The following is a 66314-nucleotide window of genomic DNA, read 5'->3' on the forward strand; positions in this document are numbered from 1 at the left end:
ATTTTACCGTTGCAAAGTAGTGGCGAATTTACTGTCGAATTTACTAGCAGTAACGGAATCAAATTCGTAAGGTTAAATAATTACCGACGAATTTTGGTTTTCGACGGTAAGTCCGCCAATAATATTTGGAGGGAAAAAAATGGTGCATCTGGCGAATTTTGGTTTTCGACAATAAATCCGCCGATAATATTTGGAGGAAAAAAATGGTGCGTCCTTTACCATCAGAAAAATCCGATGGTAAACCCAATTAGTGAAACGCTGCATTTTGGTGACCGGCAACGATTTATCGTTGGAGAAATCCGACGGTAACGGAGAGTAAATTCAAATCATGAACCCTTTTCCTCCATCATTCAGGATTCACTCTTTCTCTCACTCAACCACCGTTTCCTCTCCTCTCCCCAACACCACCATCTGTCCCTGCCTACACCACCACCATCATCACAGCCCCTTCTCCGTCGCTGTCAACCCACCCACCGCCAACACCACTCCCTTCTTCTTCTTCTCCCTCTTCTCTCCTTGCCACTTCATCATTCACCTTCTGCCTTCTCGAAACTGCCACGCCGCACCACAGGCCCACCACCGCTGCTGCCCAACTTCACCTCTCTCCCTCCTCACGTCTCTACTTGACTTTGCTTCCTACTCGCGTGTCGCTGTGCCTCCCTCTGCTTCTTCTCCGTCTCTGCAACAATAGGTATCCATTTTAATTTTTTTCTCAAGTTATTCTAATATTTTATATGCTATATTAATTTTAAGTAGTTGATTTATTGATGTTATTGTTGTTAATTTTATTGTTGATTAGTTTATGATGCTGATTAGAATATGGCAGTGGTTGAAATATTGAATTGGTTTATGAATTTATTTATGAATATGAATATCCAGTGGTTTTGTTGGTTATGAAAATGCTGAGATTTTGTTGATTGTTGAGTTGATTTTATATGAATTCATAATGTAAAGAAAAAATTGAATGTATCCCAATTATCCAATGAAATATTTCTTATTTTGAAAATGTGACGTTTTAGGAAGAAATATTATTTTGAGTAAATGTGTTATGTACATTATTAAATTTCTTTATAAATTGTTTTCTTATTTTTAACTCGAAAATATTTTAAAATTATCTTAGGCGTACTAATTGAGTTGAATTTGAACTTTAAAAAGTGTTTTAATTATTGAACTGAATTACTGAATATTGTTGCTAGAATTGTTTGAAATTGTCTGAATTATGTTGATTCACTGTGTTCTGGTTGGTTTTGCTCTTTGCAGACGTGACGATGGGTAGAAGTGTTGTGGATCAGGCTGCTGGTCGTGGTAGAGAGAGGGCTTCTTTCGGTACCCTCGGAAATTCTGGATCCTCTCGCTCTACTCTGACTACCCCGGTAACGCCACAGGTTGCGGGTTTAATGGACCAGCCGTTCATCATGGCCCCCAACCCCGACTATGTTCCTCCGTCCACAGCAATGACGCTACCTCCAACCGCTCAGCAGCCCGCTGTCACGACGATGCTGCCTCCAGCAACGGAAGCCACGTCCCCGGAGTCCTCTCATGAAAGTGAGGCAGCTGATTTTCCTCCACACCCTCCCATCGTACAGTTGATGATTTGGTCTGATGGCAGCACAGAGTTAGTATCACTTTAAATTTTCTATATTTCCTAATTATTGAATTGTTAAAAGTGTCTGATTATTGATGATAGTTTAGTGAATTTAGGGTTGTAGGTTTGAATGACTGAAAGTGTTTTATGTTTTTTGATTGTTGAATTGTTGAAAATGTCTTATTATTGATGATTCTAGTTTAGTGGATTTAGGGTTGTAAGTTTAAATGGGTGAAAGTATTTCATGTTTCTTGATTATTGAATTGTTGAAAGTATCTGATTATTGATTCTGGTTTAGTGGATTTAGGGTTGTAGATTTGAATGGCTGAAAATGTTTCATGTTTCCTGATTATTGAATTGTTGAAAGTGTTTGTTGTTCATTGATTGTTGACACTTGGTACTATTTAAGTTAATTGTTGATGGAAAGAGTTTGTGGTGCATTCTAGTTATAGATAAAACTCTTCCAAAATTTCTATAAAAATCTTTATATATTATGGTTATTTGCTTCTGAAGTTTTAACTTATATTGACATATTAGTTTGTTTGTAGATTGTTGATAAGTTTGCGCCGAACAATAATGTATGTACTCAGGAGATGACCAACATCATCAAGTTAATGTACGACCATCCCTGACCCAGCTACAAGAAAATCCCTGCTAAGACCAAAGAGCGATGGTTTCAGAAATGGGCGGTAATTAAATTTATTTTTTATAGTTTCAAATCTTTTTAGTGAATTTATATCTTCTATTTTGATTAACTAATTTTAAAGTTTCTTTGTGCAGCTGCACTTTATATGGGACACCTCTCACAATGCTCTAATTAGGAAGATCTACGGCCGCCGAATGGGTTGGCGGCTGCAGCAGATGCTGGAGGATGTTCGTGAGGAACGGGACAAGAACCGCGTATACGGACCGGGGTCGTTCTTGGCCACACAGACATCATTGCCTTCTGCGCCGCCTCATCAAGGCCATGGGAACGTCGACGACGAGGACTACCTAGATCTTTAGTTATTAGTGCTTCATTTTATTGTTTTATTGTATTTATTTGATGTACCTGACTTTTAATTTATTTGAATATTTTATTATTTATAAATTTATCATTAATGGTGTGAAAAATAAATTTAAATAAAAATTAAAATTGACCATTTGTTTTACAATTTTTTTTTTAAAATTGACATTACTGTCGAATTTATCGAGGGAATAATCCGACGGCAATAGTACGGAAAACAACATATTGTGGCGGCAGCGTTATCATCAAAAAATTTGCCGGTAACCAAATAGTTTTAATTTTTGAATAGGTAATCTGTCGTAAAATCCGACAGTAATTACTGACAGACAAAAAAATTTCAACGATAAATATTTATCGATGAAGTTTATACCGTCTGATTTATTCCGACGCTAAATCCGATAGTAACTTAATTATCGTTGAATTTTATTCATTTTGCCAACAATATATTTGAGAGTAATTAATATTTTTCTTGTAGTATATTTGTGTTCTATCTCTAGTGATAAGAACTGGAGTGGTATATTTGGTGCTAGTGCAATAGCACGCATGAAGAAAGTTGCTCGTTGCTTACTATTATTATTCGAAGAAGATCTTAACGTCATTGGTGATAGTTGTTTTTTACTCATTTCATTTATCTGATGTGCAAATCTGTTTTATCTGTTGGCTTTTTTTTATTTGTCTTTTTTTTTTTTTTTATGTTTAATTTTTTTCAAGTATATATATACTAAATATTGTTATATGAATTTGTTATGGGATTATGTAAATGGAATTGTTAATTTGTTTTGATTCTTTAATTATTTTTAATTTTTCTAGAAAAATTTATTTAGTCTTAAAGTTGTTAGGAGAAAAAGGATTAAAGAGTTGAGAGTGACAAAGACGAAGATAACATTCTTTTTTTATGCTATTAAGAACAACTAGACTTTTAAAAATGTATATGTTCTATCTCTTATAGCTACCAAACACAATTATTGTTTCATCATGTTTTTGTGTATATGTCCTGTCTATCTAATATCTATCACCCGACTTTGTCTACGTGTCTTAGCCACTTAAAAACATCAAACAAACAAAGCCTTTGCTCACAAAATTAAAGCTATTGGTGACTAACCTATTTTATTAGTTTGTTATAGTGTGACCATACTTTGAAAGATATGTTATTGCTACCGAGATATCTATGCGTGCTAAACAAAGATATTTACGAATTGTAATTCTAGGTAGCTTTGGTTTGTTTGTTTGTTTTTTTTTTTGGACAGAAATATAGAAATATAGACATTAAAGATATGAATACAAATTATTATTAGTGTATATGTATTGTATTTGATAAAATATGAATAAGACACAATAAAATTAAAAAAAAAATCTATATTTTGTAAAAATTAATAAGAGATAAAAATATAAAAAATTAATATCGAAATAAAAGTATAACAAATTGATAAGAAATAAAATTATAAAAATTAAAGAAAATTTCATTTCCTTCGAAGATAATAAAATGACACTCTTCTTTTCTCTATTTGTAAAATGTATATTTTCCTCCTTTATAACTTCTAAAAAAATTCCTCTTTAATCTATTTTAAAATTTTTTTGTTAACTAATGTTAACTTTATCTATTTTAAAAAAAAAATAAATTATTTCTTTACAAAAATACCTTTAGCAAAAATTTTATTTTTTCATTAAATTTTGTTTACCAAAATATCCTTAATAAATTATTTTTTATTAATTAAATTATATTTTTATTAAAATATTTTTTTAAAAAATTAATAATAAAATTGCTTTTTCTAAGATACCGTTTAATAATTTTTTAATTATTAAATTATGATTTAACTAAAATTTTTGCTAATAATTGTAGTTATATTTTATTATTAATTTTCTGATATTAATATATATTATTTTAATATTAAATAAAAAAAATCTTTGTCAGATTATTTTTCAATATCAATATATATTAATTGTTATACATATTAAAAGTGGTAAGATTTTTTTTATTTAATGTTAAAATAATATATATTGATATCGAAAAATTAACAGTAAAATATAAAAATAATTGTTAACGAAAATTTTGGTAAAATTATAATTTAATAATTAAAAAATTATTGAAGGGTATCTTAGAAAAAAATAATTTAATTATTAATTTTTTTAAAAAATATTTTGATAAAAATATAATTTAATAAATAAAAAAATTATTAAAGGGTATTTTGGAAAGAAAAATTTAATGACAAAAAATAAAATTTTTGTTAAAGGGTGTTTTTGTAAAAAATAATTTATTTTTTTTTGAAAAATAGATAAAATTAACATTAGTTAACAAAATAAATTTAAAATGGATTAAGGACAAAGTTTTTTAAAAGTTATAAAGGAGAGAAATGTATATTTTACATATAAAAGGGAGGGGAGTGTCATTTTAACATATCTTAGAAGAGGAAAGTGAAATTTTCTCTAAAAATTAATTCTGTAAAAATTAATAAAAAATAAAAGTATATAAAATAATTGTGTCCAATTAATTGTGTCTCTGTGTCTCAATATTTTAGAAGAATGCTAAATACATGTATCCTATGTACATTTGTATACTAACGCACACTACAAGAAAAAGCAATATTTGTAACAAAAAAATTGTTACAAAAAATCGAAATTTTGAAACAAAAGAATTTTGTAATAAAAAAAGGGGCCGTTGCAGTATGTCCCGTTACAAAAAGTTTTTGTAACAAAAAACAAAACTGTTACAATTCAAAGTGATATTTTGTAACAAATTTTTCTGATACAAAAAACCAGAAGTCGTTACAAAAGTGATAACAAATTTTGATCTTCAAAGTATTTTTTGTGACAATCTATTTTCTCCTATCATAAAATTTTGTTACAAAATGTAACTTGATTTTGTAACATTTTTTTCTTTAGTTACAAAACACTATTTATTTTGTAATAATTTTTTTAATACAAATTACACACATAATTTATCAAATTATATTTTTTTAATTAATTAATATATTAACTAATTTACTCAACAAGTCAATATTTATATAATATATAATAACATAGATAGTTCAAATACCTTTCATTAACTAATATTGTTTTATAAATCTTCAACATATAAACTTTAAAGTACAAACTAACAAGACACATTGAAGAACCCTAATGAACTAGATAGATACATAGGACAAGAAAAATAAGGAATTATAAATCTTCAAAATGTAAACTACAAATTACAAACTCCATCATGTTCATACAGCTCCTTTCTCATTTCTCATGGAGAAGTTCTAATAAGTGTCACACACCTAAAAAGACCACCAAACAAAAAACACTAGCTTAAGAAACAAGATTTGTTTTTCCTTTAAAAATACACAGGAAAAAACAAAAACATATAAATTTTATTCATAATGATATCAAAATCTAATACTTAAATACTCAAACTAGGAAACTAATTATTGAATAATTAATAGATCCTATGTCATAGATAATTAGAGAATTAAATAAAAGCTCATGAATAAGAACCATCTAATAAAAGTGTACATCAGTTGAATAATAGCTCTTAATAATATGATAACTTTTCCTTTGTGATAAAATTTCATGAATAAAAGCTCACCTTCCAAACCCATATTTGACAATGTTCTGAAATGATAGCAAGTTAATCTCTTAGCAGTAAATTCAAGAGAAGGAAGCAACTAAGTGTGAAATCTCATATTCCTAGGGAGGTTTTCGGTAAAGATCCAAAATCTATGTTGAAAGCTTGGTTTAGTGGAAGGCCGTGTGAAATGAAAATTGAAGCTGTAAAGCAACTGTATCCAGAAATTCAAATGAAAATGCAACAACAAATTCAAAGTCCAGGTTCAAAATCAACAACAATATCAACCCAGCCAAAGCATTCCAAATTTTAAATAATCACAAACAAACCAACAAATCATGAAAACAAAAACTATAGATATTCAATTGGAGCATCCAAATCTGGAGGCAACAATCCTCAATAATTTGATCAAGACAATCACAATTTAATCACAATTAAGCCACAAAAGCACAAAGAATAACAGGACAGCAGCACATTTACCATGAATAATCACAGACAGCAGTAAGAGCTAATCAACAATCAATGAATGAAAAATTGAAAACACAAATCATTCAAGAATAATTCAAAGATCAATAACCCTTATGAATAGAGCAAAAAAATGAATAACAATGTTACATTATTACAATGAGCCACGAACAGAGCATTGACCTTTGAAGATGGTAAGCTGGCAGCAAACACAGCGACAGACGACGGGCAAAGAGCATCATGTGATTATTATCAAGCAATTTCATGTAGCTCCACCTCTTGAGCACAAAAAAGGATAACTTTCATCACTATTCTTAATTTCTTATATTCAAATAGTTTCCATATAGAGTTGTGTTAATCTCATGCAATGGCTCTACAAGATAAATATGAGTACATAAAATATTTTTTTTATACTAAAATCAAACTTGATCAGTAGCCATTGAGAGCATAATTGGGACAAGTAAAAAATAAATCATCCTTACATCATGGCAATTACAGAAAAGCGACAAATGAGTTTTCAAAGCAGAAGTAACTTACTGCACAAAAGAAATCAAGAGCGAAGCAGCTGCAACTCCGGTGACGACGGCTGTAATAACATGTAACGAAAATAAAGCTCCTGAAATCTCAAAAGGAAATAAACCAAACTCAACCCTTACCGGCAGCGTTTCCGATGACGGCAGTGGCAGAAGCGGCGGTGGCTGGGCGCGTGTCTCCCTTCACTCCTCTGCTCCTCGTGCTCTCTCTTTCTCTCTCTCTCTCTCTCTCTGTGCGACCCGACAGCTTCTCTCTCGACGACAACAACCAACGCAACAGCGTCTTCTCCTCAACAGCGGCAAAACCCTCGGCGGCAACAATGGCGAGGCGGCTGAGCTCGTCAACGACGGTGGCGCAGAGGCAATGGCTGGCGCGACACTCCCTCTCTCACCCGCGAGCTCTCTCTTCCCTCTTCGCAAATGGTGGCGGCCATGGCGTCTGGAGGTGGCGGCACGACGGCAGCGGGACGTGGTAGCGATGGCGCGGCTGGTTGGTGAGCCGAGGCGAAACGATAGCACGGCTTCCTCCTCCCTTCTTCTTCCTCGTGTGTGTGTGTATTTTGTGTTTGAGTACCGTTGAGTGAGAAATATGGGCGGTTTGGCAGTGAGGTGGGTGGAGATTAGATTAGTGGCCTTTGATTTTGCTGAGCTAAGATAATAATATCTTTATGGTTACAATGGTCATTTAATAACGCATATGTATGTATTGCTGTGATTTTTTTTTTTGGACCAGCGCCAGGGCCACAAGAGGCCCAAAGCATAGCAAGCCAAAGGATCACCCAAGCCCCACCCAATTCGATGATTGCTCCCCAGCAGCTCCCTTCTACGCCATTGTTCCACAAGCGGCAAATGGAGCTCGATCCTTCTGTGCTGTCACTTACTACCTGCAAATGAAGCTCCCTTCTGCACGATTACGAAGTTCTCTGTCGCCACTCCCACACTCTGACTGTATATTGCTGTGATTTGAATAAAGTTTATGAGCAAATAACATTATTAGTTAGAAACTTAGAATCTATAGATCATTTTTTTTGTTACGTGAATTCAGCTAAGAGGAAAAATAAAACGTACAATCTCTTTTTTTTTAATAAAATTAGGAATTTTGGGTAATTTAATAATTTTAGTAAAATTAGGATAATAGAGTAATTGAAACCAAATTTTAATCCAATAATAATAATATCTATAAAAATACTATTCGATTATCAACTTAAAACTTATTTTCAAATAAATACTCTAATTCAATAGTTAGAGATAAATAAAATTAATTTTCTTTTTAATCATAAAATAAAGTTAAAAATCTAATTATTTAACTTAAAGCATATAAAATTCTTATTATTATCCAATTATTAAAGTTCTAAATCATAAATAAAAAAGATGCTTAATTTATATATAAAATCTCTTAAAATATAATCTTAATTAAATATAATAAATCATAAACAAATTTATTATTTAATTTCATAAAAAGAAAATCCGGAGTCTTACAGAGCGCCGAGTCTTCCCGCCGTTGAGCTCGCAGCGACGGTCAGAGCAGGAAGACGAAGAGGAGCGATGGTTCTCGTGATCGATGGCGAAGTCATGCATGAGAGGTGAGTGGTGAGTGGGGAAGAGGAGCGACAGTGAGTGAGCAAAGTGACGGCGGGAGAGTGATGAGTGACGAAATGGGGAGAGTGGTTCTCTGATTTGGTGAAGCTCAATGGCACGAAGGAAAAATGGGAAAAGGCCAGGTCTCTGGTATAAAGGGGGAAGCACAGTGAGTCACGTTACATACTAATTAGTTAAGTGTATTTGGTGCGAAAGGGAAAAAACTTACTATTTTATTAATTAATTATTTTTAAAATATTATTTTATTATTATTTTATAATTATTTTTAAATAAATATTAATTAAGATAAAATTAAAGATATTCAAGTTAATTTTTTTTATTCATAAAATTTAAAATATTAAATTTAAAAATCTTAAATATTTAAATTAAATGATATAAAATTTTTATATTTTTTTTAATTACTAAAACTTTAAATTATAAATAAAAAAATACTCCATTTAATATATAAATCTCCAAAAAAATATTTTGAATAAATATAATAAATTATAAATAATTTATTATTTAATTTTTAAAATAATTTTAAACTCAAACTATCATTAATTTGACTTAAATATTTTTAGTAAAATAAATTTTTGAATATAAAATCTTAAATAAATATAATAAATCATAAATAACTTATTATGTTAATTTTTAAAAATTCAAAGTCTTATATTTAGTATGTTGAAACAAAAATTTTTATTAGTTACAAAAAATCTTTGAATTTTGTGATAAATAAATAACTTGTTACAAAAATATTGTATTTTGTGACAAATTAATTTTTTGTTACAAAATATTTTGAATTTTGCAACAATATAATCTTTTGTTACAAAACATTATAACATTTTGTAACAAAACAACAATTCGATACGAAAGCCAACATAATTTGTAACAAATTTCTTATTGTTACAAAATATTCTTATTTTGTAACAATAACTAATTATTGTTACAAAAAAATTATAATTTGTAAAAATTTTAAATTTGATACAAATTTTTTGTTACAAATGTTCCATTTTCTTGTAGTGGTATCCATTCAAAATTTGTATCTCAACGAACAAACAATAAATATATACTAACATATTCATCATGTCCAGGGACGGATCCACCTATATAAGGGTGGGGCAATTGCCCCCATTAAATTTGAAAAAATCAAATAATAAATATACATGTATATTTGTAATGTCCCCATTACAATAATATATTTGCCCCCACATTTAAAAATTTTTACTTATAGTGTGAAAAAAATATACTATTAAATATTAATATAACGATAAAAATTATTGTATTATATAAATTTAGAAAAAATATAAAAAATCATTTTTAATTAGTTAATATTAATCTATTTTAATGTTTAAGTTTATAATTTAGGATTTAGAATTAAAAATTAATCATTTTAAGTTTAGATTTTAAGATAAACAGAATAATTTTTAAAAATTGACCGATGTTGACTACAAAAATTAGTTAATTCCGTAAAAAAAAATTATAACATAAATATTATAGAGTGTTAACTTAGTAATTAAATAATAAAAAATATTTGAATAATGATTTGATAAAAAAAAGAGAAATTGTTTATAACTATATATAAAAGAATTATGATTTGTTTGATTTTTTAATTTTTATATTTTACACAATTTTTTATTGTTCTCTCACACACTTATATTAAAAAATCGAAGTTAGTCCATTTAAGTTAGGCTCTTTATAGATTTTTTTTCAAATATTAAGGTATAATGTTTTTATTATATAAAAAATAATCAATAAAAAAACTTTTTATGGGTATAAAATATTTAACAAGATGCTAGTATTAAATACTATGTGATATATTAAAAAATTGATTAATATATTTTAAATTTTAAATATATAAATATATTATTATTTTTCCCCCACTACCAAAATTTTTTGGATTCGTTACTGAATTCATGTTTTTGTATCTTTAAAACCAAATATTATCCTATATAATCAAATCAATTTCGATAACCAAATTAAATTAAATTAATCTAATAATTTATTGATACAATAAATATCAATTAAAAAAGTGAGAAGAGATGCATATATAAAAAGAAAAAAAACTTTATTAAATTTAATTATAAAAATAATTTCTTTACCTAATATTTTTCTTTACCAATTGATTTATATATAGCTACGGACGAACTAATTCGTTAGCATGTTGATTTTTGTGGGAACACTTTCAAGAGAGAGTATTTAATATTTTATTTATTATCAAGAAGTTTAGATGGGTTATTCATCCAAAATAAGAATCTACTAAAGTTAGGATATATTTTTAGGTTTAATAAATACTTACGAAAATATTTGCAAATCATTTGTCAAAGAAATCCTCAGTGATATAAAAGATTTAAATTCATACCTTTTGGAAATATATTGTGAATATTTTTTTACAACTAATTAACTTTTTTTTCGATACTTAATTAATCACTTGACCACAAAAGAAGAATATATGAACTCAATAAAATAAGATAAAGTCGGGTCAACAAACAGTATCATTATTCTTACAAAAGACATACAATGCTAGTAAAATGCCACAAATAAAATAAAAGTAGGATTATGCTACGAAGCTGAAGAAAAAATTTTTCAGCTAGTGTTAAAAATAGGTGGCGCATTCAAGAAGTTGACGCGTGTGCAGGTTGCGTTAATAATCCCCGGCAACTCTTGAAGCGTGGCCAATGAGTGATGGAGATAGACAATTAGTTAGATGTGGGAATCTTTTTTTTTTTTTTTTGGTTTTTCATAGTATCTCCCAATCCGACAGGTCAAAGACTAATTTGCTGCGGATCTAAGCTCCATTTAAGGGTCTGCCACTGGTTAATGGGTTGCTGCATACACAAGGAGGGATTCGAACTCCCGACACTTAAGCGGACGAGTGATGTAGCACTACTAGAATTTAGATATTTATTAACACTTTTTATGTAACATTTTTTAAAATGTTAATTATATTAATAAAATTATACTTTTAGTAACATTTATAAAATAAATGTTAGAAAATATCATTTTTATTTTTTTTAAAAAAAGTAAAAATATACAAACGTTACCAAATTTCATTTTCCCCCAATTTCATAAAACCTAGAGTCTCAAAGCAGGTTCTGTTCATTTTCTCTTACAGCCTGTTTGGAATGCATCTGATTTGAAATCATAGATGAATTGAATTCTATTCCTTGCTTTGGAATAGAAAAAAAAACATGAAGTTGAATTCCGGTGAGAATTCAAATTCTCATTTTACCCCCATTTACAAATCAGACCTACTTTGGTCTGATTTCAAAATCAATTCTTACCTAAATCTCACTTAAACTGTGCAATATAAAAAATATCCCTCTCTAAATTATAATATTCCATAATCCCTTCACTTTCTTAAACCCTATTTTGCTTATTTATTGGAGGATTGAAGCTGCACACCGTGAAGCCCTGTTTGTGTTCGTCAGGGTTGTTCGCTACTTTCACCATTCTCTGACAAGGTGCAAGCTCTTTGTTGCAGTGTCGTGAAGCCTTCCTCTTCGAGCAACGCAAACTCTTCACTCTGTCAATTGCTAGGAGCTGGAATTAGAAGTAGGGGAATGTTGATTACTTTGGCAAAAATTCGTTACCTATACTCGAAATTTGTGTATTTGTTTAATGTGCACAATATGTTTGATGAAATGTCTAATTTGATTTCTAGTTCCATAAATTGTCATGATTTTTTGGCTTGTTATTGCTGATGGTCATAATCTTCAATCTTTGTTTTTATTTTGAGCACGCGATTCCAATCTATTTGATGACTGATCACTTCTTCATGCTTATACCCACAACAACTTATGATTTTATTTTTAGCCCGCGGTTCTCATGTATAATTGGTTTTGTTGCTACTGTTTGGTGATTGTTATAGTGTGGTGTATTGTTTTATGTAAATTACAGGCTATTTCATTATAGATTATTTTGTTGCTCCCATGTTAAATTGGATAGGACTCAATTAAATAACCATTCTCGATGAAAGATATTTTGACACATAGATTACAAATTTGGATGGAATGGCTATTTTGTTTTGAGCCTTTTACTGTTAATTAATTTTCAAGGCTTTTGTATGGGTTTGTGATGTCATCCCTTTCATGCGATGGTTCTTTTGGGTATAAGAGGAAACTAAGTTTCTTTCTTTAAACATGTATCCTTTTTCTATCCAATGCAATGTCATTCTATTTTTTTTTATCATCAACATACCGTTTCTTTATTACTTTGATATTATGTAGGTATCTAATATGATAGAATCTGAAATAAATGTAATTTTAGCCATAGTTACTTTTGCGGGCTATTTGACTTGTATTCGATATATGATTCGGCAAATGTCTTGTATTGAAAGATCAATCACCCAATCTCAACGTCATAGTAGAGAACAAATACGTTGAGAATTGATTGCTCAATTAGAAACACATTATAACTCACGTTCTATAATACGTATGAGTTATGATGCTTTCACTAGATTAGTTGTAATACTTCGTCAACGAGGGCTTCTTAGAGATAACCAATATAGTATTGTTGAAGAGCAAGTGGCAAAACTTTTACGTATTTTAAGTGGTCATTCAAGTACTCAAAAATGTGGAATGATTATATTCGTAGACAACATTAATTTCTTATTATTTTGTGTACGTGTGAACATTTGTTTATTCCGGTTGCTTTGAATTGAATATGAATTTATGTATTAATTAGATTTACATATATCATATACTCTTGTTATTTGTGAAATAAGTTAAATACTTCAATTTTATATAATGTATTTGTTTAATAAATTGTTGTTTATTATTTTAGTTTAGATTTATTGTGATAATTGTACTTCTACTTTTTTACTTGTGATATAACAATAGGTAGTGATATGGATTCTGAAAAAGTTAGTGATGTTGAAGGAAAAAATGAGTGTGATACCTACTTTAAATGGACCATAGAAATGGATGGATTAATGCTTGAAGTTCTTAAGGAGCAAAAGAATAAGGGTCAAAAGGAAGATATAGCTTTTTCGGCTGAATCTTATAGAAAGGTGGTGGAGAAAATTAATGAGAAATTTTCTGTGAGCATTAATAAGAGTAAAGTTCTAAATCATTTGAAGACTCTCAAGGAACAAATGGTTTTAGCAAAAGAAATTAATCAAAAGAGCGGGGTAGGATGGAATGATACAACCAAAACATTTGAAGCTACACTTGATGTGTGGAAATCTTTATGCTCGGTATGTATATTTTCTTTTTATATATATATTTGTCTATTTTAATATTAATATTATTTATTTTATTTGATATTTTGATATGAATTATTTTATTGATTTTTGTATAGGCAAATCCTAAGTTTAAAGCTATTAGAGGAAAACATCTTTATCACTTGGAAATTCTTAAAGAGATTTATGATAAAGATATAGCAAATGGAATGCGGGTTGAGACCGGTAAACAAAAAGTGAGAAGATGAGAAAAGGAAGATACACACGTTAATATTGATGACATTGATGAAATGCAAGCAAACAATGAGGTGCATTTGGAGAATTTTAATCCCTTTGATTATGAAAGTATACCAGCAAGCCCAACCTCACAAGCTCCACCATTATCTATTCCATTGGTGTCTAATACCTCATCTGCTAAAGGTAAAAAAAGAAAAGTGGCAATAATAGACGAGTATTCCCAAGATATGAAAGACATGACTATGACAATGAAAGATATTGCAAATGCTATCATAAGTTCGCATCCTGAAGTTTGGAAGACATCTGATATGAGGGAAGCTTCAACTAAATTAGGTTTGCAGGGCCGCTCATTTTGTGAAGCTCTTGAATGACTTGTTACTCATCCTACTCTTCTTGGAGTATTTTTTGGCTTACTGGAAGAGTTTCGTCTTGAATGGTTGAGGGGAAAAATGGATTTTGAGTTTTAGAAATTTGTGGCAATGTTTTTAGATTTAAACTAATGTTCCTTTTTATATTATACTTAGTATGATGAAATCTCTACTATTTAGACTTTTATGTTATGTTTAGCGTGATGGAAACTCAAAACTTCTATGAGGGTCATGTGAGGTTGATTTATTGATATAGATTATGAGTATTTTATTTTAAATTAAACTTTGTTATGCTTATGGCTTATGGGGTTATCTCATTTTTAATTTTATTGTTTTTTAACAAAAACATGATCATATCAAATGAGTGTCATAATCACACACAAATAAGATTATAGAAAAAAAAATGAAAAAGTTATGAGATGTTGATTTTTTTTAAAATAATTTAAATTTCTCATTTTTAAAAAAATTTCACCTATCATGATTTCATGGGTGAGATGGATCTAATTGGTGAGGTTGTGTTAGACCAATTTTACTTATAAGTAATTTATATAATTATATTATCTAATTTAATTGATAAATAAAATTATACTTAATATTTATTGAGGGGTAAAAATGTCTTAGAGAAATAATGTAATTCATCAACAAGTCATTCCAAACAATGGAATTCAATTCTATCTCATTAAATGAGTTAGTTGTTCCAAACTATGGAATTGAATTCCATTTCTTTAGGAATTCATTTCTTGATGGAATTGAATTCTAATTCCATCATTTAAAGGTGTCCAAACAGGCTGTTAATTTCACGCGTCTGAATCACTCCCACTCTCGGAGCTGTGAAACCACCTCTCGCTCCTCCTCTTCGATCTCTCGCTCCGCCTCTTCGACCTCTCGTTCCGCCTCTTTGATCTCACGATTTGCGAATTGAAACCATAATCCAGTGTTCTCACTCTCACTCCAGCTTGTGTTGTCTCGCCCCTGGTTCATTCTCTCGCGCCGTTGTCTTCTCACCTGCACCGCCGTCTTCTCGCCGGTTTCATCGTCTGCTCGTCCCACGGCATGGTAACTTTCAGTTCTCTTGTTTAGTTAGTTTCTTGCTCCTTCAATCCTCTTTAATCTTTACATAATAATTAATTTGATGTATAATTATTAGTTGATTTAAGTTTTTAATTGGTTATTTAGTAGTTAGGTTTTGAATTTAGGTTTTCATTTACCGATCTTGAAACATGTTTATTTGCTTATTAAGTTGTTAAAAATCATACATTATTAGGTTTTCATATCCTTTGTTTTCTAGTTGCTTTTTCTTACTAAGCTGGATTCTAATTTTTAATTTCTGTTTTGTTTGATATTGCCAATTGGAAAAACCCATATTGATTCTAGATGAAATTTTTGTATAGAGCAGTAATTAACTTGATACAAAATAAGAAGATTTAAAAAAGATGTTATGATAACAATTCTAGTTCAAATGAAATCAGACATGGTGGACTTGTTGTCAAACAGTAATAAGGTATGATCTCTCACTCTTTCTCTAATTTATTTTCAATTTTTTCCCTTGAAAAATAGCATATTAGGTATTTTCTTTACTGGAATGTGGAAGAAAAAAATATATATCTTTTTGTTATGTTTTTCCATTCTAACAAATGTCTTTCTATTCTTGTTTGAGATCAATTAATTATTCTTGTTTAAAGCTGCTTCTGTTGTTATTTAAATCCTTCTGAATTTATTGTTTGTATTTACACACTTTTTCTGAGATGCTGCCGCGATAAGTTTTGTTTTCTTTTTATTTCAGTAGACTCTAGTTATGTTTTTTCCTCTTTTACCTCTTTAGTTTTGTTTGAATATTTTGACAAATAGAATTGGAATCTGTGTAATCTCAAATCCTCAATTTTATTGCTCATGGCATAGAAGGACTCGTATATAGTTCTTTATTACACAGCCTATTCTATCTAGATGCTCTGCTGGAGGATTGGCTGCTATATTGAACTGCGATTGCTTCAAATCCTTCCTACCAAATGGCACCAGAGTGAAATGCGTGCTAGATGTCGGCTATTTTATCCATGTGTTTAACTCCTTACTTAGTTTTGCTCTGCTTCTTCATACTTGATACTTGCTTAAATATGTTGTGTAACAGACCAGATGTCTCCGGAACAAAGCACATTGAAAATTTCTACAAAGGAGTTGTTGAAACTCATGTACTCTACTCTAGTCTTGGCCTCCTTTAACTTTTGAATTTATTTTTCTACTTTTCACCATAATGAGTAACATAACTCGTCTCCGTTGTTATAGGGATCAGCAAAGTATTTGTCCAAGTCCTGCACTTCAAAATATGGTGCTAGCCTGGTAAGTCTATGATTGATTTGTGTAACTGTGCAAGCAAGAAGCACATTATTAGTGTAAAGCACATGGTCTCTTCAAAGCACTAGACCTATTTATCATCCACACATTATTAGTGCAAAGCACATGGTCTCTTCAAAGCACTAGACCTATATGCATTATCTAGCATTCTTTGCCATGCTTCACCAGCAATATTACTCTTAGAACTTTGAGTCAGTTCTTGGCTATTGGTAAGGTGAAACTTAAAAATACCATCTTTGGAATTTGATGTAAGTTTAATGTCAAATCCTGAATTTGACACTCTCCTAACAGATGGGCAATCAAATGCCACAAAGTGTTCTAAAAATGGTGGAAGGACTGGGATATTTTCAAGCTTCTTGCAATCACTTAAATCCAGTGATTTCAAGCTTGAAAGATGAGCAATACTCTCAGGAAGGTCCACAATACTGCTTTCGTGCAGTGACAATTTCCTTAATGATGACAAGTTTCCAATGTCGCTAGGAAGTTCTGAGAGTTTCTCACAGCCAGAAAAATCAAGCTTGGAGAGAAGGTTTAAATTACCAATGCTATTTGGAAGAAACTCAAGATCTTTGCACAAGTTGAGCTGCAAGGTTTGAAGCCCAACCAAATAAGCCAAGGATGAGGGTATTTCTTTAATTGTTGTTTTTACCAGGTTCATGTGAGCAAAAGATTCTGCAGGTTCCATGATCTCTGGTAAAGTCTTCAGCATTGAGTAACCATGCAAATCAAGCTTTGTCAACTTCAGGTTGAAAATGCTGCTAGGAAGAGATTCAAGTGCTTCACAGTAGGTAAGATCAAGAATGCTGAGTTTGCTGAGATGTCCAATTGAAGATACAATGAACACAAGGCTTCTGCAACCATGCAAGCTCAACTCCTCAAGACCTACCAAATTTTGTATTGTTGAAGGTAATTCTTGTACTCCTGATTCATCTAAGATGAGCACCATTAAATTTTCCATATCCTCTTCTATCTCATGGAGCTTCTCGAGATTTGAGCAGCCACGAAGATATAGTTTTCTTAGCCATTTCAGCTTAAAAAGGTTAATTGGAAGGGATGTGAGGGATCCACAGTAAGAGAGATCTAACCAACAAAGCTCTGAGAGACTTGGAAATAATGATGAAGGTGAACCTTCTCTTAACACTTTCAAGTTTAGTAAGTGTATATTATCCATTGGTTCATCATCTAAATTAGCAGCAGCACACCCATTGGGGTCAAAAGTGTCAGAAAGTTTTTATAATTGCCATTTCACTACTAGTTTGTCTTATGTTACCTTTCTTGTAGTTTTCTATATCCTTCTTTATTGTCATTGATCAAAGAAACAAACATAGGAGTTTATTTGCTAGTATATATATTTGGAAGCTAGACATGTGTGACTGTTTAAGTAATAAGAAAGGTTCCATTTCCATTTCTTGCATCATTCTGATAACAATGATTTGTACTGTTTATGAAACCCCAGCTGCCACTAGTCCATAGATGATGGGGAATCCCTTGTGCACGTTGTTTTTATATTTATTTTGGTTTAGCTCCATTCCTTCACTTGATTTTTGCTCCTGCTTAGTCATCCAATAATATAAGCTTTTACTATGGCCTTGGGGTAACTCACCGATTCGAAGCCAACCAATAAAGTGTTACATTCATTTGAGTTGGCTATTGTTCTTTGTACCTCTCTTAATTCCTTTTTATTTTTATGGCCTTGCAGAAATTTGTTCTACAGAAATTGGTGGTATTTCCTCTCAAACTTCAGAATTTGTGACTTTTGAACAATTATATGGGGAACTGTTTGGATAAGGTAAGAATATTAGGATAAATCAATGAGATTCTTCATTGCTATGTTGATTAAAAGTTGAAAAGCTTGAAACTTTTCTCTTGTTTTCTGTGATGAACTGTTGAAACTTTCCTCTCCTGATTTCTTGTTGTAGCTTGTAGATAGCTATCAGTTAGGTCAAGAAGATCATGTTAATAACCAATTTTATTTTTTACTTTTATTTTATCAGAGGTGAATGGTTGGAAAGTGGAAACTTTACTTGGGATTCCAGACCACCTGCAGAGGTGATTCCATGATTATTTTTCCTAAGGTTTTATTTTTGCCCACTATATGAGTTCTTATTGCTTTTTTGTTTGATGTGCATCAGATGAACTTGGTTGACTGGTTTAAGGGAATGGTAATAAGTCGTCACAGCGATGAGCTAGTCAAGCAGATAAATACATTTTTCTAGGATTAGTATAAGGATTAAGTTTTTTATGTACATAGTATCATTTTTTCTTTTCTTTTTTATATGGAATGTTTATAGAGGTTAAGTGCTATAAGTATTTTTTCTTTTTCCATTTTATTTGTATCACGAAGCAAATTTGTACAATGATTATTTGTTGAGTTGAGAAATTAACTAAAATAATTAGTGATGACAAACATTATTTTTGGCAAAATAAATAATTAGAGTTGTTTAACTAATAAGTATACATTGCTAATTATTTATGTTATGCTGCAGGCCATAATTCAATTTAAGCAGCCCAAGTTGAATGAATGACAAAACAAGGCTAATGGGCTGAATGGTAAGGATGAATAGATCAAGCCCAAGCCATTTATCTCAAACAAATTCATCAAAGAAGCATAGCAAGGCACCACGGGCTAAAGAGAGAAGAACCCGATCCAAGTTCAATTGTTTTTCAATTTCCCACCATCTTTTGATGAACCAAGAGCAACGTCTCTCTCCTCTCTAATCAAGTCACATCAAGACTTCAGAAAAAGCAAGAAAGAGAAAGAAAAGAAAAGCTTCTTCCATAAGTCATTAACCAAAGAAGCAAGAGAGAGAGAGTTGAAGCTTGAAGCACAGAAGCTAAAACAGAAATCCCAAGCTAAATCAAGCTTAAGAAAGGTAATCCATCTCATCTTGCATGCATCAAATCTTCATCCCTTCTTCCCAACTCTCTGCACTACCCGAAAATGGCTTTGAAGGAAAAGTTGGTCTCTGCCCTATTCTGCTTCACATCTACGGTCACAAGTGATACTTGGGAACCAAGTAGTTTTTCAATGGCTAAGATCAAGTTGACCATAAGAAGATTTCTATTGTTACTGTTTTGTGGCTTTCGGTCAAGTTGGAGAAGTCAGAAGCAAAGGTTCTACTTTGATGCTTGAGAAGAAAAAGTAAGCTTGTGGGTTGGTGAAGCTCAAGGCTCAAGGTGTTGACCTTGGAAGAAGAACTCAGCCACATGCAAGGAGATTTAAGAAGTTTGCTGTTCATTCAGAAACTAAGGAGAGAAAACCAGTGAATAGAGGTTATTGTTCTGAGAGAGCTCTTTGAAGAAGTTCAACTAACTGGACAGTGTAACCTAATCAAAGGTGCATTCCGCCAGTATGAAGAACTGAATCAGAGACTTGCTAATCTGGTTTTTCGCATAGCACAGAGGCTGTTGATGAAGTCAATCTCCTTCATGTTTTACTGATTGTAATGTTCTTTTCAATGTTTATCATTCTATAATTTCTAGTGAGAAAAGGCATTGTGAGAAAACTCAAGTAAAAGCCATGAGTGAAAAAAGGCTGAGTGAAACACTTGAGAGAAAAGCCTAGAGTTATTTTCAGATTTCTTTAGGTGTGTTCATGTCTTGTATCTTGTACCTGTGAGGTATCCCTTTCTTAGTTGGGTTAGCACTAAGAGGTATAGTTAGGTATTAGCATAGCCAATGTCAAGTTAGGTTAGAACTTGAGTGTGAAAGGATTGGGTCAATCCTGTGTTATTGGTGTATGTAATACTGTTAACTATAGTGAAATTCTTCCATAGTTGTGGAGGAGACTGGATGTAGGTTGCATAGCACAAGGCAACCGAACCAGGATACATGCTGGTGTTAGCTTTTCTCTTCTCTGCTGTGTTCTGTTTTCTGATATTCATGAGACAAAAATAAATTGTCTCATAAATTTCCGCTGCTAAGTTAAAACAGAATCAGAATTACAAATCTGTTTTAAAAGGGTAACAACAACAATTAAAAGAAAGGCATAGATTCAACCCCCCCTTCTCTAAGCCTACCACAACCATCAATTGGTATCAGGAGCTAAGGTCTCAAGAATCAAGCTTAACCGCTTGGAGCAAAGATCCAATGGCGAACAATCTGGGCACAACCACAATTGCCTACACCCTCACTGAAGGCCAGTCAAACAACCGGCCACCTTTCTTTAACGGAAAGAACTATTCCTACTAGAAAGAAAGGATAAGGATCTTCATCCAATCCATTGACTACAACTTATGGAAGATCGTTGTGAGTGGTCCCAAGATCCCAACAAAAACAAGTGCTGATGAAGTGGTGACTCCGAAAGAAGAAGCTGAATGGAATGAAGATGACAAGAAGAAGATAGAGCTGAACGCTAAAGCAATCAACCTTCTTCACTGTGCTATCAGCTTTGAAGAGTACCGGAAGGTGTCTAGATGCAAGTCAGCCAAAGAAATATGGGAAAAACTCCAGGTTACACACGAAGGCACTAAACAAGTCAAAGAAACGAGGATTGATATGCTGCGAAAAGAGTATGAGATGTTTAGCATGAAGGATGGAGAAAGCATTGATGAAGCATTTGAGAGATTCTCAATCATAATCAACAACCTTGATGCTATGGGTACAAACTATGCAGAACAAACCTTGGTGAGAAAACTCCTTAGAAGCCTCACAAAAGAGTGGGAAAACACTGCCACTGTCCTAACCGAGAGTAACAACATAAGTTCCATAACCTATGATGAGCTGAGAGGAAAACTCCTTGCCTATGAAGCCACACACACAAACACAGACTCAAAGAAAAAGGGAATAGCCCTCAAGTCACAAATAGAACCAAAAGAGAGTGAGTCTAGTGATGGTATTTCAGATGACGAACTTTTGTTTTTTGCTAGAAAATTTAGAAGGATGATGAAAAGCAAGGGCAAATACAAGGGTTCAAGTTCAAAGGAGCAAAAGATGGACTTGAGCAAGGTGACATGCCATCATTGCAAGGAGGCTGGACACTTCAAGTCAAACTGTCCAAAGCTCAAAAAGGAGGACAAAGGCAAGAGGGAAAGGAAGAGAGTACTCATGGCAGCTTGGGAGGATCTTGAGAATGACTCAAATGAAGAAGAAGAATCTGAAGGAGATGACAAAGACTGCTTTATGGCTGGAAACAACAATCTTGATGAGGTAAACTATTATGATTTGACCATTGAGGATTTGTATGTTATTATTGATGATCTCACTTTAAACACATCAAAACTGCTTGATAAATACAATGAATGCAGATCTGAAAGAAATGTGTTAAGAGCTGAAAATGATTTTTTAAAAGAAAAAGTGAAGGAAACTGAATGTGCTTTGGACATCATTGAAGAAAACAGATTTCTAAAATCTGAACTTGAAAAATTAAAAGGAAAGCACATTATGGATCCCTCACATGAGTTAATTGCTGAAAATAAAAGATTAAATGATATGGTTAAAAGGCTGAATGGTGACTTAGCAAAATTTGCTCAAGGTTCTAGTAACTTGGACAAATTACTTGCAAGTCAAAGACCATTGTTTGAAAAATCTGGTTTAGGCTACATAGCCAAGGAAGATGCATTTTCAAATATTTCCTCTATAAAGTTTGTGGCTTCTTCATCAAATACCAAAACCATACCAAACAAATCTGGTATTGAAAATGCTCCAACAATTAAAGAAAAATTTGATGAAGTATACACAAGTGAAACTGACCCTTCACCAAAAACTGAACCGAGTTCAAACCGGCCAGGTTTGGGTTATATTTCGAAAAATGAGGCTGCTTTCAAGAAACCAATTTTTTACAACAAAACCTCATTCTCGAAAGGCAAAAATATTCAAAAAAATTCTGGTGAAAATGCTTTTGTAAAGAGGAATAACTTTACTAAAAATCAGTTTGTCAAAAGAAATGCATCTCCTCCAAGAACCAGAAAATTTCAAAGCTTTAATCATTTCAAGCAATATAACTCACATCAGTTTCAGCAACACACACCAGAAAATCATTGTGTTAATTGCAAGAAATTTGGTCACTCATATGCACAATGCTTCATTGAAAAGAGAGTTGTAGGAAACAAAGTCTACAATGTTGTTTGTGATTTCAATGCACTTGGGCAACCAAGATGGATTAACTTCAAAGGATCCAAATTAATTTGGATACCTAAGGCTACTTGAAACTCATCATGCAGATTTGCCTAGCATCCAAGAACAAAAAGGACATGTGGTACATGGATAGTGGATGTTCAAGGCACATGACTGGAAGGTCAACCTACTTCATCAAACTAAATAAGTATGATGGAGGTTTTGTGACCTTTGGAGATGATGGTAAAGGTAAAATCATTGCTGTTGGAAAAGTAGGTAATGAGCAATCTACTTTCATTGATGATGTACTTTTGGTTTGTGGTTTAAAGCACAATCTTTTGAGTATAAGTCAGCTGTGTGATTTGGGATATTTAGTTGTTTTCAAAAGGCTTGAATGTTGTGTTGTCAATGAAAATACAAATGAAGTGATGTTTGTTGCCAAGCGTTTCAATAATATGTATGGACTTACTCTTGATGAACTAAAGAATCAAAATGTAGCTTGTCTTCACTCTAAAGAATCTGAAAAGTGGTTATGGCACAAGAGATTGGGCCATGCAAGTATGTTTCAAATAAACAAACTTGTAAAGAAAGAATTAGTAAGAGGTCTTCCTTTGATAAAGTTTGACAAAGACATCACTTGTGATGCTTGCCAAATGGGAAAACAAACAAAAAGTTCTTTTAAACCAAAGGAAGACATCTCTACTAAAAGACCACTTGAGTTGCTACACATTGATTTATTTGGTCCAACAAGAACTCAAAGCCTAGGTGGTAAACTTTATGGTTTAGTAATTGTGGATGACTACACTAGGTTTGGTTGGGTTTTATTTCTTGCACACAAAAATGAAGCCTTTTCGGCCTTTGAACCTTTTTGCAAGAAAATTCAAAATGAAAAGGATTTGAAAATCTCTTCTATAAGGAGTGATCATGGAACTGAATTTGAAAATAATTTGTTTGAATCCTTTTGCGAGGAATTTGGAATATCTCACAACTTCTCTTATCCAAGAACACCACAACAAAATGGTGTTGTGGAAAGAAGAAATAGAAGCATACAAGAGATGACAAGAGCTATGCTTTGTGAGAGCAATGTTCCAAAATTCCTTTGGGCTGAAGCGGTTAACACAGCTTGCCACATTTTAAATAGAAAAATCATAAGGAAATTTTTGAAGAAAACCCCTTATGAACTTTGGAAAGGCTACCCACCAAACTTAGATTACTTGCACATCTTTGGATGCAAATGTTTTGTTTTAAATAACAAAAAAAAATTGGGAAAATTTGATCCAAAGGCTTATGAGTGTTTGTTTGTAGGATATTCCACAACTAGTAAAGCATATAGGGTTTGTCATCAAGATGCTAGAATTATTGAAGAGTCCATACATATTACATTCTGTGATACTAACTTGGTGCAAAGCATTTTGGAAGATGTTGATGCAGGAAATCAAGCTCAAAAGGAGGATGAAACTGCTCAGAATCATGGAAAAGAGAATTCTGGTCAAGCTGAACCAGAAACAGCAAATGATGAAAATTCAAGAGACAATTCCATTTTGTCTCATGAATCTGAAGGAAATTCTGCAGACAGCAGCACACAGAATCCCTTGGTGACTGAATCTGCCTCCAAGTCCACCAGACCTCGTGAATGGAGATTCTTGAAGAATTATCCTGAGGAATTTGTCATTGGGGACGTCTCTCATGGAGTGCAAACAAGGTCCTCCACTAGAAAGGCAAATGAAGGTTCAAACATTGCCCTTCTTTCACAAATAGAGCCTCAAAATGTCAAGGAAGCACTTAGTGATCCTTCTTGGGTTAAAGCTATGGAGGATGAACTTCTTGAGTTTGAAAAGAACCAAGTGTGGACGTTGGTTCCAAGGCCAAGTGGAAAGAAAGTGACCGGCACCAAGTGGATATTCCGGAACAAGTTGGGAGAAGATGGTAGCATTGCAAGGAACAAGGCAAGGCTGGTGGCACAAGGATATGACCAAGAAGAAGGAATCGACTTTGATGAATCCTTTGCCCCTGTTGCCCGAATGGAAGCCATAAGACTTCTCTTGGCTTATGCTGCATTTTGTGGTTTTAAATTATACCAAATGGATGTGAAATGTGCATTTTTGAATGGAGTGATAGATAGAGAAGTGTATGTGGAGCAGCCTCCTGATTTTGAAAATAAAGAGCATTTTGATCATGTTTTCAAACTATCTAAAGCTCTCTATGGTTTAAGACAAGCTCCTAGAGCGTGGTATGAGAGACTTAGTTCTTTTCTTTTGAAAAATGGTTTTCAAAGAGGCACCACTGACACAACTCTATTCATCAAGAACTCTAATGATTCTTTTATTCTAGTCCAAATATATGTTGATGACATTATTTTTGGATCAGCAAATGAATCCCTTTGTTCTGAATTTGGAAAACTCATGACAAGTGAATTTGACATGAGTATGATGGGTGAACTTAATTTCTTCCTTGGAATGCAAATTAAACAAACTGAAAAAGGTATTTTCATTCATCAAGAGAAGTATGCCAAGGAATTAGTTAAGAAATTTGGTATGGAAAATGCCAAACCCATGGGAACTCCCATGCATCCTAATTCTAAATTAGACAAAGGAGACACTGAGAAAGATGTTGATGAGACTAGGTATAGAGGAATGATTGGCTCTCTTATGTACTTAACTTCCTCTAGACCCGATATTGTGCAAAGTGTTGGATTGTGTTCTAGGTTCCAATCCAAACCTAAAGAGTCACATCTTTCTGCAGTTAAAAGAATCATTAGATATGTTCATGGCACATCCAATTTTGGTCTTTGGTATCCTAAGATTGATGATTTTTCTGCAGTTGGTTATTGTGATGCAGATTTTGCTGGTGATAGAGTTGACAGAAGGAGCACTTCTGGTTTATGTTGCTTCCTTGGAAAGTCCTTAAATGTTTGGTCAAGTAAGAAGCAACCAACAGTGGCCTTATCCACTGCAGAGGCTGAGTATATAGCTGCTTCTTCTTGTTGTTCTCAGCTTTTATGGTTAAAAACACAGCTTGCTGATTACAAATTAAAGGCTGAAAATATTCCCCTGATGTGTGATAATATGAGTGCCATTAATATTTCTAAAAATCCAGTTTTGCACTCTAGGACTAAGCATATTGAAGTGAAATTTCACTCAATAAGAGAACATGTCCAAAAGGGGGATATTTGCATTCAATTTGTTAAATCAGAGGAGAAATTGGCAGATATTTTTACAAAACCATTAGCTGAGGATAGATTCTGCATGCTTAGGACTTGTCTAGGAATTTTGAGCTATGATTCCTTGTTTGAAAAATACTGATGTATTTGCTGGAGCTTTTTGTCTCATAAACAGGTATGAGACAATTCTGGGCAGGTGATGAACGTTTCCCTCAAGTCAACGTGTTCTGGGCTTGTTTCAAATGAATCTCAATTTGGGCCAACCTCAATATTCAGATCAAGAGTGGTCCAAATGCGTTTCATTAATTTCTTATCACCTCAAGGCCCGAATATGAATGTTACAATCTTGTGTGTTAGTTTTTGATGACTTATGTGTTTCATGAAAGGTTTTCAATAAAGGTTTTGTGGCCCAAAAGATTTTCAAGAGGATTTAATTTTGGCCCAAAAAGGTGTTTCAGGTTAATATTGTTGTTTTAAAAATTTTAAAATTAATTTTTAAAATCAAATAAAATCTTTCTTGAATGAGGTCATGTCTTTTCAAGTCTTTTCAAATGGTGATGCAGTTGCATGGTTTTGGAAACTTGCTTTTTGGGTACGGTTACCAACACTCCCTCTCTTCCCTCCATAACTCCTTCTCCATCACTTCGGTTTTCACCACTACCCTTACTACTCTCTCCTCTTCTTAAATTGAAACTAACCAAATGAGGAAGAAAACCATTGCAAAAAGGGCTCCTCGTGAGAAGGTTTTCAAGCTACCCACAAAGCCATCCACTCGCTCTCAAGACCGCACCTTTACCCCTTCTCCTTCTCCTCCTACCTCTCCTTATCGCTGTGACCCCATGGCTCGGACCAAAAAACACTCCAAGGTTTCCTGCCTCTGCCAAGCCGACGCCACCACCAAAGGCCACACCTTCCAAGCCTGGCTCCTCAAAACCTAGTTCAGCAAAGCCTGGCTCCTCCAAAGGCAAACGTCAGGCGACTGAGGAACCCATACCCGAACCATCTCAACCAAAATCCAGGTCGGTTCCAATGCGCTCTCAACGAGGTAACACTCGAGTCCCTCTCCAGAATGTTAAAGAACCAGACATTGGACCTTTTGATCACAAAGCTCACTTTTTGACTTCTCATTCGAACTATAACCCTTATAGATTCAAATCTGCCATGAACAATGATTTTTATGAGAAGGTTATCCAGTATCGTACCCTATGTCCCTCTTTTCTCGCTGATTTGCCATCTTTGAAAAGAAAAGGATTTCCTTTTGTTGATAACTTGATTTTTCTGGACTGGAATCACCTTTTTTATATCAAAAAACCTGTTTATCCCTTGTTGGTCAAAGAATTTTATGCAAACATGACTTATCATGAGGGCACTGCTCATTCGTATGTCAAGGGCCGAGATATCGTTTTAAACAATGAGACCGTCAGTGATGCTTTGAAGTATACTGATGTTGGGCCCTGTGCCTACACGTCAGTTAAGTGGGATGAAGGAGTTGGTGTTTCTTACAATGATGCCCTGGCTAGTATTTGTGAACATATCTCTTTAATAGATGGCATTACACCCACTCACAAAGCCCTAGGATATGAGCGTTCTCAACTGCACCGAATAGTCAATCATATTATTCTGCCTTAAAGCGGCTCATATCAAAGGGTTTCCTACACTGATACTCTTGTTTTATATGCCCTTCTCACCAAAACTGAAATTTCATTTGCATATTTGATGGTTAGATACATGTTTGACTCTGTTAGAAGTGAAAAGGACAAAGCTCTTCCTTATGGCATGTTTCTAACTTGTATTTTTGAGTATTTTGGTGTTGACTTGACCAATGAGAAATATGAAAATAGACATTCATATCTAAAGGGAGGTGGTTCAGTGAAACAGCAAAAAGGACCAACTCGATCTGAGAGAGTGGTTCTAGATGATGATGATGAAGAGTTCATTCCAGATGATTCTACTGCTCCGTCCACTGAGGGTACTTCCATTTCCACTGGGAAGAAATCCACTCAGCTGAATGTGGTCAGGGATGTTGCTCAAGAGTTTGTCTCTCAATCGAATCACTTGATTGAATTGAGCAAAGAGAAAAGGAAGCTGGCTAGCAAGCATGAGAACTTCCTGAAGAAGTCAAGGGATAGGGTGGCTGTACTGATGACCTTCATTGATAACCTTCAAAATGATGAAGATGCTGCCACTGATGTTGAAGAGGATGCTGTTTCGGAAGGGAATGGTTCTGATGCCTAGGATTTGTCTCATAAAAACTGCTGCTGCTCTCTTTTTGTCTCATGATTTCTGCTTCTTTTGCTACTTTTGAACTATTTCTTTTTGGATGACTGTAATAACTCTTACTACTGATGCTCTTTAGACAACTGAATTAGTACATTGATCTGTGCTCTAACTCTTTTCTGCAGGATGCATAACTTTGTTTTTGTTGCTCTTATCCGCCCTTGATGACAAAAGGGGGAGTAAAATAGCAATAGCAATAGGATAGGACAGTAGACTTGTTACTTATCTTTGCTGCATTAATACTTGTTTCTCACATGCTGAATCTGTTTGCTGATGGTAATAACTTGATGTTGGGCTGATTATGTGATGTTGCTCATTTGATATCCCTTGTACAAGATATATTGTACATAACTCTTTATTGTGCTTTCTTTAAGTACAATGTGAAACAGGGACAAAGAGGAAAGCATAGATTCAGGGGGAGCAACATAAAATCAAAGGGAGTTTTTCTAAACCTGACTCAAACTCATTTCCTTTTGATTATTGCTTAAATTATGTTTGTCATCAAGGGGGAGATTGTTGAGTTGAGAAATTAACTAAAATAATTAGTGATGACAAACATTATTTTTGGCAAAATAAATAATTAGAGTTGTTTAACTAATAAGTATACATTGCTAATTATTTATGTTATGCTGCAGGCCATAATTCAATTTAAGCAGCCCAAGTTGAATGAATGACAAAACAAGGCTAATGGGCTGAATGGTAAGGATGAATAGATCAAGCCCAAGCCATTTATCTCAAACAAATTCATCAAAGAAGCATAGCAAGGCACCACGGGCTAAAGAGAGAAGAACCCGATCCAAGTTCAATTGTTTTTCAATTTCCCACCATCTTTTGATGAACCAAGAGCAACGTCTCTCTCCTCTCTAATCAAGTCACATCAAGACTTCAGAAAAAGCAAGAAAGAGAAAGAAAAGAAAAGCTTCTTCCATAAGCCATTAACCAAAGAAGCAAGAGAGAGAGAGTTGAAGCTTGAAGCACAGAAGCTAAAACAGAAATCCCAAGCTAAATCAAGCTTAAGAAAGGTAATCCATCTCATCTTGCATGCATCAAATCTTCATCCCTTCTTCCCAACTCTCTGCACTACCCGAAAATGGCTTTGAAGGAAAAGTTGGTCTCTGCCCTATTCTGCTTCACATCTACGGTCACAAATGATACTTGGGGACCAAGTAGTTTTTCAATGGCTAAGATCAAGTTGACCATAAGAAGATTTCTATTGTTACTGTTTTGTGGCTTTCGGTCAAGTTGGAGAAGTCAGAAGCAAAGGTTCTACTTTGATGCTTGAGAAGAAAAAGTAAGCTTGTGGGTTGGTGAAGCTCAAGGCTCAAGGTGTTGACCTTGGAAGAAGAACTCAGCCACATGCAAGGAGATATAAGAAGTTTGCTGTTCATTCAGAAACTAAGGAGAGAAAACCAGTGAATAGAGGTTATTGTTCTGAGAGAGCTCTTTGAAGAAGTTCAACTAACTGGACAGTGTAACCTAATCAAAGGTGCATTCCGCCAGTATGAAGAACTGAATCAGAGACTTGCTAATCTGGTTTTTCGCATAGCACAGAGGCTGTTGATGAAGTCAATCTCCTTCATGTTTTACTGATTGTAATGTTCTTTTCAATGTTTATCATTCTATAATTTCTAGTGAGAAAAGGCATTGTGAGAAAACTCAAGTAAAAGCCATGAGTGAAAAAAGGCTGAGTGAAACACTTGAGAGAAAAGCCTAGAGTTATTTTCAGATTTCTTTAGGTGTGTTCATGTCTTATATCTTGTACCTGTGAGGTATCCCTTTCTTAGTTGGGTTAGCACTAAGAGGTATAGTTAGGTATTAGCATAGCCAATGTCAAGTTAGGTTAGAACTTGAGTGTGAAAGGATTGGGTCAATCCTGTGTTATTGGTGTATGTAATACTGTTAACTATAGTGAAATTCTTCCATAGTTGTGGAGGAGACTGGATGTAGGTTGCATAGCACAAGGCAACCGAACCCGGATACATGCTGGTGTTAGCTTTTCTCTTCTCTGCTGTGTTCTGTTTTCTGATATTCATGAGACAAAAATAAATTGTCTCATAAATTTCCGCTGCTAAGTTAAAACAGAATCAGAATTACAAATCTGTTTTAAAAGGGTAACAACAACAATTAAAAGGAAGGCATAGATTCAACCCCCCCTTCTCTAAGCCTACCACAACCATCATTATTGATTAATGAAAGAGGCTATAAAAATTTTATTTTGTGAATTTGTGAATTTAATGAAATATTTCATGTTGTAGTAATTAATTTTAGTATAGTTATATATTATGTATAATATAAAATAAAAATAGTATAATATAACTAAAAAAATGTTACTAAAAATCTTTTGTAATATTTTTTAAGTGTTATAAAAAATATCTATGGTAACATTTTTTGAAGTGTTACAAAAAATATCTATGGTAACATTTTTCTAAGTGTTACATAAAATATCTATTGTAATATTTTTTAAGTGTTACAAAAAATATCTATGGTAATATTTTTCTAAGTGTTACAAAATATATCTATTGTAACATTTCTTTAAGTGTTACTAAGAAAAGTCTATTGTAACATTTCTCATAATATTACTATAGAAGATCTATTGTAACATTTTTATTAAATGTTATTAAATCTTTAGAAAAATGTTAGTAAAACTCTTTAGTAACATAGGGTATATTTAACATTTGTTAAAATTTACTAATATAAATAGATAACATTTTAATATGATTTGGTAATATTTTTTAAATGTTAGTAAAAGTCAATTATGTAGTAGTGACAGGAATGTTTTGTTAATGATGATGATTATGTTGGGCTTTTTTTTGGAAGTCCAACAAATGTGTGGTATGACATTTTTTGGGCCCAACAAATGTTGGATGTTGACATAAATAAAGGTAAAGTCCGAGAAAATAAATCATGATAATAATAGTAACAATAGTTATAATTATGTTTTTTTTTTTAAAAAAAGGAGTAAAGTCTGAAATCAAATTGTTAGGGCAATCTTGAGCGAGAGAGAGTAAAAATCAGAAGGAACCAAGCTTTAAGGAAGAAGGTGGTTTCTTATACTATATGTTAATGTAAAAGGCCTACTTGTCTTTGTTGTTGTAAGAGCGTTCGGCGAAAGGTCTGAGGAGGTGACGAAGGTTGACGGTTTCGGCGAGACCATTAGAAGCTGCACGGGGAGTTCACATCTTGGGAAGCATAAGGAACATTGATCGGTAAGCATGTAGGAGAGAAGATGATAGTCTTGTATGCATTTTTTTAATTATTTAATTGTTGTGGTGTGCCATAGTGCTACTTACTGACAGTTAGGGTAGTGTATGTAGCATAAAGGAAAGGGGTAAAGTTTATTTCAAATTCAATATATGTATATATGAAGTGGTTAGTAGAGTTAAATTAGAGATTATAAAGAATATTTTCTAGTGGATTTCTTGAATTGTTTTGTTCATAGTTGTGCAAGATAGTTTTATATTAAATTACCGAAGTCAGTAGTTGTTAAATGAATTTGTTGCTGTCTTTTTATCTCTAATGCGGGTTGTGCTGATTTTAGTTGTTACAATTATGTAGGCATGATTTAAAATGTTAACTCTTATTTGAGGAATGTTATGTAATTAGTTTGTTTGGGCAGATAAGCTTGGTTAGTAGGAGTAAAATTAGTCAAATTTAGCTTCTGCAAAGCACTGTAGCAGGGTGTTTAGCACTATATATAGGAGTTATACATGCTGATAATTATTGAGTTCGGTTTCAATACAATGAAATGTTAGTTTTAAGTTCTAAAAATAAGAATTTTAACTCTTTTTCTCTAGTTAATGGATTCTGCAGAATTTATATTCAGTTTTGTTATTGCAGCAGTAAAGAACTCAAAATCAGTGTTAGTTGGTGTAGTAAATGCATTTTATTTCACATTGTAGAGGATAGTGTGTATTTGATGTTATTGGATTTTGAATATTTTGACTTTGCCATTTGATTTGTGCAAGTAAAGGTGATTTGTGCCACTGGTGTAATTGTGTGCATGGAGGCTAAACTACATGATGGAGTTAACAGAGGTGCTGGAGTTCAAGAGGACGCTAGTGGTGGAATACATTCTAAAGGAAACGAGACACTAACTAGAGACGTTAATGCTCACAGTTGTGATGAAGGCGTGGAGGGAGAAGTCACTAAACATGGAGACGTGCTAATGTTGACCGAAGCTGATATGATGAGGAAGGTGTTCCGCACTGATGAAGCAGCCTATGAGTTTTATAAAAGATACGACAAATGTCATGGCTTCGTTATTCGCAAGGGTCACTCGGGAAAGGATGATGATGGAAGGGTGATTAGGAGGAGGTTTTTTTTACAACAAAGTAGGGCTGAGACAGCGCAAACATTATGAAAGGCTTGACAGGAAGAGGGACCAAAGATCGGAGAAGCACACAAATTATGAGGCGAAGCTGTTAATCCTATGGGATGAGGTCAATAAAATTTGGAAGGTTAGATAAGTTATATTAGATCACAACTGTGATTTAACTCTTATGAGGATGGTTCTTATGATCAACAGCTTCAGAAAAATGAATACATCGGCTAAGGCACAGATTAATGGCATGCAGATACATGGTGTCCTAGCATCCAAGATCCTAGGTTATATGGCAGGGCAAGCTGGGGGTATTCTCTAATGGGTTTCACAAAAAATGATGCCTATAACTATATCGAGAAGACTAAGCGGGAGAAGATTTTTCATGGAGACGCTAATGCCGCAATAATCTATTTGGAAGGAATAGCGGTGTCGGATCCGATGTGCATGGCTAGGTACAATTTGACAGCGAGAGTATGTTAGCAAACTTGTTTTGGGCTGATGGTGGGAGCCGAGTTGATTGCTAACACTTTGGTGATATGCTTGCCTTCGATTCGACTTACAAGAAAAACAAATACAGGAGACCTTTGGTAATCTTTTCTGGTTTGAACAATCATAAGCAAACAACTATATTTGGGTTTGGATTAGTGTTGGATGAAAGCGTTGGATCATACACGTGGTTGCTTGAAAATCTGTTGGAGGGCATGTGCAACAAGAAGCCATCGGTGATAATGACAGACGGGTGTGACTCAATGAGGGCAGCAATCAAGGCAGTGTTTTCAGAGGCCACACATCGGTTGTGTGCATGGCATATGGAGAAGAAATTGACTTCAAATGTGAAAGATGGAGGGTTACAACAACTTTTCACTATGTGGCTGTATTCGAATATGGAGATAGAAGAGTTTGAGGCAGAATGGCATACAACTGTTGAAGAATATGGACTTGATGATAGTTTTTGGGCTAAGGAAACTTATAATAAGCGGAGAATGTGGGTAAATGCATACTTAAAAGACAAATTCTATGTCGAGTTTCGTACAACTTCTCGATGTGAAGGGATTAATGCGAATGTCAAAAAGTTTCTTAATTCAAGGCACAGTGTCCTTGAGATGGTGCAAAATGTTAAATTGATGGTACAAAAGTATCGAAATATTGAGTTAGATGCCCACTTCAGGTCCATTCACATCAACCCAGTGATCACGACTTGCTTGGACCCACTTGAGCGGTTTGTTGTAACTGTTTACACATGAGAGTTATTTTTGGAAGTGAGGAGGGAATTTGTAGGTGTCGGTGCAATTGACTTTGTTGCAAAGGTTCGACGGTCCACGACTATGGTGTACACAATCGAATAATATGGCATTCCAAGTAGGTAGCTAATGGTACTGTACGATAGGGTGGTGAATAGGCTTGAATGTTCGTGCCATTTTTTGTTGCGAAAGGGTTACCCATGTCGCCACATGTTCTTCATTTTGAAACATGAGCATGCGATGGAAATTCTGTCAGGATTGGTACTGAAGAGGTGGCATAAGGATGCTATGTCATTGGATAACAATGGTGAAGCAATAACTGATGAGTGGAGTGAGAGGGAATTTCTATTACATCACGGTGCATTGCACTCTGCGTCGTAGTGGTTTTCGTTTGTAGCTGCACAGAACCCGACTTTGTTTTATACAGCGATGAATGGCATACAAGCTTTATGTCAACAAATTAAGGTTAGATGCGATCCGAAGGGTCCGTCGGAAAAGGCAAAAGAAAGTTCTGAGGTGAAGGATGTAGTTAAGACCAAAGGGCCCCCCGGATTAAAAACCTGAGTGACAAAAAGAGGCGGTGCAGTAGGTGTCGAAAAGCCAGAGACACGAAGCGACATTGCATTGAAAACTGTCAAATGAAGATGCAGGTGGACCCAAAGGAGGATGAGAAGGAAGCAGACTTAGGGTTCGAAGGATCCTCACCAACAGAAAATGAAAAGGTTTGTTTACCTAACTTAGTAGAAAAGGAATTTGTCTATGTTAGTAGGTATAGGGCAAGAAAGTTGGTAATAATGTATTTCTCTGGACCTTTTAATAATAATTTGAGGTGCAGGTTGCTAATTAAGTATTTCTCTGTGTATTTTAGTAATACTAGGAGGTGGAATTGAACAATATAATGTTTTTGCCTAAATTAATGATGAAAGGGCTTGATAAATTTTAATTTTGTCAATTCCATATTTGTTTTGGTTAGGTTCAATGTCACGCGTCTAATGTGGTTCTACCTAAACTAGCTGAAGTGGTGGAGAACTCAGATGTGGAAGAATCTGGGTTTCGGCCAAATGAGGGGGACAAGACTCGACATATTCATATCTGAAGCAGAAATTTTGTCCTTCCAACAAAGTTTTACAACGACCACTGTAGCAAGATTAAGGAGGTAGCATGCTTGTGGCCTCCTCGTATTCCTTACGCCTTTGATGTGAGGAATAAAACCTTCAAACCCGGATTGGTTTTGAGCACTGTATAAGATAAGGCCCTTTCTACCATCTTGTGACGAATATGGATGTCCACGTAGATGATGCATGACATACTCAGAGTCAGCAAAAGGCTAGCAAGTCATCTGAAAAAATTTTGAACATTACAACTGATGCCATGAACAGTGGGGATATTGTGAAAGTATGACATTATGCTAGATTATTTCAATTTGCTTTTTTATAGACTGTTAAGGTAGATTACTTCAGTTTTTTGTTTACGTGGTTAGTTTTAGTAAACGGTGAATGATAGAAGATCCCTTGCGGCATCCGTGTGGAGGTATCTAAAATGAGTGATAGTGCTTCAGGAATCTCTATGCACTAACTCCAGCAATACATATGTTGAATTAATGCCAGAGAAAACTATGTTTCCACACTGGATGTTGTGGATATTTGTTAACATATGTTGCTTCTTTAAATATTGTGTTACAGTTGCCATGGTCCGGTCATAACACATGGTGACAAAAACTTGCAAAATAGGATTTTGTTACTTGTGAGATTGAGTCTTTTCGTTATGGCTTTTTAATCCAATTCTATTTTGTGTTTGTTAGTATTCCACATCTAAGTAGGAATGCTTGTGTCATCAGCAATTTTCTCTAGATGAGCAAACTGAGCATGTTATGTATTTGAGGTAAATAAATTAAATGGAAGTAACATGTTATGATCATATGTTTTCAAACTGACACAAAATTTAAAACATTTTAACAAAAAAAGTTATCAAGTGGTTGTATCAACACTATGGTTTCATATGTAATTGACTGTAAGTCTAGGTTGTTCTTAAAAGTAAACAATTAAGAATCAAAGGGGAGATGATGTATTGATAGCTTTAGTAACAAAAGTCCGAGCACATCCATTGTGCCAATTTAAATCATAATTCTGTAAACCAGAATGGTAGACAAGGTAAACAACTTTAAATCCATGTAACAGATACAAGACAACAAGTGTAATAGGACTACTTGTATATCATCGGTTGCTTTCAGTTTATAATTTTCAAAGTATCACCTAATTTTCACATTGTGAAATTAAAAATGCAAAACTGGAAATGTGCCTTTCTCCAACATCTCAATGCAGCTGGAAATATGTGTTGAAAAATCATAAATATCAACATCATAATAGACAACATTTACTTAACATAATCCACACAAATAATGCACAATCAAACAGCAAGTAGATATCAAAAAATCTGCTCATATTCTCTGCTCTAGGCTAAATTCTACAGTAGGAGAGAATTTACAAGACGGGAGCATACATTTGATGAAGTTGCGTTCAATTTAAAAACTCCCCCTATAACTTTAAATTCTAAGTGCACCAAATACCAACTGGCAACGTAGATTACCAAAATAAGGAAAATACTTGTGGAAGGTCTCATCCAAACCAAATAGTCAACAAAAGGAGGTCCACGACAGCTATAAGTATGGTCTAGCAAAAAAAAAAAACCCGCATATTAGGCTCCATGGCAGCTACTAAATCCATCAGAGGGAAGGGCTCAAGGGACCCATAGGGGAGATGGCCTTCTTCACTTGTCTCTTTTTCTTCTTGTAAGATGTCCTATTTGACCTATTCCAATACCTCATATCCCTTTCAGTCACTTTCTTAGTAATAGGGTTGTGACTGTCCATGACAAGGTCTATGGCCAATGCCATCTGGGTGCTGTCAATCACCTCCTAACATGATAATTTAGTCACGGAATTAAACAATGTAAGACTACAACAAAATTAATCAACAATAAAAGATTATGATATCAAATAAGTTTAACCTCCAACTCATAAGAGACCTACAAGTGGCTGAAGATCATCCATTGTGATATCCATACTCCACAATCCATCATGCTTTAGAATTTAAATTCCATGAATAAGCGATACGAGCAGTATATTAATTTCACGCATGTTTAAAAATGGAAACACAATAACAACACGAGCAACGTAATTTGTAACTTACGCGTCATCAACTTGTTGGGAGGCTAATGGCTCGAAGACTTGAAAGCCGAAACCTTCTTAGAGGTGATACTTTGCTTTTTATAGCACCCCTTATCAGCAAGGATGTGGTCGATAAAATGGGCCTGTAGGTATTAATTCACAACGGTTAATGTAATAGGACTAAGGTCACACATGTATTGTAAAGCACAATAGTGGCGGATATTACTTACCACGTCTATCATTTGGTTGACCCTTCGTTCTCATTTCGAGCTATGCTTTAGCAAATCAAGGTATACCAGCTTCTCCTCCCACATGTCCAATATCATCAAGTACCAACGGTGACCAATATGAAGGGGAATATATATCTTTAAGTCAAACGTTGGTGAAACAAATAGATCTACATTCGAACGACAACCTTGCAGCTAACTTCAACAACATCGTTGAACAAAAAAATGAATTGAAATGCCAAGCCCATGTACTTAGCCATTATGTAATCCATAGTTGATTTGTAATGAAAATTCGAGTTCAGTGCAATTTGCTATAACAAGTACCAATGAACTTTGTTACCCATATTTTGGATAACGTGTATCATGAATTAAAGGAATACTTACGAAAAACGTCGTAGGAAGCCACCATCGATGCTGGTCCTTCCCTGCCGTCAACATCGCAACTACAAGATTGATTACATCATCAACAATATCTTCTCCAGGTCTTAGTGTCCACAAAGCCTCTTTGTTGCCAACACAGTGGTCATTTTGGACAAGTATCTCGCTACGAATAATGGCAACATGTTATCACAAGAGTAGTAGTAGAAGGCAAAATGGATGTAAACACTTGAAATACAAATGTTGAATTTATGTGAAGTCATGGCAGGCCGTACCTTTGATCTAAGCCTTCATCAAACACATATGCAGGTATAACAAGTTCATGGCCAAAGAATTGCATTCCGGGAGGGGGCCAGAAAGAGATATCCATGCACTGCACTCTCATTTAAATATCTATGATTTCTAATTTATTTGGACCGAGAAAGATATACCATTGAATAGGTCCCCCCTCTCCCCCAAACACAGCTAGTTCGGTGGGAAAAAACAAATGTTTCGAGTCAAAAAGAAATTTTTTAGGCCAAACATACCCTTGATCTAAGTAACCATTTCTAAGTAAATAAATTGTCACTAATAGAGGGAATGAAGTTTTTGTTTAAGCCTAGTAGAGCTAGGTAACTAAAAGAAATTGCATACAGAGACAAGAAATATATTTTTATGAAATATCAGAAGAACCACTTCACTACAAAAGGTTACCGGTGGAAGAAGAAAATTTTGTTTATGCCCAAAAATGCTAAACCCATGTAAGAGGTTTCTGGTGAGCAAAATTATATTGTTTAGGCCCAACAGAACCACATCCATAAATAAAGGTCATAAGTGGAGAACTAATGCATTTTTGACAGCCCAACATAACCAGTCCGATAACAACGTAAATATCAGGCCTAAAATATTTCCTTAAAACTGAAACAAGAACGTCATAAAAGCGTTTAGTAGCAAAAAATGACATATTTTTTGGGCCCAACAGAACCAGTATATTTTAGATCTATAGCCAGAAGAATATAGGTCGTCATAAAAAACATAGAGAACTACATATGATTGAAAACTCGGGGCTAGCCTATTCCAAACACTTGTTGAACATGCAAGACTTGTTATTTTTGTTTTGAGATAACAAATAAATAGTATACAAGAGCTGATAACATAAAGTTCCACAAAAAATAAACAAATCATCACCATTAAAGATTTAATACGAACGGAGACGAACGTTTTTCAAACATATTACCTTTGGCATATCTTCTGATGTCATCTGCCAACCGGTATGTGTATAGAATGTGAACGGAGATCCATGACCATGTTGTCTCATATTCCTCAACTCCCCAAAATCAGAATCTTCTCTTCATGGAACTCCAGCTTTCTCTGGAATGGTTAAAGAAAAAATATGTCGCAACCAATAATACGTCAACATAGTTTGACACTAAAGCCTACACAGTCGAATAGTAGACAACAGTATGAAAAACATATGGTGCAAACCTTGGGTGCAGCAGGTTTAACCTCCTTCTTACTATCTTTTGAAGCACCTTTCTGACCAGTCTTACTAGCCTTATGCTTCTCCGATCTGCACTGCACAATCGCATTTGACTTTTGAATATTTTTCCATTCGAGGCCTAAACCCTTTGTTGAGTCTTCATGTTGGGAATCGACCAAATGCGCAAGGAGTGCATGGGAAGGTTGGCCTACCCTTTCAGCATGAATTGATCCAGAGACATCCGCATTACCTTTTCCGACACCATTTTCATGAGTGATAGCTCTATGATGGCCTGGATCTAGTTCGCTTGCCCGCTCAAAATGGACATGACGATCTCGTCGCGACTCACTAGATGATGTACACCAAAGAACAACCAAATCAAAATGACAATCCTCATGACAGAAATCACAAAAAAAATATTCATTCGTAGCATGCAATAGAGTACATTGGTAGGTTTATGTATAAAGAGAACATACACCCTTATTATGGTAATCAACTCCTTCTTGATCTAGTCGTCGACACCGTTGACAGGCTCCTCCGTCGGCACCGAATGATCCTTCGACTCATATGATGGAGCATTCAGACCTTCTTTCGTAGTGCTCTCCATGCTTTTTTTCCTCATAAAATGATATTGTCATAGGTGACACTGCTGTTTGGAGTAAAAAATATACATCTAACAAAGGATGCGTGCTGGGGAAGCCTGTCATTTATATACCAACCCTTTTTAATCAAACACACGTGGCATGTGGCTGACAAAGATATAATGGCTGGATTGTCAAATTTTTTTTCTAATTTCACCCACGTAGCTATGTTAAAAAATTCAAAGAAAGAGTGACATGTTAAAAAATTCAAAGAAAGAGTGACATGGCTACTGAACTGAACTCCTAGGAAAATGAACTTAAAGCTAAATGTCTCAGCATCAAGTTTTGTCAACTTTATATTTGAATGATTTCTTGAAAAAAATTTTAAAGATCAAAGGAAATGAACCGAAAGTCATATTAAAATTTACAAAAATTTTACATAATTATAATTATACTTCATACACCAGTTATACAAACATACTCATGGTGACTAACAAGTAGCATGATTGCATACAAAACACCTTAGTTGAAAATGAAGCACCAAACAAGTTCAGTTAACATAACGTAAACACAGTTAACAACATAAACCAAACCACCAACTCTAATCCAACATAAAATAATCTAAACTAAATCTAACAGTTACTCTTCAAACATCTCGTGAAACATCTCGAGCTCAGACTGCATCCTATGGTTCTCATCCTGAAGCGTGCGAATTTTGTGGTATGGTGGGGTGGATACCTATCTTTCTAAACCATCAACACGCTATTGCAAATTGCCCTTCCCGTCATAATCAACACCTTCTCCAGCATTTGAAAGGTAGCATCTTGCCTTGCTTCCACTTCGTCCTCGAAGAAACATCCATTTACCACCCAGTTGATACCATGTTGTTGAGACTGAAGCACAACCTAAAAATCACGTAGTTGCTTGCCATTTTGGGAGTAAAACTCACGCCTGGTAAAGACCGGGTAATCAAGACATAACTGGGAACAAACTCGAATAAAATACACTTTCATATCTTTGTGATAACGAAATCAACCCCCGTTATGTCTCGTTCAATCGCCTTCCCTGCAATGAAACAACAGGGACCACAATAGACCACTCAGAATAGGAAAACAGACATGCACATTACAAAAATAAATGGACATCAACAGAAAAGTCTAAATGTAATCAACGATTGTACTCCACCTTTGAGCGATGATTTGTTTGTTGAACGGCCGCTGCCTGTCTGCCTACAACTAGGGGTGTTTGCGGTGCGGTTTGGTTCGATTTTTTTAATCAATTCAAAGAAAAATCTGTCATCCCATTTCACAAAGTCATAACATTAAAATCATAGAACACAAATACGCAATAACTAACAAAAGTCTTGATCCAATGAAATTCAATGACAAAAAATTAAAACACGACAATTAAAGAAGTTTAAAAATTCAACAGTCAACATAATAAAAATAAATTCCCAATACCATTGAGACCCTCCTCCTCGCCAATATTGAATAGAGAATATAACACCCTCTCTTTAATTCATGAGCCCACTGAGAAATTCTAGGAGCAAGTTCCAGCATGACACCTACACATGAACTACAATCTCTAACCCCCTTCCCTGTAAAAACAATGCTATATATTTAGTGAAAAATGATAAGATCGTAAAAAATATTAAATATCTCATATGTCATATACTCAAAGCTGACCCTTTACAGGTTTTTGTAGAATTTCAGAAACAAAGCACCAAGTAAAACAATAAATGATAGTTGAATAATATTCCAATAAAGTGATCTTCCTATAAAAGTATTGGTATTTCATCATTAATCTTTCAATTGTCCTACTCTTGTACGTTGGTTTCAAATCATTATGATAGCAGGAAGTAAATATCTTAATGTTTCCTGGTTATAGATCAAAGAACTACATATTCCACTATTTAAAGTGACTAATGTATTAACAATTCAGCAAAACATAAACACATATAAGAATATGTGTAACAAAACTCACACATTAGCTTAAGACTAAATTGGATTATGAACTAACCATTATTATTTATTTATTAAAAGACCATATATATATATATATATATATATATATATATATATATATATATATATATATATATATATATATATATATATATATATATATATATATATATATATATATATATATATATACCCAGGCATAATAGGGTAATTTGTGGCAACAAATGAATTCCTTATGGCAACTAGCCAACTACATCAGCATAACAAATATCGCAGTGTGTGATCTAAAAAAATGTAACAAATAAGTAATGAATCAGCACATAGTTCATAAGAGCTAAAATGCTAGAATAAAATTTCAGTAAATCATCTCAACCAGAGAAAACAACACATGGTTCATAAGGTATTAGTTAATGACAATATATAACACTAATAAGTAATGAAGAAGAACAGATGGTTCATGGAATTAATAAACAAACATAGATTACAGGTGAAGCAAGTTTGGCCATCAAAACCAGGGCATTCAGTTTTATAGCACACAAATCTCAAATCCAGCATTTAATTATATATAAAATGCAGTTAAATATACTTTCTCTAACAATTAGAACCTAGAACCCTAACAATCACAAGCATACCTTCTCTAACAATCAGAAACAAGATACATTTAGAAGCTAAAACTCCCAAAATTAAAAATCCTATAATTGCAGAACCTCCCCAATTCAGAGAACCAAATTTAGGAAAAACGAAACATACCTTCTCTGTCTCATTTGGCCATTGTTGTTCATCATCATCATCATAGTTACACGCACCTTCTTCGACACTAAAACGAGAGAGGGAGTGAGGTAATCAGCAAGAAAGAGAAGATAGAGAGTGAGCCAGAGAATGATTACCTAGTGAGCGCACGGTGGTGAGCGACGATGGGATGAAGGGGTTCGGCACTGGTGGGAGGGGCATGATTCGGTGCTGCTGGGAGCCTGGGAGGGGTTTCTTTTAGCGCCACTAGGTTAGAGTTTCTTTGAGTGTATCTGATTTGGGGGTGGGGTAATGGCAATGGGTTGGTGGTCTAATGGTTTTTTTAGGATTTTTATTTGACCGGTTCGGTTCGGTTAAATTTTCAGTGTTAAAACTGAAAACCAAACCGAATCGTAGAAAAAATAGATAAACATGAATTTTTTTATTTTTTCGGTTTTTGATTTATTCGGTTTTCGGTTTTTTGATTCAGTTGGTCGGTTTTGTTCGGTCTGGACCACTTTTGAACACCCCTACCTCTAACCGTGTACCATGACATGATCGTACTTGCATTGTATGCAGCTGTGTCGACAAAGAACTTCCACTCACAATCATCGCATTCCCTAGTAGACCCAACCGTGGGCTGGGGGTGGGGGTGTCAAGAAAACACCCCTAGCTTGGAGCCAAGTCTCCGTTGCACTAGTTATGTCATAGAATAAAATTATACTATTAAAAATTATACATTCTAATAGACATATTTTGCATTATTTTTCTGCTAAAACATCTATTTTTTTGGTGAGTTGCTAAAACATCTATTTAGGTGTAAACTAAACACTAAATACATTATTTTTTAATTTCAAACAGTAAACATATTTATTATTTGTTTTTTCTCAATGCCTCCAACCAAAGTCTGTTGATCAACAAAAAATCATAACAATCCAGTCCAACCTACAAAAACAACAAGTTTAACATTTACTTTGTCTAAATAATCCACAAACAACCTAGGGTTACCAAAAATGTGTACTCCATTATTGCCAAAAAGCCAAACTCTCTACTAATCTTTATTAACTTGTAATCATCCTCCCCTAGTTAATCCATTGCCGACAAATTCCCTGCATCATCAATTCTGATTACAGACACTGTCTCTGCGTGCTTTCACAGCATTGCCACACATCGTCCACTCCACCATTCCACGGCTTTTCCTCACCTGCAGAAGAAATTTGGCTTTAGCACATTAGCACTGGCCTTCTTTATAATATTGGTCACAAATCACAATCAAGACAAATAGTGTGTGGGATAGAAAAAAGGTCATTGCTACTATAATAAAACGATTAGTTTTCAGCACGTGATAAAATGACGTGGACCAACTAGATGGGTGACGTGTGGCAGTAGTGTCTTCACATGCGCAGGCAGCATCTGGCAGAGTCTTGCTCCTTTCGCTGAAGTTGTAGCAGGTGTTGGACATGATGTCAAAATTAGATAAGGGATTACGTGTTAATGAAAGTCATTATGAATTTGGGCTTTTTAGTCTAAAAGGTTCCATATTTTTGGTAATGGAGGTATTTGCTTGTTTTTGGTTGGCTGAAGGAGAAAAAAATGTAGTAATGGTCTGAATGAGAATCGTGGCATTAGGTCGTCACTGGTATAAAATAATAGAAAGTCGTTGACTCATTAAATTATTAGATTTGACATTTTGAAATATGAGGATTTTGTAGTAGAAATTTTTTAATTTAAAGGATTGTATAAAATGATTGTTGAAGTTTTAGTATTTTTAATTAGAAAAGTGATACAAAATATCTTTATTAATACTTTACTCTGTATGATATTATTTAGGGTTTAGGGTTATAAAATTAGTGTTTGTTGTTGATAGATTAGGAAGTGTGATTTATGATTTAGGATTTATGAGTCAGTGTTTATAGTTAAAGGTTATTTATTTAGTATTTTTTGTTTAGGTTTGTAGTTTCGGGTTTATGGTATAGGATTTCAGTTAGGGTTTAGGAATTTTGGATTGGGGGTTAAGGCTTGGAATTTGTTGTTTAAGATTTAGGGTTTAGAATTTAGCAGCTATGTTTTAGGGTGATTGATACCAATGAGCTGATCTCCCTTCGGTTTGCTGTTATGGATGATGACATCATTGACCTTGGACTAGATGCTGACGCACTTCCAGCAGAGGACGACGATTTTCAAGAAGAAGACAGGGTCAATGGCGACGAAGAAGAGGAAGATGAGTTCGATGATAATTAGAAAACTACATCGGAAGACGAGAATGGTGAACCAGAGGAAGAAGATGATGAATCTGATTAGGGTTAATGTAAACATAGTTTTGTGATATGTATTTCTTTAAGAAACTTTGCGTATTTGTAATATATGTTTCAGTTAATGTAAACATAGTTCTGTGAATGTAATATAGTTAGTATTATTTCAGATATTTCAGTTACCATCATTTGATATTTGTAATTTAAATTTTTCGTATTTCACAATAGGTTTGAAGCACTATTTCAATTGTTAATTATTAGGGTACACTAGAAATGGACGGAAAAAGATAATTTAAATTAAAAAAAAACACTACCGTCAGAATTGCCGTCGGAATATTCCAACGATACCATTATTTTTTTTAAAAAGTTTAAATAACATTTCTATCGGTATCAGTATCAGATAAATTCGCCGATAATATGGCGGGAAATCGTATGAAGTGGCGCCAAATGTTATTGTCAACGTCGACGAAGGATCTGTTTTTTTTATTATATTCTGTCGGAAAATTCGACGGTAATTACTGTCGGACGTAATAAATACGATGGTAAATGTTTACCAGCGAGGTTTATACCGGCTGATATTTTCTAACGGTACTCTATATTTTTCTTGTAGTGTTGCTATATTTTCTATATACATTTTCTATTCCTGTTTGAAGCTTTTAAATGACCGCTTCTATATTTCTATCATTCATAAAGCACTTTGTAGAGTTTGAGTCTTCTATATACATTGTGATTAACTTATTAACATGCTGATTGATCTTTTGAGTATCAAATTAGTTATTTTTCTAAAATTATGTATTTATCTACGGAATGTAATTGCAATGGATGCATCGCCTCTTTCTAACATTTTTATTTTAGTTGTATATATTTTTTCAAATAAATAGTTATTTTGGTCTTGAACAAATGACTTTTAAAAAATAGTAACGATGAAATGAGCTTTAAAATATATATTTTATTTGACAAAATAATCAAAACGTTTAGTCAATAATTAACCATTAATTTTGTATAAAATTACTAATATATCCCCAGATTCTCTTATGAAATTACTAACTCTACTCTCACATTCATTTATTATCATCACCATCATCCCTCACTCCACCCACCCCACCCTGCTGTCACCATTCTTCACTTGTTGTTGTCATCTCTCCTCATCTATTGGCATCACTCTTTATTGATCATCACCAACATCAACGCCAACATCATTATTATCATTGTTATCCACAACCACTACAAACCTTAACTGCAATCCGTAACTATCACTTGTAATGATATTTTTAATGGGTGGCGATGGTTATGAAGTTAGGTTGCGTGTTTGGCGATAGAAGTTAGGATGGTGGCAATAGGTTAAGGACAACATCTATGGGGCGAGGTATGATAAAAATGGTAGGATGGAGTGTGATGGTGTTGGCAATGATCTTGATGATGACAATGATGACGATGATGATGGCAATAAGTGAGAGGATGAGAGGAGATAATAGTAGAATGAGGTGTGATGGTTTATCTATGATGCAAATGGCAATATTGATGATGTTGTTGACGGTGGGTGAGGGACGGTAGCAACGAAGTTGGATGGTGACAGTGAGATTGGGTGGCGTGGGCCAGATAGGGAAATAAGGGATAAAATGAGAATAAATTAGTATTTTCATAAAGAATTAACAATTTTTACTAAGTAAATCTACTATTGACTGGACTTTTGGATATTTTTTATAAATGGATGAAATAAAAACATAGGTCAAAACGTACGCTTTTTAATTTTAGAATGAAAGAGACATACATATAATGTAAAGTATGATGTAGAAAAGTGTATCATATTAATATAGCAATTTCTCAAATCTTTGGATCCAATTTGTTGTTAAAAAATAAAAAATATTATAATATAAAAATCAGGCTTTTCGATTTTTATGTTGAGAAATTAAATATTATTAAAGTTAAATCTAGATCCTTTGATTTGATTTTTTTAAATATTAAAAAAGTTAAAATATTAAAATCTAATCCTCTAATTTTTATTTTTAAAAAAATATAAAAATTAAAAAATTGGACTTTTTAATTTTTATTTTCAAAAAATAAAAAAATTTGAAAATGAAATTGGACCCTCTAATTTTATTTTCTCTTTGCCTTTCCACAAATTGAAATGTTCAATGTGTATAATATATAACAATTTAAAAAAAAAAACCTCATATTAAAAAGAAACACTAAAGACTTTTTTGGATGAATTTTTAGTAAAAAAATTTTAAAATTTTTATTTTAAAAATTTGTAGAAAAATAAAAATAATATTATATTTAAATATCTTATATAAATATTTTTTTATTTATCAATTATGTTTAAGTACAGTAATATAAAAATATTTTTTTATTTATTTATTATGCAAAAATTATATTTTTTTAAGTAATTAAAAGAAATATATAAATTATAATTTTTAAATTTTTTTATTTTTTTAATATTTTTATTTTTATTATTAAAAAATTACCACACATGCTTAAAAAAAAAAAAAATCCTTTTCTATTGTTTTTTTTTCAATAACTTAATGGCACTCAAATAATTTTTAACCCTTTCAATAATAATGCATATCACATCATTTTCATCTATACAAAAAAATCAACCATACTAAGTATACATAAAAATCAACCACCAATATATATAATATATTTTAAAATATAAAATATATATTACAAATAAATTAAACTATATATTTATTTATACACAAATAATCATATTAAGTATATACTAAAATCAACAACTAATACAAAATACATATTAAAATATAAAATATACATTAAAAATAAATTAAACAATACATATATTTATATAAATACATAATGATTAATTTTAATATATAAATAATATTTTTAAAATATAAAATATATATTAAAAATAGTGTACAAGTATTATTTTTAATACACAAATATATTGTGATTAATTTTAATATATAAATAATATTTTTTTTTAAATTAGCCCCAAAACGTATCCTTATTTTCTTTTTTTTTTTTTAAAAAACCATAAAAATTAAAAAATTGATCCACGTTTATATCAACCGCAACTGCCAACAACTAGTTTTTTTTTAGGTATTATTATTTTTTTTTAGGTAATATATCCAACAACTAATCTTTTAATTTCAATAATTTACCGTATACACTTAAGAAAGTAAACCCACGTCTCTGAAATAGCACCGCAAAGCGCCACCAATGGCCATGGTCACGGGAACCGACCCGAAAATGGACCAAGAAACCAAGGAAACGGTTGTGACTTTCCTCAACCACTGCTGCCGCCACCACCGCCCTCCCGGCGCGTGCGTCATCGAACTAGTCGACTTCCTCAACTCCCTCCGACTCCACCTGCCGAGTCCCGACTTGGCTCACCTGCTCGTCTCACACCTCTGCTTCGATAACAACCACCCTTGGCTCTGGAAGTTTCTTCACCACGCGCTCTCTTCGCGACTCTTATTCCCTCTCCAGCTACTCTCTCTACTCTCCTCTAGGGTCATTCCTCACCGACATTCTCACCCTCAGGCTCACGCGCTCTTCCTTGCACTACTAGTGCAACACGCCTTCACCTTCGATCCCGCCACTGTGGAAACACCTTCAACGAAGCTCAAGTAATGTTCTTGTGTTTGGAATTTTGAATGTGAGAAAGTTTTGTTAGTTTTCAATGCATGTATTACCTTGTAATTTTTTTTAATCTACTTGTTTGAACCCTTATTTTATTTATTTATTTTTTAAAATTGTTCATGTTAGGTTCTAGTATGTTGTGGTTCTAATTACTACCTTGTTTGGAGAATGCAGATAACTATCTAGTTTTAAATGCATGCATGGAGTAAAAACATGATTAGCCTCATTGTTAGAAAATTCAGAGTTTAGTAAGTGAACAATGGGTTTAAACATGTTAATTATGCAGTTGGACGGTAGCATTTAGTGAAATTGATAATAATTGCATATTGTGGGTTTACTTGCCTATAAAGGGCTTTTTTGTTATCGTGTTTGTAATGTGTGGTACTTGATTGGATTGGTTTGACTTTGACAATATTCCTAGTTCCTATACGTTGTTCTGTTGTTGTTTTCAGTTTTACTGTGTTTTTTTAGCTTTTGGTGAATGCTAGGTGTTGGACGAGTTACTATTACCATTGTTGTTTTTGTTATTACCATTATCATTATCATTATAATATTGGACTTCCTTCTTAAGGCTAAGAATTGAGGTGCTGCTAATGTGTTTGGGATCCTAAAGGGCTGCCTTGCAACATGCACTTTATTTTTATAGGAGCATTCTTACATTTGAAAAATTTTACACGTTAAAAATTGAATTGAAGGTTTTGTTACAGACGGTTATCTTTTTAAAGTGATTATATTATCTTTTTTCTAATCTTGGTATTTTGCTCAATTTATGGTCTGATGGAGATATTGGTCAATTATGTTAATTCTAACAATAGCTTTCCTGTCTTGCAGGATAATAAATTCTATTGATGTTGCACTTCAGCTTTCTGAAACATATAAAATCCGTGATCTGGAATTGGGACATATCTTTGTGCTGTTCTTTTACAGCATTATCATTGCTTTGATTGATAGCACATTAAACGACTGGGGTTTACAAGTATCCACTAGTGAAAGATCATGTTTAGTCCCTATGGGTGACCAGTATATGGAAATTGATCATAAGGTGACCCACAGTTTTGAAAAAGGTGAAAATCATGAACAGATAAGGAAGAAAAATTCCATTTTGGCCTTAGAGATATTGGAAAGTCTAACTGAAAGCAAAAAAGGAGTGGTTCTTCTGCAGTCTGTTCTCTTGAACATGTATTTTCTCCCACTATTTATATTTTTCCCCTTTTGTTCAGCAGCCCAATTAAATAGTTTACTCTTTTTACACTACAATATTGCTGCTATATGAGTAAGACAACAACTCTAGATCAGTTTAACTTCTTGTTTGACTACATATGAGAGTAACATATAGTGTGTAATTTTTTAAAATACAACATTTGTCATCAGTTTTATGTGCATATATTCACTTGATTTCCAGGAATTGTGCTGTGTAATTGACAAATTTATTTTCCCTCTTGTGTTTCATCATGGATGATAGGCCTGAAAAATTCAATTGCCTCCTACAGAGGTTTCATTTTCTCGAATCTCTTGAATTGACTTCAGCTGAGCTAATATCAGTAAGTCAAGTTCTAAAAAAAGTGTCTGCAAACATCCGTGCAGTTTCTCATTTCGATTATGGCCCAAGTAAGAATCAGATTGTTGGAAAGTTTGTTGATGTTGGATCACAAAATATGGCATCATTGAGATTCAACTACTCATATTGTCAGTCTCCTTGCTGGGTTCCTCTTGATATTTATATGGAAAACTCTATGGATTCTAAACAGATTCCGACAAAGTCAGCTATTATTGTCCTTACAGGTACATCTGCTGACAGAGTTTTCATTGGATTTAATTTTTCTTTCTGTTATTGTTTATCATTTATGAACAATATGTTTTAGGAAATTTATGTGGTTTCAAGCCTTTCCTAATATTCATGACCTACTTGCAGAATCAATCAAGACATTACAAAAATTTAACCAAGCTAGCTGGCAAGAAACTTTTCTAGCAGTTTGGCTTTCAGCCCTTCGTCTTGTGCAGCGAGTTGAGATTGATCCACATCAATCTTTTGTTTTTATGGTAGGAATTAACAAATAATTAAATTTCTCTCCCTTGGTTTATTGCAGGACCGAGATCCTCCTGAAGGCCCTATTCCCCATCTTGAGGCCCGTATGAGCATGCTTTTGTCTATTGTCCCCTTGGCCATTGCAAATGTTCTAAATGATGACTCCGAACATAGTCTTTCTTCTGTTCAAGTGCCTCTGGAAACTGGATATGGTCATGAAAGGAAGAGTGATGGTTCTAGGAAACTTGGACTGATTTCATCTATTCAGATCCTTGGGCACTTTTCCAGCCTCCTTTGCCCTCCCACATTGGTTGTAGATGCATCCAACCAGGCAGCTAGAAAAGCAGCAAGCTTCATTTATAGTTCTATGAATGAAAAGAGTGAATCTGCCACTGGCATTCATGCTAATACCAATGTAAAAGCAGGTTGGTTTGGTGAACTTGATCTCTACTTCCATGATTCCATCTGCATTATTTACTGTGAAAAAGCATTAATATCATATACTTGGCACTTCTTCATTATCTTGCCTCCATATCTCTATGATAGTACTAAAGTAATTGATAGCTTTCAGGTGGCAACTTGAGGCATCTCATAGTGGAAGCTTGCATAGCAAGGAATTTAATAGATACATCAGTGTACTTTTGGCCTGGTTATGTCTCTACTTCAGCGAGATCTTTGTCAGATTCATCTCCACTTGAAAAATCGCCGTGGTTAACATTTATGGAAGGAACACCATTAAACGGTTCCCTTATAAATTCGCTCACTGAGACCCCTGCCTCAAGGTTTACTATTATGTAATATGATTTCATTTTGATGTTATCTAAACTGCTGATAATTGTTCTTCACAATTTTTCTTTTGTCCTAGCCTGGCAGAGATAGAGAAGTTATACTATATTGCAATAAATGGATCAGAGGTGGAAAAGCCTGCTGCTGCAAAGATTCTTTGTGGTGCATCCCTCATTCATGGATGGTATATTCAGGTGACAAATCTTACCATATTGAAATTGGAGGTCCTTTTCATAGTATGGTTGCTTATATTATATGTGCTTTAGGCATTTTCTTGAATGTATATTTCTTATATTATATTAATATATAAAAACTATGATTTCATCTATCTAACATCTTAAGTTTTTATAGGGGGACATTTAGACATTGAGTAGTTTAGCATACTGTTTCTCTTTGGCCTTTCACCTAAAAGTTAAAAAAAAAAAAATCTTGGACCTGGATGCAAGTTTCACTGGGACTGAGCATACTGTTTCTCTTTTTCCTCCTAAGCTGGAAACAAAATTTCAACCTTTTTGTACTTTGCTGTCTGGACACTAGGTACTCTGTATTATGTCTTAACTTGCACAAACTCTTCAGTGAAAAACACTGCTCAAAACCCTTATTCTGTCTTTTGGTTTTATTGAATTCTAGGTTATTCTGTGATGATACTCCTAATCTTGTTATAGTAATCTTATTACTGTTGTATCCTTATAGACTTATAGTCATGTATTTATTCTGCAGTCAAACTTTTTTCTTCCTGGCAGGAACATGTTGTCCACTTTGTGGTGAAGTTTCTTGCTTCTTCTGTACCTTTCACTCATTCTGGATCTTGGAGCCACTTGATCAATAATATGTCCATGCTAAGTGCTGTCCTCCATGGAGTTTCCTCTGTTGATACAGTTCACATACTATCATTGCATGGTGTAGTAAGTGAATTATGTTTTATAATTAATTTAATTGATGTATGAGCATGATAATCCTTTTGGATTTTTTTTTCTCCATATATTAATGAGGACATAAAATTTTGGGGGTTCACTTGGCAGTTGGCAGCCTGTTGAAACTATTAGGCCTTGTGCTTAAAATACGAATTTGACTATCAAATTCTTAATTTTATGCATTGCACTATTGGGACCCCGGTGAATGGTGATTGTTAGTTTAGTAAATCCCATTCTCCTATAAACATTATCCCAGGTAATATTGTTTCACCTTATTCTAATGTATTACTCAATCTACTATTTCCCCCCCTACTTGAGAGGATAGAATTAAAAAGAATGACGGGGTAAGGCATGTTTCCAGTGTGTGGGTGAGTGTGAGGGAAAGGATTTATAATTATGCAATCTGGGCAAAGATACACAATAGTTGGGTGCCAGGAATATAGACAAGGGGAGGGGTGATTGGTGGGATGTCAGAGTTGTAAGGACTTGAGATTGGGAGAGGAGATCTATCCAAGCCTCTCCCAAAATTTAGGCTCTTGTGCCAAATGGAACTGACATTACACTCTTGAATCAATTTCAATTTTGAATTTCAAGCAAAGATTTAAGAGAATTATTCTGGAGATATAAATGAAAGTAGTAGAGAAGAGAAGTATAGATAGTAGATAGAAAGAGAGAAATTCTTAACGGCAGCGTTAAAGTTGATATAAATTGATTTTAAGTTATTAAAAGCAACTGTAGATAGTTTATCCATAGTTCGTTTCCCATTTCTAAGCATTTAGTATAAACATACCGTTCTTAAGTTGAATTTCTTTTCTAGCCACATCTTAATGTCAATAACTCTATCAAGGGTTGTTTTGTGTAGATTCCCACAGTTGCAGCATCTTTATTACCATTATGTGAGGCATTTGGCTCAGTGAAACCAACATCAAATAGCACTAGCAATGAACCTTCAGCATCTCCTTACATGGCTTTTTCTTTGGCATTTCTTTTCCTTATTCGCTTATGGAAATTCTCTAGGCCCCCTCTTGACCAATTTGCAACTGATGGCAGAGGTGCAATTGGAGGTTTGGAGTATCTTTTGTCATTGCACAATAACTGCATTATCTCTTCACAAGAAAAGCTAAAAATCAATACATCTGATTCCGCATCTGTAAAACCTGTATATATTGATTCATTTCCAAAATTACGAGCCTGGTACTGTCAACAAAAATCTTGCGTTGCTTCATCCCTTTCTGGCCTTTCTACTGGAAATTCCATTCATCAAGTTGCAAATTTGATCCTAAGCATGATTTACCAGAGGATATCTAAAGGTGTGATTTCATCGAGTAATTCTTCTTCATCGCCAACTAGCAGCAATGCATGTGGTGAAGATGCTTTTCAAAGACCTGTGCTTCCTGCATGGGAAGTACTAGAAGTTCTTCCTTTTGTCCTTGAAGCAATTTTAACTGCTTGTGCTCATGGGAGGCTTTCATCACGGGACTTGACAACAGGTTGGCTTTTCCTATGCATCAATCCGGATTTTGTTTCAGTCAAATTTGTCCTACCTTCTAGTGCCCCTTTAGTGATTGATCACTGAATCATGTAAACTAAATGAACTTGCTGATTCATATTGCTTTTGGTCAAATTTTCTATTTTTTAATAATTTAAACTTTTGGCCTGATTTTGTCAAAGCCAGTGTAATAAATTATGTTACCATTTCATTATGATTTAAAATACTGAGAACATATTGGGATAATTTGGAAACAAGTATTAATCAATTGTCCATGCAATTAATACACCAAAAAGTTGGTTCCTTGATTCAGACAAAAGTTAATTGGATAGGTAGCCTTTTCTGTTTCTGGTTCTGACTTCATTGTATCATGGTATCTATTACGTGCCATTTCAATTGCAGGTCTGAGAGACCTTGTTGATTTTCTCCCAGCTTCTCTCACAGCAATTATGGATTACTTTACTTCAGAAGTTACTCGTGGGGTATGGAAACCAGTTCTAATGAATGGAACAGATTGGCCTAGTCCAGCAGCACTTCTTCCATCAATTGAGTCAGAAATAAAAACTATACTAACTTCTGTTGGCGTCGATGTTCCCAGTCATTCTTCCGGTACTTTGCTGATTAAATTAAATACTCTATTTACCTGTTTGAATTCTACTAATTTCCATGCCGAGTCCTAGAAAAAAACATTGCATACATTAGGAAATCGAAAGCAGATGTTCTAATTACAATTTAGCATTCCATTAATGTTCTAATTAATTATTGACACAGAAAAGCAAATTTTGTGAGAGTAAGCCTCAATGAAATGGTAAAGTTGCTGCAATGTGACATGTAGAGTATGGGATCAAATCCCAGAAATAAGGGCGAAAGGCTGCACACATGGACCTCCCCAAGACCCCTCATTGTAGGAGTCTTGTGCATGGGCTGCCCTATTTTTTTTTTTATAAAAAAAAAAATTGTCACTTTGTCTATCCATTGGATTGTTTTCATATTGATTTGTCAGTCCTGTTCATTTATGTATGTATCATAATAGGTAGTCTGATTTTTTTTAACATGTCCTCATAATGCTTCCTTTATTGACCACAATGCCATCCACCATGCACATGTTTTTGGCTTGCTGCCATTGGCAAAACTAAAGTACATCTGCATACTTGATTGTTTCCTTATCTTTCCTAATAAGGATACTCTAGATTGAACAATCAAAGGCATTTTCATTACTTGACATCTTTATTGTGTGGCAGATGGTTCACCAGTAATGCTTCCTCTACCAATGGCAGTTCTTGTGAGTTTATCCATCACTTTCAAACTCGACAAGAACCTGGAATACATGCATTCCATTACTGGAGCGGCTTTGGAAAATTGTGCATCAGGTTGCCCTTTGCCTAGCATGCCTATAATTGGCTCTCTTTGGGCACAAAAGGTTCGCCGCTGGCACAACTTCATTGTTGTGTCATGTGCACGTTCTGTGTTCAGACACAATAAAGTTTCGGTTGCCCAGCTGTTGAGAAGTTGCTTCTCCTCGTTTCTTGGAACATTGTGCATTTCAAACTCAAAGCTAACTGCCGAATGTCGCATGAATGGTCTGATGGGGAGCACCTTCTCAGCCCATGGTTCCTATCCTTATGTAGCTCCAGGTTTCCTTTTTATTCGGTCTTGTCGAAATATACACAATGTGCGGTATCTAACTGATGTAATCGTAGACCTTGTTACACAATATTCTAATGAATTAAACGGCACAAGGGCAAATGCGGCCTCTCGCATAAAATCTAGTGAACCATCACCATCATTGTCCCTAGCCATGCAAAGCGCAAAAGAAGTTGCAATGCTCGGGGCGAGCCTTTTATGTGCAGCGGGTGGTATACTACTAGTTCAGGAGTTGTACAAGGAAACTATTCCTACCTGGCTGCTATCAAGGGATGTGAAGCATAACAATGATAGTGTTGTGTGTCACATTCTTGAGGGTTATTCTATGGCATACCTGTTAATACTTTCAGGGTCACTCATATGGGGTGTTGGTGCCAAGTTACCATCATGGACATTCTCTCGAAGGAACCGCACGGTCGGGGCCCATTTGGACTTCTTGGCAGAAGTAATGGAGAGGAAGATTTCACTCAGTTGCCACCCTGTTACATGGAAAACTTATGTGTCAAGTTTGGTGGGGTTTATGATTACTTATGCACCGGCATGGATTCGAGAAGTGAAGGTGGAGACGCTGAGGAAATTGGCGCACGGATTATGCAGATGGCATAAACATGAACTGGCACTTTCTTTGTTGCAGAGAGGGGGAGTGGCAGCTATGGGAGCTCTTGCTGAACTTGTCAATTTGGTTGAGTTTGAGCAGAGGATTCCGATGCCATGCTCATGATTGTTTTGAATGAATGAATACTTAATGTAATGCCAAAATTGCGGATTTCTTTTATTTAAATAAAATAAACATTTTATTTACGAAAATGCATAAATAGTGAGGTATTTACAAAATTGCATTACGAGACATCTTGGATGCTGAGGGTACAACCCAAAAACGAACATATTTTGGCGTCTGAGATCTCGTTCTGTGATTGGGTTACGTCGAGTCATATCCTGAGTGTACCCGGGATATGTATTAGGGCAGAGATCAGATACTGAGTACCCAATATATGCGCAAAAAGCGAATGAGGTTTTAGCACCCAAGATATATACATTACCATAATTCCACCATCGGCATTCGAGATACAGTCAATGGTCAGTTTTTGGTCTCAGCACTTGGGACATGTGTATTATGGTTCAGGTGTCTCTGTATCCAAGATATGTTGGATAATAACTTTATTTATAAAGCCCATTCCAATACAATCCCTCCCACAATTCACAAACCAATATTTTCTTTCTCTTCACTCCGTTTTGTTTTGATAGAGAATAATCAATTCTTCTTTGTTTATTCCAATGGAATAGTCAATCACGGTGATGAGGGAGTGATTTTTAAGTTTGATAAGACTGTTATGTTGCGCACTAACCGGGTTGATACTCTACATGCGCTAAAGACGGTCATATGGGAGGGGGGGGGAATAGGTACCAAGGAGGTCGGGCGAGATCTCTGCATGCGCTTCCGAACGGTGGATTTACCAATTGGTTATTTCGGATTGATGGATATCAGCATGTGAAGGTAATGTTCGACGTACATGCACGACTAATGCCGTAGTATGTGATGGGGTTGTATGCTGTGGTCCTTGACGTGGTTGTTGGTGGTGGGCCGTGTCCTTCGAGTCCTGAAGTTGTCCCACTCGAGGCCACACCGATCCACTACGCCCAGCCTGATGAATAGTGCCAACAAGGATGACAATGAGGGTTATTCAACTTATGTTGCCAAGTCCGGGTCCTCTAGCGATACAGCTTCCGAAGATGAGTATGTGTCGGAGACTCCCACCAGCGGTGTTGGCAGGTTTCTCTTGCCTCCCCCTTTGGCCATTCCTCGATTGTCGAATGTTCCTAGCCATTATCAGACATTGAACTTGGACGCAATGCAGCCCGACGATCTTCTGAATGGCGGTGACGGAGAGGATTACAATACGGATTGTGGTGTGGAATTCTGAGTTGGCCATAGGTTCAGGAACTGTGAAGCAGTTCTAATGATGGTGAAGAACTACAGTATTCGACGAAATGCGGAGTACAGCGTATTAAAGTCAGATAGGCTTAAATACTACTGTCGTTGTAAGCAATTTACCAACGTTTGTCCATGGAGTCTTCGTGTAGCACTACGTTAGAACTTGAATTACTGGTATATGTTACGATTTATTTTCGATGCATTAGAGTCTATTATGTTAATTTTGTGTTTTGCTAAAAATTGACATCCACGAGAAATTTGTAAGGAGGTGTGGAAGTTCGGTGGAGCACATATTTGTCTAGCACCAACCATGTCTCAAGACCATGCTCAATTGGATAGTGGTTTGATTTGCAAGGTTGTGTTACCTATGAACAAAACTGATCTGTCAGTGTCTATCTTCATGTTGTAAAGTGCAGTGCATCAGAGTTACCATTTCAATCCCTGTATCGAAAAGTGTGGATGGCAAAGCAGAAATCGATTGTCAAGATCGCTGGGAAGAGTCGTACAACAGAATACCTGCGCTCTTACAAGCTTTGCATGAGTGCTTCCCCAGTATGATTCATGAATGCGTTGCTGCTCCTTATTACAACATGGACATGGTTGACAGAGAGTGGAGTCAGTTTGATAAGATTTTTTGGCATTTTCTCCATGCATTGAAGCGTTTAAACATTGCAAGTCTTTTGCATTTGTGGACGGGACACACTTGTACGAAAAGTACGGGGGCGTACTATTAATTGCTGTGGCTCAAGATGGTAACAACAATATTCTTCCCATAGCTTTCGCATTAGTTAAGTCGGAGACAACGGAGTCATGGTCATTTTTTCTCTTGAATTTGAGACACGTGACTCCGCAGCCTGGCATCCTTATCATATCAGGTAGATCGCATGCCATTTGCGGTGCCCTTAAAGACCCCACAGTGGATGGCATCCTCCGTTGGCATATCATGCTTACTTCATCTGGCACATGGCTTCAAATTTCAATTCACAGTACAAATCGGCCGAGGGTAAGAGGTACCTTATAAATATTGCGTACAGTCTAAGCAAGGAGGGTTGCGATTGGTACTTGGATTCTTTGGGTACACTATCCCGTGACATGGTGGATTGGGCTCTTCGTTTTTGGAAGGATTTGTGGCTGTAGCATTGTGACGAAGGTCGTCGGTATGATCACATGACGACGAGTCTATCAGAGTGTATAAATGCGGTGTTGAAGGGAACGAGAAATCTTCCAATTGCTGCGATCGTTCAGGCAATGTATGAGAGGTTGCAACAGCTACTTATGAGCAGAGGTCGCGAAGCACATGCTCAGTTAAACAGTGGACATATATATTCACAGTAGCTGTTGGCAGCTATAGAGAAGAACAGGGAGAGCCTGTCGATGATGCGAGTCACCCATTGTGACCAGAGGGCATCGGTGTTCAGTGTCGAGGAGCTGGAGCCAGTGGATGGATGGTTGCAGACTTGATATCGCATTCGGCTTAGCATGGATACATGCGACTGCGGTCTGTTCAAGTCATTGCATTACCCATGTCGACACGCCTTGGTGGCATGTGCAGCTGTGAGCATCGAGTGTGGGCATTTCATCGATCCCGTGTACAAGATGGCATCTGTTTTCAACGTATATAAGATGGAGTTTTCGCGATACCCGACAAAAAGATATGGCCTCCATGGTACGGTGCACAGTTGAAGCCCAACCCGGTCATGCGATGGAAGGCAACGGAAAACCGGCATCTACTCAGCTATGGAATGAGATGGATGCCGTTGAGCGGACAGAGAAGAGATGTGGGCTATGCCTAGGAGAGGGACAACGAGACAGGGGTGTCCTAATGCACAGCAGTAAGATCAATGACGATCGACGGTTTAAGGTTTAGGGCTTTGCATTGCAAGGTTGTAAGTTCTATGTATAAGGAAACAATCTGTGTTTTTACTTATTATGTTCATCTCTTGTGTGTAATGAAACAATCAATCTTTCTATTTAGTGTATCCATTATTTTTTAGTCTTGTTGCTTTCACATATACTTAAAGCATTAACGTTAGGCATGACTGATGAATAATCAACTTAAAACATTAACATAAAAAGCATACATGATGTATCAACTGACTAAGCATAACTGATGATCATAATATCTAGACTCATACATGAATAATCACCTAAAAAAGCATAACTGATGATCGTAATACATAATCATAATGTACATTACATAAAGAAAGCTAATCCATACTAAACACTAACATCATCCGCCTGCTGGATTCAAATGGTGTCCAGTCCCACATTCACGAGGACGAGAGACCTTCGGAGGACGGGCTGGACAAGGACGAAAACCTGGGTGGCTCGCAATAGGGGGTGTCCGCTGTGGTGGTGGTGGTGGAGGAGCTGGTCCATGCACAGGTGGAGGTGGAGGATGTGGTCCATGCACGGGTGGCAGCGGAGGAGGAGGTAGCCAAACCAATCCCGACAAAGGTGACTGTGGTGGTGGAGGTAGAGTCTGGTAATACGATGATGGCGCGGATCCATACTGTTGGTGGCCTGACAGTGGAGTCAGCTAATATGATGATGGTGCTGACCATATTGAACGGATACATCGCTCGATGATCCTAGTATGTCAGTATGGTCTCTCCTCTGTTGATAACGACCTGCCAACTCATCCATCACATCTCCAGTCGCACCGACGATCTGGAACATGTCATCGAGGTTTATCTCAACATTTGAGCCAATGTCGAACTGGGCTTAGTTCCAGGCGGTGTCATCATCCGGGTGGTGATTGGGGATGGCGGTACCCGGGATAAGCATCCTAGCCATGTCGGCCTCATGCTCAGCAAAGAATGCGTTGGACAGAAGCTCTGCATGTGCAGCGGCCGTGTGATCCTCCAGTATATCCTCCTGTCGTGCACACTCAGCCTCCTCGTCTAACAAATGCTCATCTCTGCCACCTTCCTAAGGATCTCCACCGTCCCGCCTGACATGCTAATCACATACCCTCTGTGCTGGTCTCCAGAAATCATCTCGAGGTCATCTCTTTGCCCGTCGTCTCTGATCTGGGACATCCCGTGGTAACTACAACTCATCTCTCTTACCCGGAGCCGCCGGTAGGATATCAGCCGGTGGGGTTGTTGCTCTGGGATCAGCAAGGACCTCCTCCCCCGACAGAAATCTGAATCTACAGGCCTGCTGCCACCAGGTAAGGTACTCATGTATAGGACAAAGGTCCAGATGACCATCAATTGTAACCAAGTGTTGTAGCTGGTAACAACCCCTGAATAGATTGTACCACTCACGGTGCATGTTGGGCCACCAGGTGTTATCTTCCTTTTTCGTCTTGAAAAGATACTCGTTGACATTCATCGGATCCGCTGGCCTATGATGCTGCCCCCTAGCTGCCCCTTCACTCTGTCAACATGATGAAACTCGACAAAGTGAAAGCAGACAATAGGGACGACAATCCTCCATGCATAAATCTCTGCATCACTCATAAGCCAGTCGAGTGCAATCTGATGCAGCTGAAGATCCTTATAAAGTGTAACTGAAACTGTTCACATTGGATTAAAGTACCGTAATTAGAAACGATTTACCAATGCATTGAAAAAATATAGAACCCAAAAACGGTCATACCTAGTCAAATGTCAGGGTATCAATGTGGCGGTGTAGACTCTGGATCCTGCCAACATGACGATCTCTACTTTGTTGTCCTAGTCCTGCCAACCTACATAGATAAAAATAGTTGAACAGAATTTAATTGATAATATTCCACAATGGCTAACAAGTGTTCAATGTATACTAGTTCGTAACTTAAAAAATTATTTACAATATGTATATACTAAGCTGCAAGTGGGAATTTGACGAGATCGTATCCCGCCGGACTAAAACACGAGAATCTATAGTAGATCCACGATACAAGAAGTGGCATACACCCCGCAATGTCAGTCACATCATGCCTTGCCGCGGTGCACGAGTGATAGATATGATAGAGCAGTGCAAACTCCTATGACAACTGGCTGCAATGGTCGAAATCCTTCGGCAGTGGCAGCCATCTCAAAGGGACAAGTGTAGCTGACTTGTTCGTGAACAAAAACCCCCCAATGAGCATCATCAAGTACACCGAATGTATTGACGGAGTGTATCTAGAGCTGTGACGAGTTGACTATTGTCGATCTAGAATTAATCAAAATAGAAAATGTTCGTTACAAGTATAGCCTAGACTAACAAACAATCCTCTCAATCAAAGTTTAGTATTTTCAATTTAAAACATATAAACCGAGAGTCTTTCAACCTCGGGTCGTTCTCCCTAGGATGCAATTGGAAGTGTTGCTCTTTCGGTTGTTAGGGGGACAAAAGGGGTTTTGTAATCAAAGAACTAAATACTAAAAGAACTAAGAAATTAAATAACTAAGAAATGATCAAAATTGAAAGTAATGCAAGCAACAAGGAATAAGATCAAAACTAGTGAAAATGCTATAAATGCAATAAAAGAGCCTTGACTTGGGAATGAGGTTCCAAGAAATTTTATCATCGCCATAACCACAACTATGGTAATTATGATGAGTCAATCTCGCCTAGTTAACCCCTTACATCGAGGAGTAAGTCAAGCAAGCATAATTGACCTTAATCCATAAGTCCTAGATTACTTACCAAACTGGTTGATAAAAAGCTAGCGTCAATGAAAACAAGAGTCAACTAACTACCCAAGAATTACCACTAAATGTCGGACATTATGACTCTAGTATCCTAGGAACTCAAACCACAAGCCAAGGTGGAAAAATCTACTCAAATTCTAAAGTTGGCATTTTCACAAACACCTTGTGTGCATAAAAGTAAAACATGGAAAATTACAAAGTAAAATGGAAAACTATAACTAATTATCAACAAAACCAAACATAAACAAGCAATCAAACATAAAGGCAGCATGAAACATAAAATTCATTGATCAAAACTTCAAGAAACACAAAATTACAATTATAAACAAGTAACTTGAACCAAAGCAATTAAAAGTAAAAGTGCTATAATTAAAGGTGAAATTGAGAGTGCTTACAATGAAAGGAGCAAAATCAAAGATCAAAGCTTCTATAAAATGCTACAATGGAGATGGAAATTAAACCCTAAGAGAGCATTTTCTACTCTACTCCTACTCCTAATGCATTTTCTACCTAATCTAATCTAATGAAAGCCTCCCCTTCATATGTGTTGAATTCCCCTTATATAGCACTCCAAAATCAGCATCCAAGCCTTCCAAAATGGGCCAAAAGCCCACAGAAAACGCATAGCACGCGTTTCATTAATAAAATCATGTGCAGGGACCTGACACTTGGCTGAATGTTGACCTGTGCGTACGCACGCACACATGGAAATTCTTTCTTGTGCGCACGCACGCTTACTTGTGCACACGCACACTTGGCTGATTCGGTCTTGTGCGTACGCACGCTTGCTTGTGCGCACGCACACCTTGCTGTGTGTGCTTTTCCTTATTTTCTTCAAGTGTTCTCCCTTCTACATGCCTTCTTCCACTTTTGCTTAGCCAATCTTGCCAAAATGACCTGAAATCACTCAAAAATATATCATGGCATCGAATGGCATAAAAGTAGAATTAAATTACTCGATTTAAGCACAAAAATGCATGTTTTCACATTAAATTAGGAATCAAACATAAAAGTATGCTATTTTGGTGCTTAAGTGTGAGTTCATGTGCTAGAATCTATCCAAATTGAGTCAAAATATATCATCAAATATGGACTCATCAATTCTTCCACACTTAAACAAATGCAACTACTTATATGCATGCAAGTGTATATATATATATATATACTATGAATAAATTATCATTTGTACCCATAAAAGATATAGATGCTGACAAATGTACTCATATAAGAATAAAACGATAATTATAATCACATAAGATGGCTTCCGTGTGCCAAGAGTACCCAGACGTTGGTTACACAATTGGTCCGTTAGGGTATTCTTGTCACACGGAAGCTATCTTCCGTGGGTACAATTGTCGTTTTATTCTTATATGGATACATTTGTCAGCGTTTGTATCTTTCATGGATACAAATGATAATTTATTCTATCTACTATAGTTTCCTATAGAATTGGTGAAAACAAACAATCAAATTTCCAAGCAAGAGTATAGACAAACAGGGCCAAGCAAAGAAGTAGATCAATGCAACAAAATCTAAAGAATTGATTCACTCATTTAAAATGAAACAACTTGCAAGAATACATGATAAGGGCATGGAGACATAGAATTGAGTAATTGAACCCTCACTAGGTGTGTGTGTGTACTCTAATCGCTCGGTGTTTAGGGTCAATTCACTCAAGTCTCCTCTAATCATGTTTTCAAGGATTTGCTTTTCATCTAACAATCAACAAGTAATTGATGAATGAATGCAATTATCATGAGGACTTATTAGAGTTGTAATGGGGTTAGGGTTACGGTGGGATAGATATGGCTAAGTGGACTAAAGAATTGGATCCTTGATTAGCTCAAGTATCTCACTCAACTTATATCAACCAAATCACAAAAATGCATTTTAACTACCCATTACTTTTTTTTACATACATTCATGCCTTAGTTTCTATTCAAAACACATATGCATCCTTATTCATTTTTTTTTTCTTTTCTTTGGGGCAAACTTTGTCCCCTCTTATTACTATATATATATATATATATATATATTGACAAAGGCATATGGTTAAAGCAAATTGACACATGAATGTGCATCCATTTTTTTTTCAAATTTTTAATAAGTACCCAAAAATAAACATTTTTTTCTACCAATGCTTCCCAAAATTTTTCCCCACACTTAAATGACACACACTCCTCAACCTAAGCTAATCAAGGATGTAATCTAAGGTTAATTCATGATTTTTTGCTTAAGCTTGTAATGTGGTAATATCACAAACAATGGGGTTAAATAAGGCTCAAAAAAGGATTAACAATGGTAGATGCAAAGGGTAGGCCATATGGGTGAAGTGAGCTTTTATCAAAGACGGCCTCAATCATGCTCAATGCAATTCAAAATATCAATCATTGAAAATAAAGAATCAAGCAAAACCAAGATTACAATCATAGAAAAGATATATCACACAATGAACAAAATTAGTGGTTAAAATGTGTAACCACTCATTAAGGCTCAAATCTCACAAGGTATTTGTTCTTTACTCTTCTATGTTCTGAAAAAATCATTCAAGCAAGTTTAAAAATAATTTTCCAAATCAATTCAATAGAATGCCCTTAAAAACAAAATTCTTGAAAAATTCTTGTTGTTTTTCACCAAAATTATTTCCTATATGTATGTATGTTGTGATGGATGCAAAATTTTTTTTTTCAAAATTTCCTAGTTCTCTTCCTAATTTTCAACAAGAAAAATTAACATAAACAATTAGGACAAAATTGACCTAGGTGCTATACTATTCACATCATCCAATCACAACTTCTATCTATAAAATATATATAAGAAAAAGATGCAAAAATGTAACATGCAATAACTAGAAATAAACTATGCATAAGCTAAGATATATATACTAGAAGAAAATGCAATGCAACAATCAAAAGCACTCTAAACATCTACAAGAAACATAATCAAAAGAGACAAAAATAAAGTGCAAAGTGTTCGGAAAAGAAAGTTTACACCCCAAAAATGACGAATCCTCCCCCACACTTAAGCGTTGCACGGTCCTCCGTGCACAAACACAATCTGGGGAGAATGTCTCTCAAGAGCTCCACCTTCATTTGGCTGATGCGGGGGTTTGGGTTGTGTGGAGATCGCCAAGTACAAAGCATGCTCGGCATCTTTGTCCTCGGTGCCCTCCTCCTCTCCCGGCTCCTTGCCTCCACGTCTCATCCTAAAAAAGAATGGAAAAAGTATAATTAAAATCATAGGGCAAGTAATACAAAAGGGTAAAGGAGGGAGCAAATAAGCATTTAATTGAGGAAGTTTGCATAGTGGTTTGGAATACACACAACGGCCGATTAAAGTGGCATCCACACAATCAAAAAGTAAGAATGAGTTTCTCAATTAAATGGCCTAAGATGCAAGTAAGAGATAAGTGTCATTCAAGTTCATGCAAACTTAGGCAACTACAAGAAGAGTGAATTGAATGTAGGAATTATCGGAAACTGAAATTGTGCAAGTGAAAGCGCAAGATTAATGAAATAGCACAACAAACAATAACCAATTCAACGATGAAGAGAAACTACCTATTCATCCTTAAGAATAAGGCACTAATCACATGGGAATGTGCTTGCTACAAAAAGTGACAAGTCTTGATAAATCAAGTCAAGTCAACTCAAACAAATGCAAAGCATTAACAAGGAGCAAATACCTTGTGATGTGATTATATTGACTTAAAAATGATTATGAACAAGAAATTCCATTCAATTCACTAAATTCAATATGTACTTGTTAAAAATTGCACCAAATAAGAGACAAAAAGTCAATTTCTAAATCAATTTGGTGCTAGTAACTCAAGACAATGAACAAGTACATGATTGAAATTCCAATCTTAAATAACATCATAATAATTTAAAAGTGCACAATTCTTGATTAGAATACTAAACAAAGATATAGTCTAAGATATATGGTCATGACAACATATGAATTAAACAAAAAGTTGATTCAGGCATTTAAAAAAATACATGGTATCCGGTGCACATATTCATTAATTCAAGCTAAAATTCAAACATCAACAACCCATCAATTAAAATCTGAACACTTGCAATTCAACAAACAAGCAATTAAGCAAAAGTTAAGCTAAATTACCAAAATTAAATAAAGAAAACGAAAATCAAACAAGCCACTATGCATAGAAAAAAAATTAAAATTAAAAAGATGAAGAATAGAAAAGAAAGGGATAGGTAACAGTGGCACTTGTGTTAGCCACTGCGAGGTCACGGCGGCGGAACTTCGCCGGAGAAGAAAAGAAAGAAAGAAGAAAAAGAAGAAATAAAGAAGAGATAAGAAAGAAGAAAAGAAGAATAGAAGAGAAGAAATAGAGAGAGAGAGAAATGTGGTGGTGGTGGTGGTGGCTCCGGCGGCGGTCGTCGAACGGCGATGGTGGTGGTCGCCAGAAGAAAGGTTGGCTGGGTTGAGGTAGGGGGAGAAGAAAGAAGGAAAGAAGAAAGGAAGAAAGGGAATGAAAGAGGCTGGCGTAACAGGGCATCCTTTCTCATCAGCGCCCAGAATGTGACCCGTGCGTACACACAACTGCGTGTGCGGGCGCACACCAGCAGAATTTGGGGGAGTTCATACGCACAGGACGTGCGCGCGCTGCTGGCA

General features: G+C 35.0%; 2 protein-coding genes and 2 pseudogenes across 4 annotated transcripts; 2 read left to right on the plus strand and 2 right to left on the minus strand.

Annotated features, from left to right (window-relative positions):
- Positions 1 to 15305: 15305 nt before the first annotated feature.
- LOC148569131 (uncharacterized) lies at positions 15306 to 18015 on the minus strand. The gene is made up of 3 exons (XM_088484903.1): positions 16950 to 18015; positions 16753 to 16854; positions 15306 to 15532 (listed from the first exon to the last, which is right to left on the minus strand). The coding sequence occupies exons 1-3, from the start codon at positions 18013 to 18015 to the stop codon at positions 15306 to 15308; spliced, it is 1395 nt and encodes a 464-aa protein (XP_088341029.1).
- Positions 18016 to 32335: 14320 nt separating this feature from the next.
- On the plus strand, positions 32336 to 34993 carry LOC148569132 (protein FAR1-RELATED SEQUENCE 5-like; annotated as a pseudogene).
- A 12775-nt stretch (positions 34994 to 47768) lies between these two features.
- LOC107639753 (mediator of RNA polymerase II transcription subunit 33A) lies at positions 47769 to 55922 on the plus strand. 3 transcript variants are annotated; one of them, XM_016343346.3, is made up of 11 exons: positions 47769 to 48243; positions 49088 to 49435; positions 49719 to 50038; positions 50169 to 50260; positions 50344 to 50707; positions 50854 to 51064; positions 51148 to 51262; positions 51812 to 51973; positions 52845 to 53472; positions 53874 to 54080; positions 54713 to 55922. In XM_016343346.3, the coding sequence occupies exons 1-11, from the start codon at positions 47834 to 47836 to the stop codon at positions 55834 to 55836; spliced, it is 3981 nt and encodes a 1326-aa protein (XP_016198832.1). In that variant the 5' UTR covers positions 47769 to 47833; the 3' UTR covers positions 55837 to 55922. The 3 variants fall into 3 exon arrangements, with proteins under 3 accessions (XP_016198832.1, XP_020977296.1, XP_088340187.1); XM_021121637.2 differs by having other exon boundaries at positions 51156 to 51262; positions 51789 to 51973; XM_088484061.1 differs by having other exon boundaries at positions 47785 to 48243; positions 50344 to 50697; positions 50847 to 51064.
- A 3661-nt stretch (positions 55923 to 59583) lies between these two features.
- Positions 59584 to 60236, minus strand: LOC148569133 (uncharacterized; annotated as a pseudogene).
- Between the last annotated feature and the right edge of the window lie 6078 nt (positions 60237 to 66314).

The sequence above is a fragment of the Arachis ipaensis genome, chromosome B4 (genome assembly GCF_059453495.1).
Source record: "Arachis ipaensis isolate K30076 ecotype BB chromosome B4, ASM5945349v1, whole genome shotgun sequence".
Taxonomy (NCBI): domain Eukaryota; kingdom Viridiplantae; phylum Streptophyta; class Magnoliopsida; order Fabales; family Fabaceae; genus Arachis; species Arachis ipaensis.

Bases quoted from the DNA above. Each gene is read 5' to 3' on its own strand.
- LOC148569131 (XM_088484903.1), bottom strand. From the start codon at position 18,015: ATGGATAATATACACTTACTAAACTTGAAAGTGTTAAGAGAAGGTTCA. The intron at 16,855-16,949 runs GTGCTTTGCACT...TTGCTTGCACAG, and splicing joins TAGTGCTTTGAAGAGACCAT to TTACACAAATCAATCATAGA. The intron at 15,533-16,752 runs GTTACTCATTAT...TGGGACGAGCAG, and splicing joins TAACAACGGAGACGAGTTAT to ACGATGAAACCGGCGAGAAG.
- LOC107639753 (XM_021121637.2), top strand. From the start codon at position 47,834: ATGGCCATGGTCACGGGAACCGACCCGAAAATGGACCAAGAAACCAAG. The intron at 50,261-50,343 runs GTTGAGATTGAT...GGTTTATTGCAG, and splicing joins CCCTTCGTCTTGTGCAGCGA to GACCGAGATCCTCCTGAAGG. The intron at 54,081-54,712 runs GTACTTTGCTGA...ATTGTGTGGCAG, and splicing joins TGTTCCCAGTCATTCTTCCG to ATGGTTCACCAGTAATGCTT.